The 70,784-nt window shown below is 48.6% G+C and overlaps 1 protein-coding gene across 7 annotated transcripts; it reads right to left on the bottom strand.

Annotated features, from left to right (window-relative positions):
- Window positions 1-2,445: 2,445 nt before the first annotated feature.
- Window positions 2,446-45,859, bottom strand: Plekhg3 (pleckstrin homology and RhoGEF domain containing G3). 7 transcript variants are annotated; one of them, XM_042691846.1, is made up of 19 exons: window positions 45,717-45,859; window positions 19,271-19,651; window positions 17,683-17,780; window positions 15,968-16,037; window positions 15,613-15,659; window positions 15,338-15,488; window positions 15,109-15,240; window positions 14,734-14,916; window positions 14,484-14,576; window positions 14,085-14,171; window positions 13,869-13,902; window positions 13,460-13,558; window positions 11,890-11,979; window positions 11,382-11,420; window positions 10,914-10,933; window positions 10,242-10,562; window positions 9,560-9,673; window positions 4,837-6,241; window positions 2,446-3,884 (listed from the first exon to the last, which is right to left on the bottom strand). In XM_042691846.1, the coding sequence occupies exons 2-19, from the start codon at window positions 19,610-19,612 to the stop codon at window positions 3,157-3,159; spliced, it is 4,053 nt and encodes a 1,350-aa protein (XP_042547780.1). In that variant the 5' UTR covers window positions 19,613-19,651; window positions 45,717-45,859; the 3' UTR covers window positions 2,446-3,156. The 7 variants fall into 7 exon arrangements, with proteins under 7 accessions (XP_042547780.1, XP_042547775.1, XP_042547773.1 ...); XM_042691841.1 differs by lacking the exon at window positions 11,890-11,979 and having other exon boundaries at window positions 10,914-10,938; window positions 11,384-11,420; XM_042691839.1 differs by lacking the exon at window positions 11,890-11,979 and having other exon boundaries at window positions 10,155-10,562; window positions 10,914-10,938; window positions 11,384-11,420.
- Window positions 45,860-70,784: the final 24,925 nt, after the last annotated feature.

Raw genomic sequence — 70,784 nt, forward strand, 5'->3', positions numbered from 1 at the left:
CCCCGATGGCAGGTCCCAGGATTGGGCAAGGAGAACCAGCTGCATGTGACCCACCATCACCGCCAGCTCCCCATGCCTCCTGCCCTCGTCACCCAGGTCCCGAGACACTCCACCAACTGAACCGATGGCAGGCAGCCGGCCCTGTGCCACTCCTGGTGCCCTGGTAAGGTTTATTTTCCTCCCTACATTTTCTACTTTGCAGTCTTTTCCATGACAGTATACCCAAACTGGGTTGGCAGAGCCCCAGTCCACACCAGCATAACAGGCTTCCCCCGCAGGGCAGTTAGAGGAAGCTCCTTCTGGGCATTGTCAGGCAGTTTTCCTTCCCTCTCTCTTCTCCTCTGTCCCTGGCCTCAGCTGATGGGCTGAGGGAGGAATAGAGGGTCCAACCCTCTCCCTACCTCCACTAGCACGGGCAACAGGAGTCCTGCACAGGCTCGGCTTCCCCTCTCCCTTCACTCCTCCTTCCTGCCTTTCGGAGGGCAAAGACTAGATTCCCTTCCTCTCTCAGAGGAAGGGGGCTGAGATCCAGAGGAAAAAGAGGCCAGTGGGCCGCATGGCTCAAGCAAGCTCAGGGAGGACTCAAGAGAGGAGGCGGCTGTGGAGGAATGCAAGCCTGTTGGGCACAGACCATGCCATCTGGGGCTGGCCCTGGGGCCGGCTGGGCCTTGTCCTCCACCTGCTCCAATGTGCTTCCACCAACCAGAGGAAAACCCATTTACTAGTTTTTTCTAATAAATCAATAATGCTCCACATTTGTTTCAGTATTTTTATTTGACTAACCTCCTTTTCCCTTTGAACTAAGCCTTACATAAGAGACAGGACAGGGCTGGGAAGGTGGCTCAGTGGTAGAGTGTTTGCCTTGCATGCCTGAAGCCCTGGGTTCGATTCCTTAGCACCACATAAACAAAAAGAAAAAAGCTGGAAGTGGTGCTATGGTTCAAGTGGTAGAGCGCTAGCCTTGAGTTGAAGAGCGGAAGGACAGCACCCAGGCCCAGAGTTCAGGCCCCATGACCGGACCCAAAAAAAAGAGAGAGAGAGAGAGAGAGACAGGACAATCTAAACTCTAGCTGGTATCCTGGGGAGTCTTAGGGAGACCGTCATGCATTCCGTCAGCTTGAAGGCCTGTGGCAGGGCAAAGTGGTTTCTAAGCAAGCCCCTGTGCCTGGGGTCCATCTCCGGAACAGGTTCTGTGTGGTCTAGGTAGACAGAATGTAGGCACTGCTGGGCTTCACAATGCTCCACAGGTGATTCTAATGGGCCCTTAGCAAGAACCACTGCTCTGGAGCAGGATCCTCAGGCAGTCCTAGACAAGATTTAAGGACCACCTGGAGAAGGGTCAGCTGTGATTGCCAAAGGCCCAGCTCAGAAAAGTCCATCAGGGAGTATGGGACCCAGAAACTCATCCAACTTTTCAGTCTGTAGATGAGTAACAGTGTTGGGTGATCCCGCTAGCTAGTGGCAAGGCTGGGACAAGAATCTGGGTCACCTGTCCATTACACTTACGGCTTCTCAGTGTCCTATCCCAGGACTGGTCTGGTCAGGGCCAGCTCCCTTTTTTATACTGTGAAGATGACCACAGAAGGGTCAGGCAGCTGGTAAAACACAGGCTTCTGGCCGCCTACTATGCTTCTGCACAGGAGGCTGCCACCAGCCCCCAGTGCTCCCTGGTCCTTTCCTTGGGAGACTCCGTTGACCCATGTCCAGGTTGAGTCAGACCCTCACGGGGGTCTGACCATGACTCCGTAGAAGCATGGCTGAACCACTCTCCCACTGGGGACCCACAGCCCTTTCTCCCTGGCCCCAGTCGGAACAAACCAGACAAAACAAGGGTGGACCTCCATGAAGAAGGGACAAAAAACAACAAAACAAAAAAACCCCACAAATTTGAAATAGGCACTGCTGGCCCTTGGGAATCACCTATTTGCGAACACACTGGACATGGAGCATGTATTCCAAAAAAAATGTACTTGCTCTTCCCTTCCCTCTCCTAATGCTGCAAGCCACTTTAGGACCTTTCCCGGCCCCTGCCTACTGGGATGCCTCCTGGGAACTAGAGAGAGAGGGAGGAAAAGGCACTGGAAACTTGGGCATATTGGATTGTCTGGCTCCCCACCCCTCAACCCTCCTTTGTTTTTTAGGATTTTTTTTTTTTTAAGCACAATTTTGACCCTTCCCTTGGAAAAGGTTGATATGTAGAATCCCAAGTAGGACACCAGCCGTGGGTGGACAGAGAAGTGCGTGGAAACAAACACAGCAGAGAACACTTTATCACTCTGTGGGTCCTGCCTGTTCCACAAGAACCCTTGTGTCTTCTGCTTCCTAAGCCTGAATGATTAATAAGCATGTGAAGGGGAGAGGGGATTCCCTGTTCCTGCCTCCCCCAAGGCAGCCCGGGCCCACTAACAACCCTGCCCAGGTCCCAGTAAGGAAGCCACACACAGGTCAGTTGGTCAGCAGTGGTTATTGCACCATTGACAAATAATGAAATGTGTGTACATTAGCAACAACTTTCAAAAGTACCTGAACTAAGTCCATTACATTCTTCACAGGAAGGGGAAGGGGTGGAGAGGGGGGAGGGGGAGGATAACCAATAGGAGGATACACACTTGCACACACACAAACACACACACACACACACACCACAGGATGGAAAGCAATAAATTATTGGCCTCATTCTCACCTGAGTCCTAAGAAAAGGTACAGTTTAAAAGTAAAACCTGTCCAGTCCACTTCTTGGGTCTCTTTCATAGGTCCTTAGACCGGGAGTGGCCAGCCAGTGCTGGAGGCCTGGGCAGCGCTTGCTCTCTCTGGTCAGATATGAGCTTAAATATTTGGTTCCTTACCAGAAAGGCCTATTTACAAGGGAAGCGGAGGCAAAGGTGTCCATGGAAAACAACAGTTCATCTGGGCCTGAGGAAAGTTGTCACAGGCCCCAAGGAAGTGCAGTGCCAGCACATAGCATGCATGGAAGGCTGAGTCCATGGGTACATGCTACAGCCCTCTTCCAAGAACAAGAGGGATGGATGGCCTTCCAAGAAGAGAAGGGATGGCCTTTGTGAGGCCCTGGCCTGGGCTCAAGTGAGCCCAGACCTGGGGGAGGTATGCCAGCTTCCACCCCATCCCAGCAAGGTCCTCCCTTCCCACAGGAGTTGGTCAACCCACAGAGTTCAAGGCCTGGAATTTTTCTCTCAGGTTTCTTACTCTGCCCTGCTTGCTTGGGTCCCCTGGGTCCCTGGGCCCTTCTTCCTTTGGCCAGGATTCTACAAACTCCTGGAAATCTTGGCCCTGCTCTACTATGGCTCCTGGGGAGGCTTGTTCCTGTCCACTGCCCTCCTCCTCCAGCCCCACAGAGGAGCTGAGAACAGGCCCCTTCTCCATGACAATCACCCGATGGTTGTTCTCCAGGGTAAGGTCTGCAGTGACATACAGGGTTTCACCTCCATTCAGTACACTTTGGGGTAACCTAGGAGCCAGGGACTGGGAACTCTCTCTACCTCCCCGTCCCCTCTTAGTACTCAGGCTACGACAGCGGCCCACCCTGCCTGACAGAAGAGGCTCCACCATGCTCTCGGGTAACGAGCGGCTCCTGTTGACTGGTGGGCCACGAGACCAGCTGCCCCCAGCCTGGACAGCCTCATCGTGGGAAGCGTACTTGGAGCAGAGCTCTCGAACATCTGGCCAGTTGAAGGTTTCAGTGTCGAAGGGACTGAGGGGGCTCCGTGTGGAGGGCCAGGGCCCAGGTGAGGTGGTTCTCGGGCTGACTGAAGAAGGGCTGAAGGAAAAACGGCGTGGTGATGTCTCCGTGGCAGAGGACCTGGGGGGACTGTATTCCTGGGCCACCAGCTGCTCATAGCTGAGGGACAGCCTGGGCTTCCTCTTGCCTGTGAAGAGAGATCAAGCTGTCTGAAATCACCAGCACAGGAAGGCAGAGCCAGGAAGGGAGGGCTTGGAATGGGCCTCAGCAGGTTAGGGGGTTTTGGGGGGTACCATGGAAGAAAAATCCCATTTACCCCCTGCTGCTCTTTCATCAAAGGGCAATAAAGGCAGTAAGTAGGGGTGAGGAGTCAGCAGCAGCTATGAGAGGTTTTCCTTTCATCCGGGTAAGGAAGTGTCCCTGGCTATATTCCTCTAAGCTCCCTCGGCTCCTCCAGGAAGGGCTGGGAATAGGGTACTCAAAAGGTACTGGGAGGATTTAACCAGATCTCAGTTTCCTGAGTAGCTAGGATTTCCAGGTATACGCTACCACACCCAAAACAGGATTCAATGCCAGCCTGGACAGGAAAGTCTGGAAGACTCTTATCTCCAATTAAGCACCAAAAAAGCTACAAGTAGAGCCATAGCTCAAGTGGTAGAACACTAGCTTTGAGCAAAAAAGCTAAGGGACAGTGCCCAGGCCCTGAGTTTAAGCCCCAGGACTAGCAAAACACAAAACAAAACAAAAAACAGGAGAATATGTTTGACCTCAGAGGGTTAGAGCAACTGCCTGACCTCACCACACTCATAACATTTTCTTGGGCATAATCTCTTTAGAGACTACCTTCCTCAGGGGCACTGGATCTTAACTGGCTTTTGTGTGTCTTCGTATGTACCAGTACTGGGGCCTGAGCTCAGAGCCTTGGGTACCCCCTTTGGCTTTGAGCTGATGCTATACTACTTGAACCACACCTCCACTTCCAACTTTTTGGAGATAAGGATTTTAGGACTTTCCTGCCCGGGGCTGGGCTGTAAACCCTGATCCTCAGATCTCAGCTAGGATGATAGGTGTGACCCACCAGTGTCCAGCTCCTCATTGGCTTCTATGTCCCTAGGTCCCTCCCCACCCCCACGTCACACCTTTGCCACGTGAAGGCTCCTTAGACTCCTCCTGCAGGTAGGGGATGGTGGGGCTCGTCCCATCTCTTCCAGGAACGTCCTTTGCCCACTGCAGTGGTGGCCTGGTGGTCACTGACTTGATGTTCTTAATCCGGAGGCTGTATTGGCGGGCCAGCTGGTAGACCTTATTCTTGACCCGCTCACTCACATGGCTGTCCATCACCTGGGAGAGCTGCACAATGCGGGGGTGCAATGGGGTGACCACATCTTCCTGGGCATTACTGCTCAGCTCTTTGACCAGCTCTTTGAGCTCCCGGGCCAGGTGGGCTGGGCTGTGTTTCTCGGTGGGTGAGGCATTTTCTGGGGAGGCAGCAGCCGACTCCTCCGTGATAGCTCCCAGCTCGTGTTCCTCCAGGATGAAGAGTGGCTCCTGCAGCTCAAAGCCGTTGGCCTGGCCCTGCCCTGGCCCCACCCGAGGGCTCCTCTGCGAAGACTCCATCCTCTCCCACATCTTCACAATTTCTGAAGACGGCTGAAACTCAGCATCCGTGACCGGAGCTGGGTCCCCTGGGCCAGCCTGCATAGGTCCTGGGAGATCAAACAGGACCCATGAGGCTGGCCGGGAGCCACCTTGTCTCTTGTACTCCACCGGAGCTGCTGGCTTTGGTTCTGGCTTGGGAAGGCTGTTGAACCTGGACACTGAGCTTCTCACCAGTCCTTTGGGGATGTAAGAGAGACTCTCCCTGCGCCGGATGCTGAAGCCTGCGTCATGGTGCTCTGCATTTTCATAGTAGCTCTTAATTTTGTCCAGTAATAGTCTATCTCGGGTGGAGAGCGCGGATTCCTTCTTGCAGGAAGGTCTATCAGGCTCTACTCCACAGGCTGTGTTTGGGGGCTCCGTCCCATGGACAGAAGGGCCACTCTCTGTGGCCACCCCCTCGTTCATGTCCACTTCTGGGGTAGGATGGTTGATGAGGGAGTCCGTGGTGCTGCCCCACCGAGCCAGGCCCTTTTCACTGCCCTCTAGGCTGAGCACACTGCTGCTCCGGCTAACCAGCCGCGGCGTCCCAAAGCCACTGTTCTTACCCTCGTCCAGTGCCAGGCTGCTCCGCCGAGAAAAACTGTTGACAAACCGCTCAGCAATGACACTGGCCTGGTCCAATACGGAAGGTGGCAGGAGACTTTCAGGCTCCTGGGTTGCTCCCATTTCCTCCTCTTCCTCCTCCTCACTGCTTAGAGCCTTAAGGTCCTCAGTGCTCTCAGCCACCACAAAGTCCACCATGTCAGCTGAGTGGGCATTAAGCTGTGTGTTGAGGTGTTCCAGAGAATCTGGATCTGAAGGCAACTCCTCGGTGCTGGGACCTTCCGTGGCAGCAAAGACCTCCTGGACCTCCTGCTCAGTCCCAGGATGAGGGTCTGGCTCAACCTGAGACAGAGCAAAGAGAGTTCGTGTGAGTAAAATCCCCTTCATGCTGGGCACCAGTGGCTCACGCCTGTAATCCTAACTACTCAAAAGGCTGTGATCAGAGGACATGGTTTGAAGCCCGCCTAAGCAGGAAAGTCTGAAAAACTCGTATCTCAAATTAACCACCAAAAAGCTGGAAGTAGAGTTCAAGTGGAAAGTACCAGCCTTGAGGGGGGAAAAAAAAGCTTAGGGAGAGTGCCAGAAGTGGAGCGATGGCTCAAGTGAGAGTGTGTTAAGCCTTGAGCACAAAAGCTCAGGGACAGTGTCTTAGGCCCTTAGTTCAAGCCCTAGTACTGGCACACACACAAAGCCCTATCATGATACCCGGGGAACAAGAGGATGCACTGCCTGCTCAGAGTCCAGGGAGAGGGCCTGTAGTTTAAGATGATGACAATCAGCATGAGTAAGACTCAAAAGTAGGGCAGCAAGTCCTTAGAGAGAGGAATGTGATTGTGGCCTTTGTCACACTGTAATAGGAGGCTGGGGCATGCCTTCACACCCAAGGGAAACACTAGGAACAGAGAAGGACAATGACACGGCTCAGTGACAGCCTGCCTGGGTGCTACTGGCACAAGGTGGAACACAGGGTTAGGGACTGGCCCAGGTTTCCAGGAGGCAGCTCTCACAGGTACCCCACAGTACAACCACACCGGGACTCCACAACCTGACAGCACAGTCCCTCCTCTTAGGTTTATGATGCTCAAATCCAGCCTCAGCAATGTCAGAAAACATCCCAACTCCCCGAGATCGTGTTCCCAGGAGGCCACAGGCCAGAGGACAACACGACCAGTGCTGTTATTGCCTGGTGAAGACAGGAAATCCAACTCCTGCCAGCCAGCCTCAGCACCTGTGGGACCAACAGCTGCATATACCCAATACATAGACAAGGAAGACCGCCCCTCCTGACTACCTTAAAGGTAACTTGAACCAGAAACTGGCTGGAGCAAGCAGCTTTCCAGAGCAGTCTTTTGAAATTCTGATGAATCAGACGTGATTCCACTTGTTCTGGTCCAAAATCTGCTGTGTAGGACCCAGGACCTAGACCTGCACTGCCCAACACAAGAGCCAGCAACCAGCCACCCCTAGCTTTCTGAGCAATACAAATCAAGGCCTGCAGTTCAGGTAAAATAAATGTCAGATTTTGAAGGTTTTGTATATTAAAAAAAAAAGAAAAGAAAAGAAAAAGAAGCTGGGTACCACTGGCTCACGCCTGTAATTCTAGCTACTGAGGAGGCTGAGATCTGAGGATCACGGTTCAAAGCCAACTCGGGCAAGAAAGTCTGTGAGACTCTTATCTCCAATAAACCACTAGAAAAACCGGAAGTGGCGCTGTGGCTCAAGGGGTAGAGCACTTGCCTTGAGCTGAAGAGCACAGGGTTAGCGCCCAAGCCCAGAGTTCAAGCCCCACAACCCCAAAAAAAAAAAAAAAAAAAGGATAAAGTGTATCAAGAACTTTTAATATTGATTATACGTTAAAATATTTTAGAACCTATTAGGTTTAATTATATTAAAATTATTTTCACATTGTATGCTTATGTGTGTGTTCTGGTAGTAGGTACTGAACCAGGGCCTTGGGCATGCTAGGCAAACATTCCACCACTTTAGTTATGCCCTTAACAGTTTTGTTTCTATATTTTTTTCAGGTTTTTTTTTTTTTTTGGGGGGGGGGGTCAGCAGTGGGGCCTAAACTCTGGGCCCTGTCCCTGAGCTCTTCAGCTCAAGGCTAGCGTTATACCACTTGAGCCATATCTCCACTTCTGGCTTTTTCTGCTTATGTGGTGCTGAGGAATGGAACCCAGGGCCTCATGCATGAAAGGCAAGCACTCTACCACTTAGCCACCTTCCCAGCCCTCTATATTGTTTTTTGAGATAGTGTGTCACTATCTTTGCCAAGTTAGTGTCCTTATATCGCTTTTTTTTTCTTTTTTTCTTTTTTCTTTTTGGTACTAGTACTGGGGCTGAGCTCAGGGTCTGGGCACTGTCCCTTAGCTTTAGACCTCAGCCTCCTGTGTAGCTGGGATTATTGGCAAGAGCCACTGGCTTCCAGCTTGTCCTTGAACTCTCGATCCTCCCACTTCAGCCTCCTGATCGCTGGGATTACCAGGTTTGTACCACCATGCCCAGCTTTGTCTTTAAAAACATTTTTTCTTAACATGGTTACTAGTAAATTATCCATGGGAGTTCATATTCTATTATTATTAGCATCTGGTCTGAAATGATGGGGCCCCAAATTTATGTTAAAACCTAACACCCACTGTGACAGACAGTATTAACAGGTAGTGGTAGCACACACCTACAATCTCAATCTTAGCACTGGGGAAGCCAAGGGGAGGATCGTGAGTTTGGGGCCAGCCTAAGCTAACAGGGAGACTCTACCTCAAAAAAAAGGATATGAAGAAGTGGGGCCTTTGGAAGTGACTAAGTCACAGGGGTGCCACACTCATGAAAGGGTTAATCCCCTTATTTAAAAAAAAGGCTAAAGGGAGGCTTCCATCACATTAGCACACAACAAGGTGATCCTTATGGAACAGAGAGGGAGCTGCCATCAGACACCAAACCTGCTGGTGCCTTGACCTAAAACTCCCCAGCCTCCAGACTACAAGCAATTTGTGTTGTTTAGAAGCACCCAGTTTAAAGTATTTTGTTATAGTAGCCTGACCAGACTAGGGCACCATAGTATATTTCTATCCACAGTCATCCAAGTTCTTAAGTCTTGTCCTATGACCCAACCTAGGGTCTAGCTCATGACCTTGTCCTTTGGGAAAGCAAACAAGTCAGCTGCACATAACCCACAGAAGCACGAGGTAGCCCTGGCTCTAAGCCAGAGCCTCAGGTCTGTATCATCTCTATTCCTCAGAAGTTGCCTTCTACCTACTACTTGACCTCTGAGCCTTTTCCTTCTAGAACTGGTGTGAGGAACAGAAGGAACAAGAGGTGAAGATATCCATACTTCAGGCCTCGATGTAACTTAAACATCTGGCATGCTATGGCAAGTGTGAGCTCTGTGTCCTACACAGAGGCCTAAAATTCAGTCCATATCCGCTGGCTGTGCCCCTCGGCCTGGAACTGCATTTAACTAAGGGATGATCACCTTTATCTAACTCACAGGAAGAGGCTAGCTGCTCTAGGCTGGAAAGGTATCCTAAAGGGGCAAGAGTGGTGGGGAGAGAGTCCCTGTTTCCATGGGCCCAACAAGACAGCTGGCATTTGAAAAACCCACTTGCAGATCTAGGGATCTGGATAGCCAGCACACATCTCCAATCCACTGCTGACACTCACTTCAGGAAGGGAAGAGACCGGCTCAAAACTCATGCTCTTCTCAGCACTGGTTGGGGACTGGTTGCTGGGCCTTTTGCTGCTCTTGGAGCCTTCAGACTCCCTGTGTTCTTTCCCCTGTAGCAAGAAGAGATCAGCCATCAGCTCCAAAACAATGGTCAGCTGGTCCCTCCTGCAGCCCAAATTCAGCAGCCCCTCCTGCACCCTGAGGGGGGCTAGCCTGGCACTGGGAACCAGCCTGGACATGAGCCGTTCCAGAACAACTTGAACAACCAGGCCTGGGGCTGGTGTGCAGCTTCAGAAAAGCCCAGCCAAGCAGACTTGACCTTCCGGCCCCACTGTGTGCTGGCTTTCCCATTCCCCACTCCCACCCTGTTAGGCCCACTTTGGGGCAGAGTAGACTGGTGGGTTACCCAGTGCCGGAAGAGTGCATGCCAGGGGCTCACCCAGGCGTGAGAGCAAGTGAGAGGGTTAAGAAATGCTGATGCAAGAACAAAGGGCTGGGGGAGGGGGGGGACACAAGAAGGGACTCTTTTGAAAGGACATGCACATGCTAAGGAACATGCAAGGGGGAGGGGAGATCAAAGAGACACCTCACCATAGCACCCCGGGAGAAAAGTAAAGCGTTGGCCCGATAGTGCCAGCAGTGGAGGGCGGCCAGCAGGGAGCTGGCGAAGTCGGCTACCTGCTCCTCCACTGCCAGACTCTCCTCCTCCACCTCCTCCTCCTCCTCCTCTGCCTCCAAGCCTGGGGGCTCTGGCTGGGGCACCTTCTCTCTGCCTTCATGCCCTGCCAGGTCCTCCAGAGAGGCGGGAGAAGCCTGCTCCTCTTCTTCCTCCTCCTCTTCCTCTACCACCTCCTCTTCTTCCTCCTGTCGCTCTTCGTCCTCCTGTTCCTCCTCCTCCTGCTCCTCCTCCTCTGGGGCAGCCCCCTCAGCCTCTGGTTGTAGACTCTGCATATGGGATACCTGCTCAAAGTCCAGGAGGGCGCCGGCGCTGCCTGCATGCTGTTCAGAACACAAGGACCCCTGGTTACCCACCTTGAGGGTAACCTCCCTGCCTCCTTTGGGCATCTGGGGAGCAGAGAAATCACAGAAAAGCACTCTAGATGTCCAAACGGGCCTCCAATGGGGTCCAGTGTGAAGTGGGCATTTTGTCAGGAAGGCAGACCCAGAAGAAGCTTTCCTTACTCCAGACAGGGAAATATGAGAGCAGATCCCAGGCTGGACAGGCTATCAAAGGGGCTCCAAGAACAGGACATGGAAGGAGGGCATTCCCCATGAGCTGATCGGGCAGCCCCACCCACCCTCCATTCACCAGGGCCTCTTCCCTGGCTTCCATGAGCACCTGGGCCTCACCTTCATTCCTGCTGCTTTGGCTGTTGATCCACCACCAAATCCACACAGGGAACGGAGAGAGGAGGGAAAGAGACCAGTAAGCAGGAGAGAGTCCATTTAGAGAAATGGGAGCCCTGAGGGCTCCCATTCCCAGACCCCCTCACCCAATCCTGGCTTCCAAATGAATGATTGACAGCTGAGGAGCCCAGACTAAGAGCAGCATGGGCCTGTGCATATCACCTGGCTCCCGCTGTTAGCAAGGGAAGGGCACGGGGTAAGCAAGTCAAATCCCTGTGCAGAAAGCAGGGGTGAGGCCCTCTTCATGGGGAGGAACAGAGGCTGAGTTCCATCTAACCTGCTCTTCACAACTACCCACCAGGGTAGTCACCTGCTTCACTGCCCATCCCACCTACAGCCCCCTGGGAATGGCTGCCATCCCCCCAACACCCCTCTCCCCATCCTAACCCCCCACTCTCCTCACATACTTACACTTCTCATTCAGTTGTCTCAGCAGGTGTCTGGTTGGTTCTGAGGAGGAACACAAATGGGCAGAGTGAGCCACAGGCCAAGATACGGCGATGCCTGGCTGGGTCCCAAGCTCACAGCACTGCCAGCCCATCAGCAGCTCAAAGTTCACTTGGCAATGATCCCAGCAAGGCTAGGACCTCCAGGGGGCTCCCCGCACCCCCATGTTCCTGAGCCCTTTAATACTTTCCCAACACACAAGAGGACCTGGGCCATTCCTAGTCCTTTAAAGCCCTGCACCCAGCACACTACACTGCCCAACCCTTGTATTAGCACTCAGCCACGGCCTTTAGTTCTGGCACCACTAGGAAGGGACAGGCCCCATGCTGCCCTCCCCCCACCTCCCCTGGCAGACCAACTAGCCAGGTCTCCACCTCAAGCCCTTCTGTTTCCCTTATAAAGGAGGCACAAGCACATTAGCTACGCCCCTGCCAAGCCCCTGAGCACCCTGGCTGGGAAGCAGAGGTCGCACCGGACTTCCTACGGCCCTTAAAGCCTGACAGGATGAATCCTCGCTGCCTGCTGGGGAGTGCTGCCCGGCTGGACAGGTGAGGACCAGGCTCTGGGGACGGGATACAAAATATAACCATTAGGCTTTATGGGGACAGACCTGAGGGCAGGGATAAGAGAACCATGGCTGAAGAGTCCTCTCTCCAAGTCCCTTAGCCCAACGGCCCCTTCCTCCAGCCTGCCCAGCATTAAGTCAGCTTGGGGCTGGCCATAAACTTGGTGCCACAGGAAATCTACCAAGGTTTATTAACTGATCCTCAGCAGTGGATATATCCAACATCACACACAAATACATATATATACACATACATACATACATATACACATACATACATATATACATACATACATATACCCATGCATACATTCTATCTTTATCCATAAGTAAATATCTAAATGCTTTTTTGTTCTGGGGTGGGGGGTGCCAAACCAATTTGGCCCAAGGTTCAAGATCCACCCAAGAACAATACCAAGAACTTTCCAGAGACAACCTGGATCTGCCTTCTAGAAGATCAAACCCACACATCAATCCACACAGGGGTTCAAGGGATCCGTAAGTTGTAAGCCAATCAAACCCCAGTACACTTGTGGATCCAAGCCAAGACCCAGCTCACCATTAATCAAAAATCTTTCTCTCGGCTGGGAATGTGGCTTAGTGGTAGAGTGCTTGCCTAGCATGCATGAAGCCCTGGGTTCGATTCCTCAGTACCACATCCACAGAAAAAGCCAGAAGTGGTGCTTTGGCTCAAGTGGTAGTGTTAGCCTTGAGCAAAAGAAGCTCAGGGACAGAGCCCAGGCCCAGAGTTCAAGCCCAGGACTGGCCAAAAAAAAAAAAATCTTTCTCTCTAGGTGACTCTAAAATGGTTCTTGTGCAACCCTGTCCCTGTGGTTTATCCTAGATCTGTCACTAGGCCTCAGACTGAACAGCAGAATAAAATCAGCACAGAAAACATACACTGTGTGTTAGCTAAAAATAAAAGCAAAGTTTTTTTCTTTCTAAAGAGACGATTTGTTCCAATAAATCTAAGAGACCATTAGCAAGTCCTGTAATGGAAGAAAACCCAAGAGAGGAAAATGGAACTTTTTCCAGAGACCCAAAGTAAATATTTCCTGTCTGGATTTGGTGCCACTTGGTCTAACTCATTTTTCTTGTGTCCTGCTTCTGTTCTATCACTCTGGAACTGGGCTGGGACTATCCATGGTGCCTAACGTCTTACTCCTGGCTGAGGAGCAGAGAAAGAAGGTTTCTGTGGAAAGAAAGCAAAGAAGAGACGCCAAGGCCTGAATGATCAAGCATTTTTAGAGCTCTCCAAAGGAGAACTGCCCTCCTTTTCAAAGGCAGGTAAGAAGGCCCCAGGGGAGCCTGGTGAAGTTCGAGGCGCACAGAGCAAGGATACTCTGCGCGTGTTCACTGGCCCTTCCCCAGGTTTCTGCAGAGTTGAGGGTGGCAGCCCCAGAAGCTACAGAGGGTCTCCAGATCGGTCCAGGATCCTGTGAAAAGACCTTTTTGCCATGCTGAACCCTTCCTTTACCAGATTGCCGGCGCCCCTGCCGCACATGGGTGGACACCTCATCCTGGGAGGACCAAGCCTTCTTCAGTCTCTCTGGGCTACAGCGGTACCGAGTGGGATCTGCAAGCAGGAAGGAGACAATCAAGGGCTATCACTACATCAGCCCAATTCTAGACCTGACACCCACCCACCCCAGCTCCAGATGCCTCAGGAGCCTCTTCCATCTTCTTCCCTCCAGGGGCTTCAGGCACTTAGTTCCTGCCCCTTACCAGGACCATGCCCCTAGGTGTATAGGAGGTATGATAGGAGGCTCCCACCCCTACCCTCTCTGCTCCTGGAATGAAAGCATCAGGCAAATCTCTCCTGGGACACAGCCCAACCTGGCTATTCACATCAATAGGCACCAAACAGGAAGGAAGAGATAACTTACAATAGGAGTCCATTTCCAAGATGGCTTCCTTGGCCTAGAAGGAAAAGAAAGTCACCTAGTTACCACCTTTCTCTGTGCTGCACCTCCTCTGCTCAACAAGACACCTCACTGTGCTGTGCCCGGGCCTGTGCATCTCTTATGTTGACACATACTATCCAGCACAGCCAGTGTCCAGAAGGTGGAGAGCCCCAGCCAGGAGCACCCTTCAGGACCAACCTTCTGAGGGATGGTGGCATGGTGATTCTCCAGGATGAGCCTCTTGATGTGATGAGTCCAGCTTCGTTTCTCCTCTGCTGACTTGGCCTGGGAAGACCCAAGAGAAAGGGACCCAAGGTTATTACCACAGGTTATTATTAATAACCTAGGGTTATTATAATAGGCAGAAGCTGTGCGGCATCACTAGCACTGGGACCCAGAGGAAGAAATGGAAAAGAGGGGCTATGCTGGAGCCTACAAGGTTGCCTTGGTTCTTTACAACCCTCAGAGGTGCCTGTGATGATCACTGCTTTACAGGGAGAAATCCTAAGGTTCAAGGCAGCTAGGGAATCAGGAATCACATGCAGGTGTGCTTGGAAATCTTGCCCTGACCCCAGCCCCTGTACCTCAGCCCCTCACCTGGATACTGTACTGCTGCTTGCTGTGCTTGTAGTGGGTGACGGTGAAGCACAGGGAATCCCTGGTGCTTTCGATCAGCATCAGTGAGGAGCACTGTGGGGCAGAGGACAAAGCGGTCAGGGAAGAAGGGGGCCTCCAACCCTCTCTCAGAAGGATAGCACTGGAGCCAGAGGAGCAGGCAAGAAGTGGAGGGGTCAAGGTCTTTAAGGAAGGAGAGAAGGCAGCAAAGGAGGCAGAGTGGCCTGGTTACCGGGATGTGACCCTTGTAGACAAAGTGATCGCCCCGCTTCTTGGTGATGAGCAGTATTTTGTCAAACAGGAAGAAAGTTCTCTCATTTCGCACTCGGTGCACACGGAACGTGCCCTCCAAGACAAGCTCCCCATAGGTGGTTAGGTCTGGCCCTTTCCAGTTGATGAGCAGCGATTGAATCTCCTGCAATAGAAGCCCCCAGGCCCAGGGTTAGGCCTCGTGAGATCCAGGAGGCCTATGCAGACTGACTCCAAAGGCTCCCAACAGCTCCCAAACACCTCCTTGGCTCAGCCCAGCAGGGTGTCCATGGTCCCTTTCCCAAAAGCCCCACGGGCCTACCCACCTACGTCTCCCCAGCCTCCCAGCCCAGAGTACCTGGAGCCGGACTGCATGCTCATGTCTCCTCTTCATGTCATTGATGTACCATGCCACGCAGGTCATGGTGTCAATGGCATCTTCCACCACTTCAAAGCCATCCTCTTCCTCATCAAAATGTTTAGCAATTTCCTATATAGGACACGGGTATTTGGGCAACACCAGCTCAAGGGCTCTGTCCCCCCATCCCCAATCTCCCAGTCCTGGGGAAGGACCCCCCCATGGCTACCTGGAGCAGCAGGTGATACTTGAGGATGCGCTGGACTGGCTTCAGCAGGTAGGAGCCCAAGGGCAGCGAGTGCTGCAGCAGCTCCTGCCGGTCCCGGAAGAACTTGGCCTGCTGCTTGTCCTGCATACATTCCGTCAGGGCGGCCACGGAGCTGGGAGTGGGGAGATGGGAGTGGGGTAATGAAGTTGTTGCCACCTGGGGAAGGCCTGGGGAAGGGGCAGGGGCCCAGACTCATCAAGTAGCTCAACCTCCCCCTCTCCACCCCAATTACTCACTTTGGGTAGTTGTTGCAATACTGAGTGTAGATATCAAACTCTTGGCTCTAAAGAGAGACCAAAAATAGTGACTTCAGGGAGTTTCTCATTTGAATAAAAGCCTGATAGGACCAAAGACAGGTGTCTGGTCCCTGGGCATGCTCTGTCCTCCCTTCCCCCAAAGCCATCTTTGTACCCATTTGTCTAGAGCAATTCATTCACCCGGCCCCTAGCTCCACCCCACTCAACGCACAGCACACAGCCTTTCTTCTGAAGGGGGAACCCTAGGACTCAGAATTCTTCTCAGGATGGACATGCTTATCCCTTTGAATGCCCAACAAGGCAGGACAAGAGGTAATGACCCAACCCTTCTTACCCTCTCCACAAAGCAGCTGGCCACAGCCACTGGGTCACTATTGCAGCTGTCCAGGTCTCTTAGTAGTTGGCTGAGTGAGAGGGAAAGCAGCCATCAGAGATCAACCTCGGCAGCCTCCTCAGCGGTGACATGCCCCTGCCCACCTCCTCAGACCTACACTCACATTTAGCGCTGGGGTCATGCTAAGAGCTGGGGCTCCCACCCTCTGAATAAGCCCTGTCCCAGGCATTAACCACACAAAACAGCCAGTCCACCATACAGGAAGCCCAGAATACACACATGCTCAACAAGCAAAGGAGCAAGAGGGCACAGCAATACGCACCTCAGGAGGGGACACGGCTCCTCTGCGGGCAGAAGGAGTCAAACATACAAAAGCAGAGATTAAAGAGGGAAGGAGAGAGGGGACTAGCAAAAAGCAGGCTTCTGGATGGGAAAGAAGAAGTATGGAGAGAAGGGGTGAGCCTGGAACCCTGATCTGAGATGAAACACCATAAGAAATCCCAGAAATAGGGCTGGGAAGGTGGCTCAGTGGTAGAGTGCTTGCCTTGCATGCATGAGGCCCTGGGTTTGATTCCTCAGCACCACATAAGGAAAAAGAAAAAAGCCGGAAGTGACGCTGTGGCTCAAGTGGTAGAGTGCTAGCCTTGAACTGAAGAGCTGAGGGACAGCGCCCAGGCCCAGAGTTCAGGCCCCACAACCGGACCCAAAAAAAAAAAAAAAAAGAAATCCCAGAAATAGAGTCCCCTGTCTCCTCTACCTATGCTCTTTCGCTTTTCCCAGCCCTACTCCCCCGACCCCACCCCTCTTCCTAAGTCATACTTGGATCCTGCTTGTCTAGACTTCTCCATCTACAGAATTTCTTCTACCCACTTTAAGTCATCTAGGGGGAAGGGGGGCCTCAGCCTATCAACACCATTTCCCCAGCACGTGACAGGACCCTTCCCCTGAGGGTCTGTGGTCCTACAGCAGCAGATTCAAGCCCTCAGAGCCCCCTTAGCTGGTCCTAAGATAGCCTCACCAGGCCTTATTCAGCCTCACCAGGTCCTGCATTCCACTAACAGGTCAGATCATCTCTAGGGAGCCTGATCTCCCTTGGGATCAGTGGGAAAAAGAGGATGAATTATGAGACTTGCAAGTAGAGGACGATGATGAGAAGAACAGGCCAAGCGCTGGTGGCTCACGCCTGTAATCCTAGTTACTCAGAAGCTGAGAGCTGAGGTTCACATTTCAAAGCCAGCCTGGGCAAGAAAGTTTGTGTGATTCTTATATCCAATGAAGCACCAAAAAAGCCAGAAACAGGGCTGTGGCTCCTGTGGTGTAACACTAACTAGCCTTGAGCAAAAAAGGCCAGGGACAGTACCCAGGTCCTGAGTCCAAGCCCCAGAACCAGCACACAAAACAGCGATGAAAAGGACAACATAGCCGCCCAAAAGAAAGAACAATATGTGGAAGCAGGTGTTGACCAAGCTTGCTGGATACCAGAGCACATGACTTCAGATTTTCTCTAGAAAGTGCATCAGCCCAGGGCACATTCTCCCAGTTGGCATCCTCTCTGCAGCACAGAGCTAACTATGCCCTTGTGCAGGGGTGGACCTCTATTCCCCATCCTCAGAGATCAGGTCTCAGGTCCACATGTCATAGTCCCATGAGTCCGGGGACATTCCCCTGGCCCTGAGGTGCTGCCTGAGAGCATGATGTCACCCCCACTCACATACCTGTTCAGCGCATAGATGCTCTCTATGTTCCCGAAGAGGGCACTGACTTGCTCTGGTTTCAACAGCCCAGGGGTGTCAATGATCTTCAAGAGGTAGTCCTGCATGGAGAGAGGCAATCAGAACCTGGTCACTCCTGGCTCCATCTTGCCCAACTACCTCCCTTAGGCACACCTCAATTCTGCACTGATTTTATAGCCATCAACAACTTCATAGACAGCACTCACTGGGACTGGATAATATCTACCCCCAAATTCATAGCCACTTGGCACTCAAAAAATAATCTTATTTGGAAATAGGGTCCTTACAAATGTCACTAATTAACACTCTTAAGATCATAACATTTTGGGCTGGGAAGGTGGCTCAGTGGTAGAGCACTTGCCTTGCATGCTTGAGGCCCTGGGTTCGATTCCTCAGCACCACATAAGAAAAAAGTCGGAAGTGGCACTGTGGCTCAAGTGGTAGAGTGCTAGCCTTGAGCTGAAGAGCTGAGGGACAGCGCGCAGGCCCAGAGTTCAGACCCCACGACCGGACCCCCCCCAAAAAAAAAAATTTTTTTTTAAAAAAAAGATCACAACATTTTAAAAAAGTGGGTATGCCAGGCATTGGTGACACATAGCTAATGATCCTAACTCTCAGGAGGCTGAGAGCTGAGAATTTCTGTTTAAAGCCAGCTATACAGAAACATCTGTGAGACTGTTATTTCCAATTAACCGGCAAAAAAAAGCCAGAAGGATAGCTGTGGCTCAAATGGTAGAGCACCAGACTTGAATGAAAAAGCCAAGTAAGAGTATGAGGCCCTGAGTTCAAGCCCCAGTACCAGCACTCAAAAAAAAAAAAAAAGCTGGGTATAGTGGTACAAATTAATAATCCCAGCTGTTTAGTCTGTGGAGGTAAGACACAAAGCTATCAAGACCCTGTCTCAAAAATTAAATAAAGACAAAAGGGTTGGTGATGTGGCTCAAGTGTCAGAGTGCTTGCCTAGCATATGCAAAACCCTAGTAACACCTCCCCAAAAAATTATCAGTTAACATTTTAGGAGGGCTTCAAGTCCAATGACTGATTTCCTCACAAGAGGAGAAGCCACAGAGATGAACACCAACGGTGCTTGTGCCCTGAATGGTATGAAACACTTCCCCTATGCCACACCTGCGAGTCAGGTGTGCCCTTGGCTTTGCAGAGGAAGAATGGTGGGCTCAGGTCATCACTTGATGCCCAACACAGACCCCAGAGCCAGGCAACAGCAGAGCAAGGATTACTGGGACGGCCTAGATTCCGTTTCTGCAGAGCACAGTGGTCTTCCCAGTTAGGCTGGGGTCCCTCAGATCCCCCTCACAGTGTCCACTTCCTGTGCACTTACAGGAAGTTCCCCTCACCGCAGGCTACTCCTGTAGCTCAACATCATAAAGGAAGCAGAAGTGAATGTTCTCCCCACGGCAGAAGCCTGAGGCCTCCTCTAGAGCTGATGCTCTAGAGGAGTAAATTTTCCATCCCAGTATAGGATGGGGCTCCTCCCAGGGATGGACCACTGGAGACCAGTGTCCCTCACCCTAGAAGGAGATGACACTTCCTCCCTGGCCTCAGCACGCACCTCCACGATGCTGCGCAGGTCCTGCACATACATACGCTCCGTTTCTACGATCTCCCGCACCACTCGGCCCAAGTAGCTGAGCTTGTGGACAGGTCCCGCTGCCCGGCTGTTGAATGGGGACAGGGACCCCTTCCCGTTCATCCAGCTGCTGGAGTTGTTGTTGATGTTGGGGGAATGACGGCCACATGGGGAGCCCACCCCATTCTGGGCAGAAGCCTCAGGGACGGTGGGCTCCTCCATGGTGCTGTGGCTGTCACGGGAGGAGCCAGAGGAGGTGGTGGACATCAGGCTCAATGGCCGCTCCTGGCTGCCATCTGGGTGAAGGGTGGCAGAGACGGGCATCCTGGCATTGCTGCCTGGTGGGGGCACTTCAGGGAGATTCTGGAGCAAAACAGATAGACGTGTGTCCACTTGAGTCCCCACAGAAATCAGAAAGCAGAAAGTAGGTTGCCTGGAGTGGGGGAGGGTGGCATGGAGGTTTTCTTACTGCACAGGTCAGTTTATTGTCACTGAATTACATTTCAGCGTGGTCAGGATGGCAAGCTTTTCATTAAGTATATTTTACCACAGTTAAAAAACAAAAACTACGGCTGGGAAGGTGGCTCAGTGGTAGAGCACTTGCCTTGCATGCCTGAGGCCCTGGGTTCGATTCTTCAGCACCACATAAGTAAAAAGATAAAAAGCCGGAAGTGGCGCTGTGGCTCAAGCGTTATTGCGCTAGCCTTGAGCTGAAGAGCTGAGGGACAGTGCCCAGGCTCAGAGTTCAGGCCCCACGACCGGACCAAAAAAAAAAAAAAAACTAAACCAGGAGCTAGTAGTTCATACCTGTAATCCTAGGTACTCGGGATCAAACCATGATCTGAGAATCATGGTTTGAAACTACCTGGAGTAGAAAAATCCATGAAACACCATCTCCAAAATAACCAGCAAAAAGCTGGGCTGGAGATGGAGCTCAAGTGCCACCTGAACAAGCATGAAGTCCTGAGTTGAAACCCCAGTAACAGCCCTAAAAAAAGAAAAGGAAGAAATAAGAGGAGGAGGGGGAGGGAGGAGGAGGGAGGGGGAAGAGGAGGAGGAGGAGGAGGAGGGGGAGGAGGAGGGGGAGGAGGAAGAGGGGGGCGCAGCAGCACATCCCAAGTACCTGCTTGTCAGGCCTGTTCAGGGTCACCAGATAGAGGCACTATTAAGACAACACATAATCCAGTGGATAATACTCTGCCCAGGACTGCTGTCAGGCCTGTTCCAGGGCCAACACATAAGGACAAAAGTGTTAATACACACAGGGATGGGTAATTTTCTGCCTAGGACTGCAAACTCTCAGGACATCTGTGGCTTTAGCGTACAACTGAAACGTTGTGGATACTGATGAGAATGAGGGAGGAGAGAGTGACCACCTTTCCTCTACTCCACACCCAGCACCTGGTATAGGCAAGAACCTGACTCAACCAAACCAGGAAATTCCCCAGGGCTGAGCCACCACTGAGTCTCCACAAACTCCCCTCAGCATGGCTGGGTCAGTGCAGCACAGAGGACAGGAAACTGCACCCAGGTGAGGCAAACACAGCCTCAGGTGAACTTTATTCCCTAAAGTGATAGTACAACTCCTAGGTAGGCCCATGGACAGCTTCAAAGGGGACAGTGGACAAGAGCCTATTTCTGATTGTGTTTTGAGGGAAAGACAGGACACCCGAAGCCACAACTCACCAGCACCACTTTCCATAATGCTCACTTGACTGTTCTTTCCACAGGGGAAAGAAAGCTCCAAGGTACCTCCCTCACCTCTGCTGATCCAAGTCTCCTAACCCAGCCTAAAGCTCAGAAGCTACCTGACCAGACAAGGCCAAGGGACAGGGGCCTGAGCTAGGAGGAGGCTAGCTACAAAGTGTCATCATTCCAGTGCTCTTGGTACCTGCCTCCTGAGGGTTTTTTTTTTTTGTCTCTGCTCCCACCTGGAAGACAGCCTCTCTGGACTCTGACTTTTGCAAATATTGTCCTCTCTACCACAGCATTATTTCCTCCCCACCAACTCCATGCCAAATCTCAGATTGGCCATGACCTCTAGGAACCTCCCGAACATGGTTCACTAGTTGACCCTCCCAGGTTTTCCCTTCTGGAGTGCTCACTATGAGATACTGCGCTAGTTTAAGACCATCCACCCTGGGCTGCCAGTCACTTATAGGCAGGGGCCATAAAGGCCGACTTTGACAAGAGAAAAGCAATGGTGAACAAATCGATGCTTTTGTCCAGACCTACTTGCCAACTACCCCTGACCTAGCAGGGACAGCTCTTGTCTCTGCTGGTTGGGGAAGGGGGAGGGGGGGGCACATGGGTCACCTCCAAGGTGTCTATATAATCTCTCACATGGCAGATGAGGGCTCAGAGAGGTACCCCAGGATGGTGTTGGTGGATCTCAGAGGGGATCCCAGGAAAGGCAGCACTGCTTGTGGGGGCTACCACCACCTCCCTGTTCCAAAGAGCCTCCACAGGAATCAGCTATGCCAGCAGCAGGGCACCATGGCATTCCCACACAAAGGCACAAAGGCCCAAGCATGGACCAACCTCCCGGCGCGTGACACTCTCCCTGAGGTGCCCTGCAGGCCTTTAAAGCAGTTGCACAGTCAGGCCCCAGCCCAGCCCCAACAGTCCCAGCTGGAACAATGGGGCAGGCACTTAGACCTAAGACCTTTCCCAGATTAGCCCTGAGGTCAGTCAGCTCCTGTGGGGAGGCTAAATGGAAAAGGCCCAACTCCCAAATGGATTTCCCAGCTAGCCAGGTCACCACCTTAAAGCAAAGGATTCGTCACAGCCTTAACCCTAGCCCATGCGTGCTATCAGCAAGATTATTCTCTTAAAAGTACACTTCTGAGGGCCACGATTTGGTGACCCCACTGTACGGGGGCTCCAAAGAGAAATGAAAAGCCTAAAATTAAAGTACCTCTTTGCTTGGAGAAGTTATCTCTGGTTGAACACAGATACCCACCTGCAAACACTTGCTCACAGTTTGCAAGTAGAGTTGCTGCTGAATCTTTCTGAGGCTAAAGAGACTGGCTGCCTGCTCAAAGGTTCTCAGTGCTATCTCTATACATGGCAAGTCACCCACCCTGTTAACACTACTACAATCCGATCCCCACTTTACAGATGCATAACTGGGGACCGCAGCAGTAATAAGTGGGGAGCTGGAACAGAACTGCCTTACTACCGCAACATCATGGTTTCCCGGCCACTGCCTCCCTGATGGATTTTGCATCAGGCAGGGCCACTAGCGAAGATTAGTCACAGCTCCTGGATTCAATGGCTTGGGTTCGGCATAGGTTATAGGAAGACCTAAAAGACTGGGGCCTCCAGCAAGACCGTGAAAAGGGCTGACTGAGATGGCTGTTTGTATACCTGCTGTGTGACCTGTGGCCACTCAGTCTCCTTTCAGAACAACATGGTAAAACATAGATCCCCGGTGAAGAGTCGCAGGCATGGGGAAGCAGAAAGGAGAAAGGAAAGGATTCTCAGGATCAGACTGAATTTCTCAGGTAGTAAAAGAAAAGAAACACTCATTATCATACAGCCTCTCTCCTGGTCAAGGGGACTCCCGGCCCCCAAAAAAGAGAGGCCAAGGAAAGGGCGGGGGGGGGGGGGCGGGGGGAGATAAAAGAACAAATGGAAGAGCAAGTACTGCAAAGCAGGGTTCCAAGTGTGGATTGTCAAGAAGGCCACCAGATGGTGACAGAGAAGATTCTAACATCCTTCTCCATTTGAGTGTGTTCCAGCTCCTAGAGGCTCATTTGAACCCCTACCCTGTGTAGAGCTCACATTCTCACAGACACAATACTACCCACATGTTTCCTGGGCATGGACAAGCTTTCCTTCCCACCCAGTGAGCATCACACATGTTGCAAAACTCTATCCCAAACCAGGATGACAATCTGATTGCTCAAACTCAACTTGGAAGATATTAGCTGCTGCCAGGCGCTGGTGGCTCATACCTGTAATCCTAGCAACTCAGGGAGCTGAGATCCAAAGATCACAATTCAAAGCCAGTCCAGGCAGAAAACATGAGACATTTACCTCCAAACAGCCATTATTTGCTATTAACCAGCAAAAAGCAGGAAGTGGAATTATGCCTCAAGTGGCAGAGAGGCAACCTTGAACAAAAATACCCTACAAGAGCATGAGGCTGCTAGGAAAGGAATGGATTGTGTGGACAGCTGCCCAACACTCAAGCCCACACCATCTTATCTCCAGGTCCCCTACACAGCCCCAGATGAGACCCCTTCTGTCATCTAATAACCCAATCAGTTTTGAACCCATAAATCAGAGTTCTAGAAAACTTTATACCTCTACCCAGGCAAGGGGGTGCATACCTATAATCCCAGCTACATGACAGGTGGACCAAAAGGATCACTAGTTATGATACCAGCCTTGGCAGAAGGTAGCAGTGATACCCAGTCTCACATAAAAAAATAATAATAATAAATTAATTAATTAATTAAGAGGAATGCTCAAGTGGCAGAGAAGCTTCCCTGGTGTGTGCTAGGCCCTAGACTTAATCCCCAGAATCACAAATAGCAAGAAGGCAGGCAGGCAGGCAGGCAGGGAGGGAGGGAGGGAGGGAGGGAGGAAAGGAAGGATGAGTGGAGGGAGAGGAGGGAGGTAGACCACTATCTCAAGTTCTACACTGTGAAGCTCTCTGACAATGTCCCCAAAGACCGTTCTTTCTGATATGTCTAAGAAGTGAAGATATATACCTTTTTTAAGGAGCCAAGGGCAGGAAAAGGAAGAAAAATCCGTTTCTTTCTTCTTCTTTAAACTTTCTCCACATTCAAGTGTAATCCACACCCTTGCTCTACCCACACCTCCCCAGGTTACCTGCCCCACCTCCCGCGGGCAGGGGCCGGAGGCAGGCAGGCTGCAGCAGGCCCGGGGAAGCCAGCACAGCCAAGTCCCACACCCTCCCCTCAGCCAACTCCGCCTCAGCGCAGCGCCCTCAACCTGACCCACAGAGAAGAAAGCGACACCCCCAAAACATGCATTTGCCCCCGGTTTGTCCACAAGCCTCATGTCCCTCCGGCGAAGGGACCCTGCTCCTCCCTTCAGAAAGGGTCATCCCACAGGAAAACCCACCTGGAGCCTTCCAGAACTCTTGCTTCTGGTCCTGGAGGACCCCTAAGATTCAGGCGTACTCCCTCTGGTTGTCCCTCCTAGACCAGTGAGTGGAAAAGAGGAGAGGAGAGGACCGGGCATGCTTGGGGTGAGCCCTCTAGTAGGTGGGAAGACTGGAGACTCCCTGAAAACATCTGGTTCCAAAAGACTGACGTCATCTTTCCACCTACTGCCCTTCACCCCAAAAGCCAAGAGTGGAAGCCCCACAGTGCCACGCCTGTTTGAAGTAACAGGGTTCCCCCAAAGTGAAGTAACAGGGCTCCCCTCAAGGCAACTGTGGGCTGAGGTGAGAGAAGAATCCAGCCAGCAACTGTGTACACACAGGCTTTACCTCAGGGGCAAAGCCGGAGGTACAGCCTCCATCCTCCTCCAATGGCCTCCTCTCCCCCACTGGCCTTCCAGCCTCTCTCGTCCCTACAGTTTCAAAATGGAGGGTGGGGAGGTGGGGGGGGGGGGGGGCTAAAGGCCTTTGACAGTCTCCAGAGGCCCAAAGCCCACTTTGACAATCCCCTCAGACGGAAGCCACAGAGCAGCCACTTCTCCAGACCAACAGAGAAGCAACTGTGACCACCAAGAAAGAGATCTCACTCAAGATCCTGAAACTCCTCAGCTTGGCACCCCCCCCACACACTCCATTGTCCCCTAATTGTCCCAGCAGAAGCTCAGTTCATATGTCTGGCCATATAACGCTTCCTTCACCCACCTTGAGAGTCTCAGGGGAAAGGGAGGACCACCCCCCTCCATCCCTTCACACCCCGCCCCCCACACACATACAGTCCGACTCTATGTCCCTTCCCCCAACACATTCCTCACTCTGACCCCCTCCCATTTCTCCTGGAGACTGGGAGCCCCAGGACCTGGGAAGGTTCCCTGGGAAGTAACTTTGTGTTTAATATGAGCAACATGTTCTGTCTCAGAGGCTGGGTGAACAGTGTGACCAAGATTTCTGGGCCACCCAAACCCAGCCCAGCTGGCGCAAACTCATTTTCCCTTGGGAATTGGTTTTCCCACCACCTGAGCGCAGCAGGGCCCCAGGGACAGTTGGCTGGGTCCCTGGGGCAGGTCTGTGGCTGCCAAGAAGGAACAGGATTGTGGTTGCCATGACGACGGAGACCTCCCACCTGAATTCCAGAGGAAGTCTGGGCCTACTGACTGAAGTCCAGAAAACTCCTTCAGTCTGGCCTTGAAAAGGGAAGGAAAGCCCCTGGCACCTTGTTCAGAAGGACCACCTCCCACAACCGCAACGTGTGCTCCTGTGTCTCAGGAATGGCCTTGGATGTTCCTAAAGTTGGCTCAAAGTTAGATCAATTTCGAACTCCTCCCAACATAGGAACCATTGTAAGCTTAATAATGCTCCCTACAAGGAGATCTGTGTCCTGAGTCTCAGAACCTGTCACCTGGACACCAAAAGGGACTTTAAGAAGGTGAATAAATTAAGGATCTCCCAACATAATCCTAAGAGGGACCTAGCAGGAGTCAGAGTCAGAAGTTGATGTGATGACTGACATAGAGGGACAGAAAGAAACAAAGAAAAAGGGAAGCTCATCAGCCTTTGAAGAGAGAGGAAGGGCGCCACAAGCCTCAGGAATCTGGAAAGGGCAAGGGAACAAAGTTTACCCTGGAACTCCCAGAAGAAATGTAGGCCTGCTGATCCAGGCAAATTTCTGACCTCCAGAACTTAGTGAATGTCTGTTAAGTTTCTAAATGTATGGAATTTGTTACAGCAGCAGAAGGAAACGAATACACTTCTTTGAACCCCAGTGCCTCTGGGCATCACTGGTCCATGGCACTCACACATGCAAGCCTTTCTTCTAGACATCAGTAAAACCTCACAGGCTGGGCCTTCATCCCCAGAGAGCAAGTCACCACTAGGCGCTCAATAAATGCCTGATGAGGAGACTGCAGAATTATACCTTGAACTACTCTCCCCACTCTCACAGTTAGAAGGGTAAATAGTAATTCAAGTACAGACCAAAGCCACTTCCTCCATATTAGTCACTGCCAGCAAGTTTCCAGTGAGCCAAGGAGCACTCAAGATCGATGACTGATCATTTATCCCAGCACTTCCGACCTACTTGGCCCCCAAAAAGGAGCTACAGCAGGGGTACAACTGTCTTGCCAGGCCACATACTAAGTGATCAATCACAAAAGATGGACAAAAAAGGGAGAGTAGCCAGGTCTGGACAAGGGAGTACCATGATGAGGTCTCCTTACAAATATCCTAAGAAAAGCAGTCTACTGAGAAGTTTCACATAGCCCAGTGCTGGCAGCTCAGGTCTGTAATCCTGGCTACTTGGCTGAGATCTGAGGATCATGGTTCAAAGCTATCTTTGTCAGGAAAGTCCATAAGTCTTTCATCTAGAAAACCAGAAGTGGAACACTGTGCAGAAGTGGCTCAAAGTGGTCAAGCAACAAGCCCAATGCAAAACAACTCAGGAATAGCACCCAGGCCCTGAGTTCAAGCCCTGCAATTCACACACACACACACACACACACACACACACACACACACACACACACACACACACACAGAGTGTGCGGTTTCATATATATACTTATACTAAAGCCAAATGAGAGTAATCAGTACTGATTAGGAATTGTCATTGCTCAGAGCCAGAGTAGGTCAGCAAAGCTTCCAGCAAAACTTATCACTGTGGTGGGAAATGACACAAGGTCCCCAGAAAATGAAGCAGCCAAAGAAAGCTATAAAAGATGGTGCTTGAAATTACACCCTCCCCCTGCAAAAAAAAAAAAAAAAAAAAAATCAACAGATCTAAAGTTCCCATCTTTAGATCAAAAAGTTCACAGAAGGCTAGGATGTGGCTCAGTGGTACAGTGCTTGCCTAACATGTGCAATACCCACAGTCCTATCCCCAGTACTAGGAAGAAAACAAAACAAATAAGCTGGGGGGGGGGGCGGGGGGAGCAAAGCTTACAGGATTAGTACAAAACTTAGGACTAAGTCCTGCAAATTACTCATCTTATTGGCTCCATCCCCACTTTGAGAGTACATTCCCACTTTGGGCCTATAAGCTAGAAGCCATCTGCAAAAGAAAGGCAGAGCTGCACTCTCATAGCTATAGTATTATTTATTATAAATATACAACAAAGGCATTGGAGAATCTTAGTAGGAGCCACCTGGGAACAGAGGAGCTTCTCCTGAGTTCTCAGCAGAGAAGAGAATATGCCAGCAAGCAGCACACCAGGCAAATCCATGGAGGCTAAATGAATGAAATGCATATACTGGCATTGAGTCATGCAGGCCTGGTCTGAATTCCAACTCCTATACTTTCCTGGCTATATGTTGCCTTGAATATGTCACCTGAAATTCTAAGCTTCAAGTTCCTCATCAGCAAAATGGGCACAACAACAGTACCAACCTTGAAAGAATACCAGTGTATAATTTGTGCATCTAATACACATAGTAGGTAAGGTCACCAAAAATGGTGGTGATGATGTTAATGATGACAGATAAATCTTATTTGTTCCTAAGCACCAAGACAAAAGATTTTTCTGACTTGTACCCAATTCTTTTTTTAATCCATATCAAATTAATACTAAAAAATACTAATTTCACAAAAAAAGTTAAGCTTGGCACCAGTGGCTCACACCTGTAATCCTAGCTACTCAGGAGGCTGAGATCTGAGAATCATGGTTCAAAGCCAGCCCAGGCAGGAAAGTCCACGAAACTCTTATCTCCCATAAACCACCAGAAAACCGGAAGTGGCGCTGTTGCTCAAGTGGTATAGCACTAGCCTTGAGCTGAAGAGCTGAGGGACAGCGCTCAGGCCCAGAGTTCAAGCCCCACGATGGACAAAAAAAAAAGTTAAACTTGGTGGACCAGCACAGCCTAACCCTTCCCCCCAACCCAATCTATCCTCTAGGACTCTAAGTCAGACCATGGTCTTATACAGGCAAATACAGAGCTATTTGTCTGGTGGGGAAAAACAGTCTGATACCCATACCCAACAGAAGGTCAAATAAGAAAGCTAAGTATAAATGAGTCAGTCTGACTGCTATGGCAAGCAGGCACATTCCTGAGCACTCTATGGGGTGAGATGGCCTGTACTAGGAGCCAGAAAGAACAAAACTATAGGGGTCCGCAAGCCCGAGCAGAAACACGTATGGCACCACACATTATTGTAAGGCACAAAATAATACCTTAAATGCTAGTATAGAAATGTGCTAAATAGTGCAAACAGCAGTGCAAGTGCACCCAAGAGGAGGCGACATTCTAGCCATCAGGTGAGGAAGACAGTTGAGGGCATTGGATGCCAAGGGAAATGCACCTGGGAAAGCTGGATCCCCAAAACATCTGATCATCCAGCACTGTGCACCAGGCAGCAAGAGGCCAGGCTGGAGCGAACTGCAGGGCTTGTTGGGTTAAGACACATCCAAGGCAGGTCCGAAAGAACAACTACTCAAATATGTTCATGAGACCAGGTGAGAATGTGCCTTTAAAAAAAAAAAAAAAAGAAGGACATGGCTGGGAAGGTGGCTCAGTGGTAGAGTGCCTGCCTTGCATGCATGAGGCCCTGGGTTCGATTCCTCAGCACCACATAAGCAAGAAAAAAGCCGGAAGTGGCGCTGTGGCTCAAGTGGTAGAGTGCTAGCCTTGAGCTGAAGAGCTGAGGGACAGTGCTCAGGCTCAGAGTTCAAGCTCCACAACTGACCCAAAAAAAGTACAAAAAAGTGAGGTGTGGGGCTGGGGCTTCAAGTGTTCATAAAGCCAATGTTGAAGAATACAGAGGCCCAGAAGGAGCCTTTTCTAGGGAAGGGAAAGCTCAAGGAAACATCAGCCAGAAAGAATGAGACCCATTCCAACCCACACAGAGAGGGAAGGGAGAAATATGTGACCAAAAAAAATCCAGGTGACAGCATGAAGCTATGCATACAGGAGATGCCTCTAAAAAAAAAAGAAAAAAAAAAAAGGCAGGAAGAGACCACCTCTCTAGAAAACTGATTCTAGGTTTCATCCAGAGGAGAACTAGCTCTCTCCAGGGATCCCAGGCCAGTAGCTTTTACCTGGGCTGGGGGTGGGGTTCCTAAGTGAATTTTGCCTTCTCCCAACTCTCACTTTGTTTTTCCATGCATGTCAGAACTGGGGCAAAACTACCAGCTACCCCAAAACACAGCTGCGGTCCCAATTTAAGCAAGAACCTTTACTCCCAGAAACGAAGGTACATGTGATTGAGAACTGTGGCAGAGGGACAAACTACCCCTACTTTCTTCATCTAGCAGGACTCTTCAACAAAGCCCCTTCTTGTCCCCTAGATTTTTACCCAGTGCCTGAGGACCGACACAGAGAAGCTAGGGATAAATTATCCAAGGCAGATTTCACAGACTCATATACAAGTGTGAGTTCTCAATGGGGGGCCAGCCTTTGACATGGGGCTTCTCCCGTGGAATCCCATCCATCAGAAGCCAAGAAGCCCCCTCCATCCCCAACCTGGCCCATCCCCCACCGCCTCAGCTAAGGGGCCTCAACCTGGGAAGCCTAAGAAACTCATCCAACCAGTTCCAGTGGAACAGAGCTTTCTCCCCCAGCTGAAGGGAACACAGACCAGAATTTAGACAGCTGAGCAGCTGTCACCAAATGCCAGATTCTGGGGTGCAAATAAGATAAAGAGACACAGCCTGGACAGTAAAGACTAACCCTGGGAAAGTCTAACATGGATTCAGGAGAAGAAGAAAGCCAAACGGGAGCAACAATCTGCCCACAGCTTCTTGCACCGGCTGCCCAGAGCTATGGAAATGGTGACCCGGTATCCATCACCTGCTCTACCAGCCACCACTTGATTGGATCCAAAACAACCACCCCCTGTGGATTCTGGGAAAAGGAAGCTTCAGGAAGAACGGAGAGATTAACTCTGCTTTTTCCAGTGGTGTGTGTGTGGTGTGGTGTGGAGTGTGTGTGTGTGTGTGTGTGCATTCACACACCCTGAGCATACAAGCACGCTGCGCTCCGCGTCCCTCCAGAATCTTCTCTAACCACCCGACTATGAATGTTTGCCATGAGAAGACCCTCTACAGCTGCCTAGCAAAGCATTTGTAGTCATCTCAAAATACAGCCACAGGGACAAATCCACTGCAAAGAGTCAGCAAGGTAAAACGGAGCTACCCTCCCACACCTGTACCAGGTATGGCCCTCAGTTTCTGAATCCCTGAGGGAGAAATCTGCTTTGTACCCCAAACCTGGCAGGCCTAGTTTTCTGGAGATTGTCAGACAAGACTACGGAGGCCTAAAATTGATAGACTCCCAGGGACACCCCACTGGCCCCAGGAGTACCTACCGCTTTCCTCAAAAGGGCTCCCATGGGAACAGGAGCACCGAGAGGAGCACCGAGAGGGTGGTGAGGAGCCAGCAGCCAGGGAGCTGCATTCTCCCCTGGATGTATCCGGCAGCCCAGTAGTTAACAGGCTTGGGGCGAGCAGCAAACTGCCACCAACAGCCTCGGGAATTAAAGTGCCCGCCTCCTGGGAAACCTCTTCAATAAAGTCCTATTCAGAACCAGTTCCGCGTGTGGGTCATACTTTCTGCATTTCTCTCATTCCTGATGGCTGGGGGGGTCCAGCACGGAAATACAGCTTCCCACCACAGCTCGGCAGGTCCCTGCTAGGGGAGATCCCAGGCCACAGTCCCAGGAGGTGAGCACCATGCGGATGAGCTATGGCTGATTTGCAAATATCTCCAGCAAAGAAGCACTTGGGACACTAAGTGCAGGAAGTCAAATACTGAAGACTCAAACAAAGCCAGATCATTCACCAGCACAACAATACTCCATTTATGGGGCGCCTCCCCCACCCAGGCCCTCAAAGCCGGGTGATATTAACCCTTCAGTCTTTACAGAAGCAAGGCGGAAGGGAGGTATAGGTCGATGGGCAGCTGGAATTAGACCTAATTTACAGATCAGAAAAACTGAGGCAAATAAAGGTCCTGGGATGCTGGATTTAAAAACAAAAACAAACAACAACAACAAAAAGTTCAGCTAAAGTATGTCAGGGTTTACCAGACACAGTCTAGGTAATCTCACAACACTGACTTAGCCAGGTCCATCCAGCTAGGGAGGTGGGAAGCCAGGAAGTATTCTTTACTACTAGCAACAACAGGCACCTCCCTATGGAACCCAAGACATGGAGCCAACGAGGAAAGAATGAAAAGGAACTATCTATCCCACAATCCCCCTCACTGGGAGGCACATTCTGCTGTGTGCATGCATACGCATGTGAGTGTGTGTGTGTGTGTGTGCGTGCACACATACACACGCACATACATGCACACATACACACTAGAGTTTAAACTCAGGGTCTCATACGCTTGCTTATCTGCTCAAGGCCTGGTGTTCTACCACTTGAGCCATGCCTCTATTTCTCTCTTTTTGCTGGCCAATCTCATAGATTTAACTGCCAGGGCTAGCTTTGAACCTTGATCTTCTCATCTCAGCCTCTTGAATAGGTAGGAATACAAGCATGAAGCACCAACACCAGGCACATTCTGCCCTTCTACAAATTAAGGCTTTGCTTAGAACAAAGGCACACTCAGCATCCAGGAACTTTTCTTGAGCTCTGTCACTGGAACCCATCTACAGCCCAGATCATCCAGGATTTCAAACCCTTTTCTCCCCAAGTCATCTTGCATTCAAATCCCTACTAGCAATTTTGACAGCTGTATAAATAGATGCCAAAAGCCAGGCTCCATCCAGTGGCTCACACCTGTAACCTAGCTCTATTCAGGAGGCTGAGATCTGAGGATGGTGTTTTGAAGCCAGCCCAAGGAGAAAAGTCCCCATGAGACTCTTATCTCCAATTAATCACTCAAAAACCAGAAGTGGCACTGGGGCTCAAAGTGGTAGATTGCTAGCCTTAAGCAAAAGAAATCAGGAACAGTGCCCAGGCTCTGAGTTCAAGCTCCCACATGGACAATAAATAAGTAAAGAAATAGGGCTGGGAATCTGGCTTAGTGGTAGAGTGCTTGCCTAGCATGCATGAAGCCCTGGGTTTGATTCCTCAGTACCACATACACAGAAAAAGCCAGAAGTGGCACTTTGGCTCAAGTGGTAAAGTGCTAGCCTTGAGCAAAAAGAAGCTCAAGGACAGTACCCAGACCCTGAATTCAAGCCCCAGGACTAGTAATCATCATCATCATCATCATCATCATCATCATCATCATCATCATCATCATCATCATCGTAAATAAATAGGTGCCAAAGAAGGCTGAAGCACACAGGTTGGATAGCAGAGGTTTGGAGATATGAAGTCAAGCTATCTACCTCCTCTTGGTGCCCAACCGTACTCAGCCCATATAAAGCTGCAGACTCAGGATGGAGGCTTCCTGTCTGAAAAGTGTACTATGTGAACCCATTAGTGTTTATTGACAGAGTAAACCATATGCCAGGTGCTGTAGACATGGCAGGGAATAACAAGAGTTCTGACTCTCTCAGAACTTGTATGACAGAGAGAAAGAAGACCACAAATGGTGGACATGTTGGTATATTTCTTCACAGTGCTAAGAGTTATGGAAAAACTAAAATAAGGAAATAGTGTGATTTGGTTGGAAAGAAAAGCGAGGGAAGTCTCTGGAGAGGTGACTTTTGATCCTAGACCTGTATGATAAAAAGCAGCCAGACAAGCAAAAACTCAGGTGGAAACTCAATTTTTCCCTGAACCCCACTTACCCATTCACCCACTCACACTAAGCCCAGGCACCTCACCAGTAAGTGCGGAAGACATCCAAAACATCTTGCTTTTTAAGTATCTTACTCTTTGCAACCAACAGTCAGGAGCTCAATATAAAGTTTAAAAGTCACATGAGGGAGTAAACCACCGCAATAGACCAGAAGATATAACAAACTGGCATGAATAAAAAGATAAAAATAAAAATCTGAAAAAGACTTTTAAAAAGTGAATACTGGGGGCTGGGAAGGTGGCTCAGTGGTAGAGTGCTTGCCTTGCATGCATGAGGCCCTGGGTTCCATTCCTCAGCACCACATAAGCAGAAAAAGCCAGAAGTGGCGCTGTGGCTCAAGTGATAGAGCACTAGCCTTGAGCTGAAGAGCTGAGGGCCGGCACTAGGCCCAGAGTTCAGGCCCCACAACTGACAAAAAAAAATAAGTGAATACTGGTCAGGCTCCAGTGATTCATGCCTATAATCCTCGCTACTCAGGAGACTGAGATCTAAGGATTACAGTTAGCCCAGGCAGGAAAATCTGTGAGACATATCTCTGATTAACCACCAGAAAACCAGAAGTAGCACTATGGCTCAAAGTGGTAGCACTCGCTTTGAGCAAAAAAGCTCAGGGATAGTACCCACGCCTGAGCCTAAGCCCCACGGCCACCACCAGCACCAACAACAACAAAAGCTAACTGCCTGTGGCTCATGCATAAAATCTTAGGTACTTAAGAGGCTGAGATCTTTGGATGGAGGTTTGAAGCCAATCTAGGCAGACCAAACCAAGAGACTCTTATAATTACTAACCAAGAGCAGGGACTAGAGGTATGGCTGAAGTGGTAGAGCACTAACCTTAAGCACAAAAGGTTAGGGACAATGCCCAGGCCCTGAGTTCAAGCTCCATGACCAAAAAAAAAAAAAAAAGATTATGGCAATATTTGACACATATTTCTATAGATTTAGTATCATCTCTCTGTATCAAAATCCCAGATGGCTTTTTGCAGAGACTGACAAGTTAATTCCAAATTGGAATGGAAGAGACACAGAATAGCCAAAAAATAGTGAAAAACAAAGTTGGAAGACTTGCACTCCCCAATTTCAAAACCTTTAACAAAGTTGCAGTTATCAGGACTGTGTTGTACTAAGCATAAGAACTTACATATAGATCAACAGAAGTGAAAGCACAAAAATACAAGTTTGCATTTAGAGTCAACTGATATTTTCAACAGGGGGCCCAAGACAATTCATTAGGGAAAAAAATATAACCTTTTCAACAAATGTTATTGTGACAACTGGACATTCACATGCAAAAGAAAAAGAAAGAATTCAGATATCTAGCTCATCTTACACAAAAAGTCAAAATAGATAATAGACCTAAATGAAAAGGCTTTCGGTAAAAAAACTTGGAGAAGGGGCTGGGAAGGTGGCTCAGTGGTAGAGTGCATGAGGCCCTGGTTTCCATTCCTCACTACCACATAAGCAGAAAAAGCCGGAAGTGGCACTGTGGCTCAAGTGGTAGAGCGCTAGCCTTGAGCTGAAGAGCTGAGGGACAGTGCCCAGGCCTAGAGTTCAGGCCCCATGACTGACAAAAAAAAAAAAAAATGTGGAGAAATACTTGGTGGCAATGGCTCACGCCTGTAATCCTAGCTACTCAGGAGGCTGAGATCTGACGATTGAGGTTCAAAGCCAGCCTGGGCAAGAAAGTCCATGAGACTCTTATTTCCAATAAACCACCGGAAAACCGGAAGTGGAGCTGTGCTCAAGTAGTAAAGCGCTTGCCTTGAGCTGAAGATCTGACGGACAGAGCCGAGGCCCAGAGTTCAAGGCCCACAACTGACAAAAATAAAAACAAAACAAAACAGTAAATCATCCTATGAACCATGGTTTCTTGCAAATAATTCCAAAAGCACAAAGAACAAAAGAAAAAAATATAGCCGGGCACTGGTGGCTCACACCTGTAATCTTAGCTAGTCAGGAAGCTGAGATCTGAAGATCAGGATTCAAAGCCCAGGAGGCAGGAAAGCCCTAGAGACTCTTAGCTCCAGTAAACTAGCCAAAAGCTAGAAATGGGGCTGTGGCTCAAGTAGTAGCCTTGAGAACAAAAGCTCAGGGATAGAGTCCAGGCCTAGAGTTCAAGCTCCAGGACTGGCACACACACAAAAAAACTTTCCAGGTGAATTTAGGCTTAAGTGTGAGAGGCAAACACTGATATCTAGAAAAATATATATTATATATCCATATACTTAAAGAGTACATGTATACAATAACATTTTAAGGAAACTATAACAATATGTATATTATGTCAGAGTAGAAAAGGATTTCTTTCTCTCTCTTTTTTAAAAAATTGTTCTGGGGGGATCAAACCCAAGGCCTCATGAATAATAGGCAAGTGCTCTACCACTAAGCTACTTCTCTAGCCCAGAAAGGATTCCTTGAACAAGACACAAAGTACAAACAAAAAATTTGTAATTCTACAACATTAAAATTAAAACTTTCCAGTGGGGCACTAGTAGCACACACCTGTAATCCTAGCACTTGGAAGGCAGGAATATCAAAGTCAGAAGCCAATCTGGACTATACAGCAAGATCCTATCAAACAAAGCAATTAAAACTTCCCTATGAAAATCACATTAATTTTTATAAATTAACACAACTCACGGATATATAATGTATGGAATGTAAATGTTAATTACTTAGCAAATATATATGTATGTGCATATATGTACATATATGTGCATATATGTGTATGTGTGTGCATGTATTAACTCCTAGAAATGAATAAGAAAAAAATGACCCAGAGTTAAGAATGCATAAAGGACAAAATTGCCTCTGGAAAGTGGATGCCAGTGATTTATACCTATAATCCTAGCCACTCAGGAGACTGAGAGCTGAGTGCAATTTGACTAACTCCAATTAACCAGCAAAATGCTGGACTGGAAAGTGTAGCTCAGGTAGTAGAGTACCAACTGTGAGCAAAGAAAGTTGAGAGTATGAGGACTTGAGTTCAAGCCCAGGACTGGTGCATGCACATGTCTGTGCAGGTATACACACACACACACACACACAGAATGGCCTCTGGAAAAGTACACAGGCTTATAACATGTGTCAAAGTAGGGACTGGTAGCTTGGGGACAGAGGTGGGAGGCTGCTGTATTACCTTTTATAGTTTGAACTATACGGATATGGTCTTGTTACCTGGCTCTTTTTTTTTCCTAACAGAGGGCAAAAACACAAGAGTAAATTATTAGCCAAGAGGCACGCAAAAGACTCATCCTGATCTGTAAATTAAGGGTTAATTTTTACAAACAACTTTAATGTATCATTTCATATCCTCCAGATTAAAAAAAATTCAAATATGTTCATGTTCATGTTTCTAGTAAGAATGAGTTACAAATAGTTTGAGAGCACTGTTTAGCAGTATTTTGATAAACCTCACCTTATAACACAATAATCCCCCTGTGGGCTGACACACTAAGACTGACATGTGACCATTCAGCACAGCATTATCTTCAGTGGTGAGAACATGGAAACAACCTACACGCCCATCAATAAGGGAACCATGTCATAATTATACAATGGATTCCACAGAGCAGTTAAAATGACTAAACTTAAATATATCAACATGGATAATTCTGAAAATAACACTGAATGGTGTTTAAAAAAAAAAAAAAGCCAGGCGTCAGTAGCTCACACCTGTAGTCCTTCCCAGCTACCCAAGGAGCCTGAGATCATGAGATCAGGTTTGAAGCCAGCTGGAGCAGTAAAGTCCATGAAACTCTTATCTTCAATTAACCATAAAAAAGCTGGAAGTGCAACTGTATAGGTTCAAGTGGTAGAACTCTATCCTTGAACACAAAAGCTCAGAGCCAGCACCCAGACCCTGCATTCAAGCCCCTGGACTAGGACTGGGACTGGGACTGGGACTGGCACACACAGATACAACACACAGATACACACACACAATCCAAGACTATCTTCAACCACAATTCTATCTATGACAAAAGTAAAATAACAGTTTTATAAATTACTTTAAAGTAATAAAATAAAATGGGGGATGCAGGTGCCAGTAGCTCAAGCCTGTAATCCTAGCTACTCAGGAGGCTGAGATCTGAGGAGGGCAGCAAACCCAGCCCAGACAAGGAAGTCTATGAGACCATTATCTCCATTAACCAAGAAACAGAGAAGTGGAGCTGTGGCTCAAGTGGTAGAGCACTAGTCTTGGATGAAAAAGCTCAGAGACAGTACCTAGGCCCTGAGTTCAAGACCTAGGACCAGGACGAAAATAAATAAACAAATAAACAAAACAAAATGGGGAAAATGAAGGAATAGGTAACACTTACCAAGAATCATTGTACTCATAACCTTACTTACGGAATTGTAACCCTTTGTACAACTAAATAATAATAATAATAACAAGAAGAAGAAGAAGAAGTTGTTAAAATAAAAACATTCATAGAAATGAGCAATACCATATTCAGGAAGTGTTAATTCTGAGAAGAGAAGGAAGAAGGAAGAATTGAGGAATAAAAACAAGGCTTCTATCACATCTGTAATATGTTATTTCTATAATAAATGAGAAATAAGTATGAAAACAGCATTTACTGGATCTGGATGGTGGAGAGATGGGATAGGAGACCATAAGCAGGGACCAACCAATACCAAGACTTCACAGCGCAGCGTCCTGTCTAGGACAGACACAAAGGTCCTGATGGAAAGAGGCTTGGGTTAGTTTAGAATGCAGCTTTCCCTGTCATTTTCTGGCTTCAGGTAGGTACTTATGATGGAAATGCATGGAAAGCATTCTTGCTTCACTGAGGCAAGCATCCTTTGGGCTAACTGGCAATCTGCTTGAGTAGAACTGAATTAAGGTGAGCCCCAACTTCACTGTAACCCACCCACGCCCTGTGGACAGAGAACTGTCCAAAATGCCACAGTTTTTAAGAGACTGCAGTCTGGCCTAGAGCTAACAGCACAGGCTTTGGAGTCATTCAAGTTCAAATCCTGGGCTGTGGGTATAGCTCGGAGCTAGAGAGTTTACCCCACAGGCATAATTCCCTGGGTTCTATCCTCAGCACCATGAAAGAAAAGTTAAAAAGCCTTATCTCTGCCAAGTATTACAGCTAAGTGATCCTGGGCAAGTTCCCCAAACTTGTGGGGACTCAGTTCCTTCTCTGTGGAGGGGGCTAGCATCATCTCTTTTGCCTTATTGAGAAGATCTGAATTATGATTACCTAATAGCAATACCTTTTACATTTTTTTGCTAGTCTGACTGAGAATCTTTTCAAAATGGACACTTTCTTCACTTTATGAACAACCAAGGGGAAACAACTTACCTTTTCTTGACAACTCAAGAGTTACAATTACCCACTAACCATCCATTACTCCAAAGATGATCACCAGAGGGCAAAGGTGTGCCAAGCCATTCCCCCTAAACAAACAGCCCTGATTCTTCTGCTAAGAGCAGGCTTTTCCTAGTGCTCCAATCTCAGCAAGCTCTTATTGCCAGCTCTTACTGTGCTGTGGTCATTTTCCCTCTCTGTAGTTTGGTTTGCTCTCTTTCATTTGCTGTTTCTTATCTGTACTGCGCTCACAAACAGGATGGCATAGCTCATGGGTAAAAGTTTACTGAATCTGAAGACACTGGTATGAATTTCGTAGGAACCCAAGTCCCTGGCTGGTGTGATACCTTCTTGGCTTTAGGCAGGTCAGGAAAGCTGTTGGGTAGCTGCTCAGCTGTTAGGGCTACATTGGTGTTATGGGCTATCACGGTTTATATTATGGGATATATATATAACCAAAGCTACAAGCACACCTTCATGTCCACTCATTCTGGGCCTAACTTGCAGGGTAGAAAACTCTGCATCAAACCTGAGAAGACTGCTCCCAGTGATTCCAGGTTCCTTTACACTTTAAAGCCTACAGAAATACAGAATACAGGATGACCCAATGAACTTTACAATTTTGCCGGTGGGAGGAGGGGGAGGAGAGGGAGTTGGGGAGGCAGGGCGGAAAGGGGTGGTAAGGGAAAAATAAAGGAGGGGTAACAATGCTCAATAGGAAATGGATTCCTTACCTTGCTCGTGTAACTGTAAGCCTTCTGTACAGTATCTTTACAATAAAAAATATATATCAAGAACAAAAAAAAAAGGATAGCATCGCCTGTGGTGATTTAAGGATTGAGACTTCATGATTCCATAGTTGAATGAATGAAAATAAATGTAAACTCTACCATATTAAAAAAAGAAAGAAAGAAAGAAATACAAGGCTGCCTGCCCCACTGTGTGTACAGCTGGCCACCGGTTAACCTCTAAGAATCCTCCCACTCCCGTACTGGGGCTTGAACTCAGAGCCTTATGCTCTCACTTGGCTTCTTTCGCTCAAGACTAGAGCTATACCACTTGAGCGACATCACTTCCAGCATTTCTCTGGCTAAATGAAAATAAGAGTCTCATGAACTTTTCTGCCCAGGCTGACTTCGAAGTGCAACCCTCAGATCTCAGCTTCCTGAGTAGTTAGGATTACAGGCATGAGTCACCAACTCCCCTGGCAACCTATGAGAATCTTATATTCTGACCACTTCCAGACAGGAACAGAACATTTGTGAGAAGTATGAAAATTTCTTTAATTCTTAAGGTTTATTCACACATTTGCATTTTCACTTATTTGACAAGTAGTACTGGAACACTCTCTCCCTGCCCCTCTCTCTCCCCCTCTCTCTATCATAGATAGATACACAGACACTCGGGACACAGCAGTGGGTTGGATGGAGACTGTATCAATACTGGTCCCTTCTCCTTTCAGTAAATATTTCTCCTAGTGCTCAAGAATCTCTTGTACACACACACACACACACACACAGAGGAATAAAGGACATAAGTTCTTCAGAGCACCCAGTGCCTGCAGAAGCCATCTCTTTTCTTGGGATTGTAATACCACAGTAAAGACTTTAATCTTCTGACATCCCTCCCAACTCAACTCAGACTCTAGCAATCATTACAGCAACTTCTAGGACCCTCACTGCATGTACAGATACCATGTTAGAACCTTATTCAGGTTCTGAGTTTAGCTGCTCAGCATGAAATAGAGAAGTGGTCTGTGGGTCCCTAAGCTTAAATCTGAGCTTCCTCCTGAAGTCCAGCCAAGAGAATGCACCAAGGCCTTCTCTCCCTCTTCACACTCCCACATGGGAACAGCCCACCCAGATGGCCTTGAATCCACCACTGCAGCTGAGACCACCTAGCCCTGATTACTCTCAGAGGAGGGTCCCCACAGAGGCTCACCATGCCCTGCAGATCACACTTTGTATCGTTCTCAATGCTGTATGGGAACAAACAGCACCATTTCTGCTCACATCTTTTATATGTTTGTGCTGCTACTGGGGCTTGAACTCAGGACCTGGACACTGTCCCTGGAGCCCTTTCACTCCACTTGAGCTACAGCTCTACTTGTGGAATTTTGCTGGCTTAATTGGAGATAAGAGTCTCACAGACTTTCTTGCCCAGGGTTCAAACTGTGATCCTCAGATTCTGAGTAGCTGGATTACAGATGTGAGCCACTGGTGCCCAGCAAAACTTTGTTGAGTATAGTGGAAGTTATGTGAAGTTTTCCAACATATGTGAAGTTTTCCAACTGTACATGACAATTTCACAAATGTTCTTGCCCAGGCTGGCTTCAAACCATGATCCTCAGATCTCAGCCTTCCAAGTAGCTAGGATTGTATGTGAGTCACTGGCTGCCGGCCCTCAGAGACTTCTATAAATCAAAATGAAGCCAACAGAGCCAACACAGCTAGGCCAGCCTGTATCTCCAGACAGCCGACATCCTGAGGAGCTGCCAGCATCTCCAGACTGGCCTCTTGCTGATCACAGGTTGGACACTGCCCAGTTTTCTTTCTCCTGACTTCAGGTCACATCACAAACATGCTTGGGCTGTTCAGAGCTCTCTCCTCCAACTTCCTGTGAGGTCAGATTCTATCTAGCTTTGCCCCAACTGGCAGGCTCAGAAAGTTCCTTCATCAACTAGGAGGGCCTGGCTGTTCAGCACGCCACCAAGGGGAGTGGCCTATCTGATGACCACTTCTCTGAGCCTCACCCCTTCAGCCCATCCCTCACTTCCTGAACCAGGGCAGGGCCCCCAGGAAACCACTTACCACAAATTTTGACAGCAGCATTTTAGATTACACCCTTTGGAGGCCCTTTGGAGGCCCAGCAGAGAGGGGAAGAGACTCATCTGGTGAGCTGATGGGAAGCAGTTTGAAGCCTACAGGCCTGGCCCCGAGCTTTCACTGTGTTGTTCTGTTACTGAAATCCTCAGCCAGGCACTGTAGTGGGTACCTGCACTTGGAAAGCTGAGGTAGAGCTATCTCTCTCTTCAGGCCAAGAATAGGAGACCAGTCTGGGCAGGCTAGCAAGACTCCATCTCAAAAATTAATTCTGCCAGGCACCAGTGAGTGGCTCATGCCTATAATCCTAGCTGCTACTCAGGCAGCTGAGATCTGAGGATTGAAGTTTAAAGCTGGCTGGGGCAGAAAAGTCCTTGAGACTATGTCCAATTAACCAGCAAAAAAAAAAAAAGCCAAAAGGGAAACTGGTTCAAATGGTAGAGCACTAGCCTTGAGCAAAAAAGCTCAGGGGCAACATCCAGTTCCTGAGTTCAAGACTCAGTAGCAACACAAAATAATAATAAAAATATTAACAATAATAATAAATTAGGATCCCTGATGAATCCTTATCAAGGATCTTTGCAGAGCTTCCCCAGGGCCTCCCTCAACCTCTTGCCAACTCTGCAGGCTCTCTTCATGTTCCCCTCACCTTTCCAGTATAACTGATCTAGAGGGTGAGGAGAAGTGGACAGCCTTCACAGTTGTGAGGCCAAGAGGAGAGGCTAGGGAGAAGGTGTGATTCATCAGCAGATTGTAAGCAGGGGGAATTCCAGAGCAAGGGAGGGTCATGGCTGCTCCAGGTTATGCTATCTATCCTAGCGGCAAGAGCCAGCCTCCATCTGGGGCTATGCATCCTCAAACTTCTATAAACCAGGGTAGGACAGAAAAGGGTCACCACTAGAAAGGCTTCAGTCCGGCTCTTTATTTTCATTGCCCTTGAATTGCCCTATTTCTGCTCCTGCTCAAAATTTAAAAGTTTGAAATAACCCACACAACCCCTGCAAAATTTGGTTGGAGAACTCATTTATTGCACAGCTCTACACGCATGATCTCATTGTTCATGTTCACAATGCTACATGTTGTAGTTATGTGACTAACTCCATTACACAGGTATGAAACACAGGCTCAAAACAACATGTCAAGGCTGAAGGGCTAGTAAGATGGCAAGTAAAGATTTGAACCTGACTGTGTCCAATTCTAAACCATGTTCCTTAGTGTGATCACGGTGGGATGCTGAAGAAAAGCAAATCAGAGCTGAAGGAAAATAGCCCCCTGCAGACAATCAGTTCTAAAGTCCTGCCTGAAGGACACCTTTACTGGATACCCCAGGCTAAACTATCAGCCCCCCACTTCCAAGACAAGTTGCTTCTACTTTCCCTACCGTAGTCTTCCGCTATCATTAATATGTCCACCGTTTCAATTAGCTAACTTATTTATTATCAGCTTCCCCCATCAGAGGTCTGCTCTATGAGACACATGATAATTGGAATGCTGTATTTTGTCCACTGCTGGGTCTCCAGAACCCAGCAGTCATATATAAAATGCTAATAACTGCTGGATGAATGAATATATAAATGAGTCCTGAAATAGAAAAGTGAAAGAGGAACAAAGGAGAGGAAAAAAGACAGAATCTAGCCGGGCGCTGGTGGCTCACATCTGTAATCCTAGCTACTCAGGAGGCTGAGATCTGAGGATCACAGTTCAAAGCCAGCCTGGGCAGGAAAGTCCTTGAGACTCTTATCTCCAATAAACCACTAGAAAACCAGAAGTGGCACTGTGGCTCAAGCGGTAGAGCACTCACCGTGAGCTGAAGAGCGCAGGAACAGTGCCCAAGCCCAGAGTTCAAGCCCCACAACCGGGAAAAAAAAAAAAAAGACAGAATCTGGACCCTGAGACGAGTCTGACAAAAGGAAATGAGGGCCTGGCACCCCCCAGGACGCTCCAGAGAACCTTGTTGATGGCAGTAGTAATTTCCAGTTGCCACAGCCCCAGCTTGAAGGCCTCTAGAAACTGGGGAAGAAGAACAGCAAGCAGGGCAAAGAGGTTTGTAGCCTTGGAACAAAGGCCTATGGACATACAGCTGGCCAGAGGGGTGGGGCAGGGCAGTGGCATGGGCAGAGGGACAGCCTGGGCAGACAGGGAAGAGGGAGGAGTCACTGAGGAGGGGCTGAAGGCAGCTCTGCAGCTGCAAAGGTCTCTCTCACACACACACACACACACACACACACACACACACACACACACACACACATTCACCAGAGTCCCCTCCACCACCAACACAGCACAGAACAGCTTCACAATTAACTCTCTATCACCAGGGCTGAGGCAGTGTTTGTGGCTACCTCCCAGCTCTGGGCCAAGAGCTTCTTTTCCAAGTTCTGAGAATGGGATGGAGGAGGTAAGATGTATGGTATTGCTACAAACCCTTTCCCCCTCCAGTCCAGGCCATCTCTCAGGCTGTGGCCTTTGGCCTGCTTTGGTGTAAACACACTGACTCTGGGATAGCAGTGGATTTGGTAAGGCCAGTGTTTACTCTGGAGCTGAGATATCTCATGCCAGAGGAGTAAACTCCCTCCCTTGCTCCTGGTGTCTACCATCTCCTAGTGGCACACATGGGACATATCCAGTTGTAAAGCTCTTGAAAAGAGCCCCTCCACCCACTGGGCTGCTTTTTTTTCTTCTTCTTCTTTACTTTTTTGGTTTTCTTGGTATAGAAGTTTACAGAGCACTTTACCAAAAACCTTATAAAGAAAAGCAAGCAATCCTGCTTTATCATTTGGAATTCATGTAGAGTCAGAAAAGGTAAGTAGATTGGTTAGGCAGATCAGAGTGGAAAAAGCAGGGACTAGATGGTGAGGAAATCTGAGCTCTGGTCCTTATTTGGCCAATAGGGACCCAGTCTGGAATCATCTCACCTCAGGCTCTTCTGCCTTCCAGTGTAAATGGAGCAGGCTAATCTGAGCAGCCTTCCAATCTGGTGACTATCCATCTTTGATGGTATGTAGCACGTCCAGGCTAAAAGTCAGAAAGCAATCCAGGCTGGACTCCCAGTCCACTGCCCTTTCTATTCACCCTGCTGCCACTTCTAATAACAAGAAATAGAAATGCCACAAAGCAGTTCTTAAACAAACCAATCCCCTAGCAGCTGGGATTTGGCCTGGGGCTAACCAGCTCCAAGCCCCATCCCCAGGGACCCAAGGGATTTGTTGTCCAACCTTTCAGGAAGGGAGGGGGCAGAAGAGGCAGCTACCACGCTAATAGCAGGTGTACAAAGGGAAGACACACCAGCTAACTAGAGTGAGCCCAGAGGTGAAGAATGACCGTGAAAGAGTCACTTGCTTTAGGGTCTCATTCCCTAGGCTTTCTGGGTAGCTGGGGTTCAGTGGCGCACGATCCCGAATGCCGCAATGTTAAGGCTGGAAAGGTAGCCTCTTCCTCGGGAAGGCCAGGCCTCTCCGGGCTGTCATTACTCTCCCTGCTTATTATTTCTTGAGCAAGCGCCATGTGACTGGGCTGTGTGCAAAAGCATGATTGGGGAGACTAGGAACCCCCAGGCCTGAGTTCCCTGTTAGTTGATGCAGTCCTGGTCGCCTCCTGGGGGCCTCAGAGCAACGGACTGGCCAGTATACGGACCACAGCTTAGGGAGTGACCTCCAGAACGAAACTCTTACCACGCCTTTGCCGCCCCCCCCAAAAAAAAAAAACCCTCACACACACACACACCCGCCTCCAGCCATTACAGGTCTCCCTTTTTCCTTTTGTTTATGAAAAGTTGCTCCCCCACAAAAAGTAAAAGCTACCTAAACAACGTGGTGCAAAGCTCAAACCTGAACTGCTTACCGCGGCTTCGCAAACCACAGGGCTGAGAACCGAGTGCAAATAACCAATCCCGCGGATGGCAGGAGCGGGCAAGGTCGAGGCAGTCCGTGGCAAACAAGCGGCTCGGTGCCTAAAGCTCCGGGTCACCCCGTTTCAAGCGCCCGCTCGAACCACGCCGAGAGAGGCGGGGAGCCAGATTCCCAGAAGCCAGCGCCTTGCGGCACTGACCGGGAACCGGCCGCGAGCGGCGGGGCCGCGGGACGGAAGCCGAGTGCTCCCCCAGGCCGGTGCGCGGCCAGAAGGCAAGAAGCAGACCACCGGTGCGCCCGCCGGAGCGCGGCCTAGCGGGCTCCCCGGACTTCAAACGAAGCCTCCGCGGAACCAACCCCAGGCACTCGCCCCTTCTGTTCCCGGGGTGGGGGCAACAAGGACGGTGTAGATCTCCACCGAGAGCGACGCGCACTCTCACCCAGCCCGCAGCCGACGCCGCACGGGCCTTCCCCAGGGGCTCCCGGTCCTCGGTCCCCGCCTGGGGGCTTGTCCCGGAGGGCCCGGGAGGGCGGGGACCCTGCGTCCCTCCAGGCACAGCCACTTGGCCGACCGCACGTGGGTCCCGGGAGAGGGGAGAAGCGGGGGTCACTCACCGATCGGCGGCCACCCCGCTGACTCCGGACCGGCGCGGCGCGCGGAGCTGCCGGGTGACGCGGCGACGCGGGCGCGAGTTTGAAAGTCGCTCTCGGAAGGGGCCGAGGCTGCCGGCTGTGCCCGCCCACTGCCGGCCGGGAGGCGGCGGGGGACGCGGCCCGCTGCGAGCGCGGTCCTCGGGGACCCCGTGTGCGCGCCGCTTCCCGGCGCCCCGCGGGAAGTCAGGGCCGAGCGGTGCCAGAACCGAGGCGGGCCGGAGGGAGCGGGCGAGGGAGAGAGGGAGGGCCGGCGCGCGGGAGGGGCGGACCAGGAATTTTTCCAGTGGGTGGAGACTGGCGCTGGCGGCTGGAATCCAGCAATCTGCAGCTCCGCGGGGCTGGGGGTGGGGTGGGGGGCCGAACCTTCGGGGCGCTGCGAAGGCAAAGCGGGGCGCAGCGAGGCTCGGCCTTGGCTAATGATTAACGCCCCCTGCGGGGGAGAGCGCTGCCACCCGCGCGGGAGGCTGGAGGACCGCCGGCCCCGCCCGGATTACCTAGATACACGTGGTGGGGGTCACCCTAGTGTCACAGCCCTGAGACAGTGGACATCCCAAACATCCCCAGGGTACGGGCTGGAGGGGGAGGGGGGTTAGGCCCAGCCATGGCGGGAGGGCTGTGTCTAGCGAGTCCGGAGTCGGGATTGGAGGCGGAGGTCCCGATCCACCCCCACGGCAGCCGGTCACCTCTGCCCGCGTGAGTCAGAAAAGCACGTCTCGAATTCCTCCCTGAAACCAGGTCTCGGGGCGGCCCCTTGACGGAGGTAAACCCAAACAGGAGAAGGTGACCACCTGGCAGGGGTGAGGTGGCCTCCGGGAGGAACTGTAGGTGGGAACACAAGACGCGGAAATGTGGTGATCGAGGCCCCCAGTTCTGCAGAGAACACGCGCGCGCACACACATGTACACCCACTGCCCGTGATCTTGGACGCGCGGAAAGGCACACACCTGAGAATCGGAGGGCGGGGGGGTGGGGAGGGAGGCGGGGAATGAGGACATTCAATGACTCGGCCGTCGGATTGTGAGCAAAAGCACCAATCTAAGAAAGAAAAGCATAATCATTCAGCGGTAAAGATGGGGGGGAGGATGCCAGTCCCACTGACACTAAAGTGAGGAAAGCCCAGCGTGGGACCCCGCAAGAGGAACGACTCCCACTGGTCACAGTGCCCCGGGGGGAGGGGGTCCCTCAGATTTACGCAAGGGGGCGGGGCGGGGCGGGGCCGGGCGAGAGGAAATGGCTTTCAGGTGACTTTGAAACCCGACCCTGGGGAAAGGTACGGTGCTGTCCCCGCGCTTCTGACTTGGGGGAGGCTCGAGGCCTGGCCAGCCCCAATGTTCCAGCCCGCATTCCTTAAGGAGGAAGGATCTGTTCTGGCCTTGCGGAGCTCCAGCCCCCGGGACACACCCGAGAGAGCCGAGATTGCAGAAGGGCTCCTCGCATATAAACTTCCGCCGAGGCTCCCTGGACCGTACGTCCCCGCTGGAGGGGAAAAAGAAGCCTCAGCCCTGGGCTGCCATCCTGGGGATATGCTATCCTCTCGCTTCCCCTCCACCTCCTTTGTTTTGCCCTTTTCTCTGATCGTCTGAATCTTACAGACCCTTGCCTGACCGGCAGAAATCCCCTGACCTAACTTGTGAATGCAGCCCTCCGTCCCCGGCCAGAGCAGGTAACAGTGTTAATGACGGTAACAATGACTGTCCTTTAGTTTATGCATGCAGTGCCTGGCTGATAGGCTTTAAGCCCCTCCCCATTTTCCAGAGAGAATTCTGAAGCTCAGAAGATGACAATCTTCCAAAGTACAGACCAACAAGAGTCTAGGTGGGTCTAACATTGATCGAGGTGCTTACTGTGTTGGGGCTTTGCAAGAATGCTTTGCAAGAACAGTAGAAACTGAGGCTGGGTCATAAAAGCTAGTGAGTGGTAAACCTGGCAGTCATAATAGAGGAAGAACTGGACTTTGAACTACTACCTTCTTTGCTTTCTTTCTGACACTTAGATTCAATCCAGTACTTGATTATGAGGTCTGGAATTGTTTCTAATGGTTGTAATTTCTATCTCATATCAATAAGACTGTAATCTTTCTACAGCAGAAGACTGAAGGAAGTGTTTAGTAAAGCTACACTGAAGACAAGCTACAAATTCTTATTTTTAAAGGTTGGGCATTGGTGGCTCAGGCCTGTAATCCTAGCTACTTGGGAGGCTGAGAACTGGAGGACTGCAGCTTGAGGCCAGTTCAGGAAGAGGAGTTCACTAGACTCCATCTCCAAAATACCCAGCCAAAAGCAGGCTTGAGGAGCATCAGCTGAAAAAGGTGGAGTCCTGAATCCAAACTCCAGCTGGAGAGAGAGAGAGAGAGAGGATGAAATAAAAGAAAACCAAAGAGACAAAGAAAGAGAGAGAGCGAGACAGAGAGAGAAAAGAATAAGAATTGATGTCTGGGATGGAGGTACCAAGCTTCAGCCACTCCACAGCTCTGCGTCTCCTTCCTCTCAATGCTTGCTGAGGGAGCCTCACCCTGCTATTAAACCATTTATTATGATAATAATACCTTGAATCTCAGTGATGCCTTTAATCTAAGATCTCCAAGTGTCTTAACAAATACAGATTAATTCATCTTCACAGCACCCCCACTGAGAGGGGAGAAATGAAGGTGTTCTCCCCATTTTATGGGTGAGAAAAACAAAACAACCCCAAGTTCTGATGACTCACTGTGGAACTCAGCGGCCGTTTCTCATCTCTTCCCCTCCTCCTCCTTGGCTCCTGACTGCCAACACTTGCATGAAAATTTCAAATCCCAGAGACAAAGGCCATTGAGTTTTCACAATAAAGGACATTTCCAAACTGTCATTTCAGCTGCTCTATTGTGGCAGACCTCAAGAGGGAGGGGATGTAAACACAGCAAGATCCCTCCCTGCCCTTGCTCCTGGGGCTCTGTTCTCTGGCTCTAAGAGCTTGGCTAACAGAGATGGAGGAATGAAATCCCAAACATAGATGAAATCCTCCTCAGTAGTGACTCTAAAACCCTCCTAATCTCTCAAGCCTCAAGGCCTCCAGAGTTCCCAGTTGAATTTTAGCAATGTTTCCTAGTGTGGCTGGAAATGTAGTTCAGTGGTAGAAAACTTGCATAGCATGCCCAATTCCCTGGATTACAGCTGGGGGAGGGAGAGAGGAGGAAGAAGAGGAGGAGAATGAGCCACAGCCAACAAGAAAGAAAGAAAAAAAAATCTAGACACCATCAAACATTGAAACTTTATGTGTCAAAACACATCAAGAACCAGGTTCACACCTGTAATCCTAGCTATTCTGTTGGCTGAGATCTGAGGATCTCTATTCAAAGCCAGCCCAGACAAGAAAGTCCATAAGACTCTCATCTCCAATTAACCAGCAAAAAGCTGGAAGTGACTCTGTGGCTCAAATGGTAGAGCAGCAGCCTTGAGCAAAAACCTAAAAGACAGAACCTAGGCCCTTAGTTCAAGCCTCAGTAATGGGGGGCGAGGGGGGAGGGAGTGAAAAGCCAATCCAAAAAATGGAGGTAGGCAGGGAGAACAAATATCCAACTTCATTAGCCATCAGGGAAATGCAAATAAGAAGCATAATGAAATATCGTTTCCGGTAAAGTGACTATGATCAAATACATATAACATGCCAGGCCGATGGTGCACACCTATAATAATACTACTGGGAAAGTGGGGCTAAGGATTCAAGTTTAAGGCCAGCATGGGCTATGTAGTGAGACTCTCTGTTTCAAAAAAAAAAAAAAGAGCATATAATGATGTTGGAAAGGATGTGAAGAAATTAGAACCTTGTGCTGCTAGAAATGTAAAATGTTATAGCTGCTTTGGAACAGTTTTTTCAAAAAGTTAAACAGATTTGTTTTAGGACCCTACAATTCATATCACCAGGAAAAATGAAACCACTTATCCAACAAAGTTGTCTACTCTGATATTCACAGCAGCATTATTCATTTAAATAACCCAAAGAAACAACCCAAATGTCTATCAACAGATAAATGAATAAACAAGAGGTGGTAGGGTTATGGTTTGAAGCCAGTCTAAGCAAGAAAGTTCATAAGACTCATCTCCAATTAATCACCAAAACAAAACAAAACCAGAAATGGCTCAAGTGGTAGAGCGCTAGCCTTGAGCACAAACGCTCAGGGATAGCCCCAGACCCTAAGTTCAAAGCCCCAGGACTTGCACCAACATTCCCTGCCCCCCAAAACAGTGATCAATTCTTGGCTGGACCTTGAAAACATGTACTAAATAAAAGAAGCCAGTCATAAGAGACAGAATAATATTATGAGGACTTGAGTATAGAGTTATTCTATACAGAAGGAAAGTAGACTGGCATTGTCTTACAGCTGAGAAGGGTTCAGGGAGGTTGGAGAAAATGAGGAATAACAGAGAACAAGTCCAGGGCTGTAGTAAAGCACTGACACAAAGGTTCTAAAGTGTTATGATGCTGCACTACTCTGAATGGGCTAAAAACTATTGAATTGGTTTTTCTGGTACTGAGGATTACACAAGGCAATGCTAAGTCTATACTAAGCATGGACTCTTATCACGCTACATGCCAGCCCAAATTATAAATGTTACTCTCGGTTTTAACTTATGTATTTACATTTTTTTGAGACAAGATCTCACTACATTGCCTAGGCTGTTCCTAAATTCCTGAGTTTAAGCAATCCTCCTGCTTCTACTTCCTTACTTAGGGATTAGAACCACAGGAGTTTCCCACCATGCCTGGCTGTTTTGTCCCTTTTATTCTTTCTTTCTTCCTTTCTACCTAGCAGATACCAGAACCTGAGTTGAAACCCCAAAAACCCCAAGAAGAAAAGAAAAGAAACTACATATGAGCCTTTCACCTAAGCAAGAGTTACCTATAAGCAGAATGTGACAGAATCTTATGACTCTCTGTGGGCTAGACCCCATTCTTCACATTTCAGCAGAGCATACTAGGAAGTTGAGAGTCACTGTAAATCAGCCTTAGAATGAATGCTCAGTGATACAAAGCCTTGCAGCTAGCCCCAGGCTTCCAGACGACCCAAGTAAAAAGGATTATTTGTAACTAACTCTGAGAGAGTCACGACCTCTAAGGGAAGAAGGTCGTCTTCTTGACAAAGTTTATTAATAGCTTCTTCCGGATTTAAGTGTCAGAGATCTGACATCAGAATAGAGGAATACACTGTGGAGAAGAAGCGGTCTTCTCCCCTCTTTACATTCAGCTGGAGCTGCTTTCATGGAAAGCACCCCTGGAGGAAATGAGCTATTTGTTTGAGTTTGTGTCTACAACACAGCATTTGCCAATCACTTGAGGTTTTTCAAGAACCCAGGAGCCCCGTGTGAACCATTTCTGGAGATCACTTATGTACACCTTCCTTATCAGTAGATAAAGGGGCCTCACCAACACTTACAACACCTCAGACGGGAGTTGGCACTAAAACCTCAGCCTTTTGTGCTCTGGGATTGCTTTACATATGTGCTGGCTGCTCCTTCCTTCCCTGACTGCTAGCCCTGGGCTGTTTTTCTACCTGCATCTCCATATATATAAGCAATCTTTAATCTGCTTTGTGTTAAAGTAAAAGATTTCACTGGGTAGGCATAGATAGTACTGGGTGAAATGATGGCTTGGTTTCTTTGGGAACTTCATTGATCAATGTTGATATGGTCAGACTTTCTCTGATTGAGGTTTTCAGACCTGACCTGGGTGTTCATAAGAATCACTGGGAAGTTTCTGACTCAGGGCTGATTTTATTCCCCCTGAAGGTGAAGAGTATCCTAGGGTTTGAACTCGGGGCCTCATGCCTGCTGAGCAAGCTTTTGCTGAGCTAGCCTCAGACCTGGATCTTCCCATCTTTACCTCCTGAGGATTACAGGAGCGAGATACCTGGCATGCTTGGCCCAGAGTTTACATTCTTTTTTGATGGTCCTGGGGCTTGAACTCAGGGCCGAGGCACTGTCCCTGGGCTCCTTTTGCTCAAGGCTAGCTCTCCACCACTTGAACTACAGCACCACTTCCAGCTTCTTCTGTGATTAATTGGAGATAAAAGTTTCACAGAGAGCTGGGAATGTGGCTTAGTGGTAGAGTGCTTGCCTAGCATGCATGAAGCCCTGGGTTCCATTCCTCAGTACCACATAAACAGAAAAAGCCAGAAGTGGCACTGTGGCTCAAGTGCCAGAAGTTCAAGGACAGTGCCCCAGGCTCTGAGTTAAAGCCCCAGGATTGGAAAAAAAAAAAAAAAAGGTCTCATAGACTTTACTGCCTGGGCTGGCTTCAAACTGCAATCCTTAGATCTCAGCCTCCTTAATAGTTAGGATTGGTCTGGGAAGGTGGCTCAGTGGTAGAGCGCTTGCCTTGCATGCATGAGGCCCTTGGTTCGATTCCTCAGCACCACATAAGAAAAAAGCCGGAAGTGGCGCTGTGGCTCAGTGGTAGAGCACTAGCCTTGAGCTGAAGAGCTGAGGGACAGCGCCCAGGCCCAGAGTTCAGGCCCCACAACTGTACCCAAAAAAAAAAAGTTAGGATTAAAAGTGTGAACCACAAGTGCCAGGCTAGAAATTGCCTTCTTTTTTTTTGGGGGGGGGGGGGGAGTCTGGTTGTGGGGCCTGAACTCCGGGCCTGGGCGCTGTCCCTCAGCTCTTCAGCTCAAGGCTAGCGCTCTACCACTTGAGCCACAGTGCCACTTCTGGCTTTTTTCTTTTTTTCTTATGTGGTGCTGAGGAATCGAACCCAGAGCCTCATGCATGCAAGGCAAGCGCTCTACCACTGAGCCAGCTTCCCAGCCCCAAAATTGCCTTCTTAATAAGCATGTGATCCAGATACAAAGAGATGGATCTGCCAGACATTGGTGGCTCATGTCTATAGTCCTAGCTACTCAAGAGACTCAAATTTGAGGATCACTATTTGAAGCCAGCCCAGGCAGGAAAGTTTATGGGACTCTTATCTCTAAAACCAGAAGTGGAACTGTGGCTCAAAGTGGTAGAGCACTAGCCTTGAGTGAAAGAGTTCAGAGAGAACACCCAGTCAAACCCAATGACCAGCAACGACAACAAAAAGATGGATCCATTTCCCATAGTGTCTTTTCCCTCTTCTTCTCCTGAAATACAGAAGACTCAAAAAAACAAAAACAAAACAAAAAAAACCTCCTAATACCCCTCAGGTTCCAAAGATAAAAGGGCTCTGTCTGTGAGGTCTGTGGATGTTGGAATAAGTTAGGTTATTATGTTTAATTAGATGGAAGCTTCCACCTTAATTCATATGAAATGCTTCATCTTCAACACCTTGGTGACAAGCAGGGCAGGGCACATCTTCCAAATACAACACTGTAACCCTTAGAAAACAAATTTAATGAGAGCTTAATGAGCAGGTAATTGCCCAGTTGCTTGCAGATGGAGCTGGTCTCCCTCACTGTAATTGTGGTGGTTGTTTTCCTCTCAGGCAAAGGCCTGTGGGTTCCCAGCCCTGGGTTCTGTCTTCCCAAAGAGGACAGGGCAGCTGAACCCAGGAACCAAGAGCCGCTGCTCCACGTACCCTTTCCTTGGGTTCAGTGCCAGACAGGATGGGAAATATGGATTGATGTTAGCTGGTCAAGGGGATCTGGGACCCAGTCCATAGTTTCCTGTCACCAACAACTTCTCCAGACGAAATGAGGAACTGGCACATGGAAGTGCTTAATTCTTCCACTTGAGCAGTGACAGGCTCCCATCCTGTTCTTGCCTGCCAGGCACTCTCATCAAAATCTCCAGTTCTGAGCAGGGTATGATAGTGCTCTCCTGGAATCCCAGCAAACTCTGAAGGCTGAGGTAGGAAGATCTCAAGCTCAAGAAAAGACTGTGCTGCATAGTAAAGCCCTGTCTCAAAAATATCAAAACAAACAAACAATAGCAACAACAAAACTCCAATTCCTTCACTCAGTTCTTTGTGAAAGTCACCTTGGACCACTCCCTTTGCCACTCCTCAGTAACAGCTGTTTTCTTCTTCGATCGTCAATCTTCTTTCCTCTCATTCTTGAATTCTACCATCTTTAAAAAAAAAATGTGGCCAGGCGCTGGTGGCTCACGCCTGTAATCCTAGCTACTCAGGAGGCTGAGATCTGAGGATTGTGGCTCAAAGCCAGCCCGGGCAGGAAAGTCCGTAAGACCTTATCTCCAATAAACCACTAGGAAACCAAAAGTGGCGCTGTGGCTCAAGCGGTAGAGTGCTCGCCTTGAGCTGAAGAGTGCAGGGACAGCGCCCAGCCCAGAGTTCAAGCCCCATGACCTACCAAGGATTCAAGGATAATACTGCATCAGGAACTAATAGACTCATGTCTATTCCTAGCTACTCAGGATGCTGAGATCTGAGGATCTCCATTCAAAGCCAGTCTTGGCAGAAAAGTCCGTAAGATTCTTATCTTCAATTAACCAGCAAAAAGCCCTAAGTAGAGCTTGTGGCTCAAATACTAGAATGCCAACATTGAATAGGGGGAGGAAAAAAAAAACTAAAGGAGAGTGTGATTCCCTGAGTTCAAGCCCCAGTATTAGCACCAAAAACAAAAACAAAAACAAACAACAACAACAACAAAAACCTGTATCTCTCTTCTGGCTTGCAGCAATGACCTTTTGCCTACTAACTTTTGTAGGGAGAAAATCCTGACTTTATAACCCTTCATTCTATGATCCAAATACCCTAATCTTGGGCCTGTGGCTGTCAGAGGCCTGCTAGAGAGATTCAAGGATAATACTGCATCAGGAACTAAGCACCTCAGAAGCATTCTCATTCCAGCATCACCACAGTCCTCTGAGGCAAGTAATAATTCTTTCCTATTTTACAGAAGAAACCATCAAGGCCCAGGATATCAAGTCACATGGCCTAAGCCATGTGATCCTTAAGGATAGAGACAAGACCTAAACCCAGACCCTTCTGCAGGCTAAACCCCTACCCTTAACCAATACCATTCTACCACAAAAATATCCCATCTCAACTCCTAAAGAGCCCACTGCCAGTCCAGAGCAGAGGAAGCTAGAACAATGACAGCAAGTTAAATCTAAGGGAAGAGATGCCTCCTTCTGTTCTGCCCAACCAATGGGGTTTAAATTACATTAAAACTCACCAGAAAGAGCCAGGCACCTGTGGCTCACACCCTTAATCCTAAGCTACTCTAGAAGCTAAGATCTGAGGATGAATGTTTGAAGTCAGCCAGGACAGGAAAGTCCATGAGCTCTGATCTCCAATTAACCACCAAGAAGCTAAGGCACAGCTCCCAGGCCCTGAGTTCCAGCCCTAGAACTGGCACAAAAATTTAAAAAATTTGAAAAAAAAAATCACCTAAAAGTCTATCATACTTGCCAGTGAGTAATAAGCTTGTTCCAAGGACTGGTAAATGAGTGACAGAAAGAAAAGTAAGAATGTGTTCTGGGTCATAAAGCTGATTAGAGGGAGGGGGGAAAGCAAGAAAGTCTCTAAATATTTGTGCTAGATGGCTATAAAAGGTGCAGAAGGGCCTGTGCCTGGCAGCCAGGCTTTTAAACCCTAATCACAGCTCTGCTGCCTTGTAGTCCTGTTGCTAAAACCTAGAGAACATTCTGTGCTACCCTTCTGGGGAGTAAAGCTAAGGGTTACAAAGAAATGCTGAATGGACTTGGCCCTCTGCCAGGTGCTGAGACTCCTACAAACTTGGAGGGGCCTGGGGTCCCCGAATTGTCTCCAGACCCTTCCTCAGCCCCAGCCACCTTGGCTAAGCCGTTTCTCTAGTTTCTCTACACAGAGGACCTTGATGTTCCTATGACAACAAGAGCTTCCCATTTTTTTCTCCCCACCCTTTCTGTGGCGCAGTGGAAATGCATGCAGGGCTTAGCCAGCTCTTTGGAAGTATGTTGGTTAAGAACACAGACTTTGGCCAGGTGCCTATGACTCCTGCCTGTAATCCTAGCTACTGAGGAGGCTGAGATCTGAGGATTATGGTTCAAAGCCAGCCCAGGCAGGAAAATCCCTGAGAGTCTTTTTTTTTTGGGGGGGGTCCGCCGTGGGGCCTGAACTCTGGGCGCTGTCTCTCAGCTCTTCAGCTCAAGGTTAGCGCTCTACCACTTGAGCCACAGCGCCATTTCCAGCTTTTTTCTGCTTATGTGGTGCTGAGGAATGGAACCCAGGGCCTCATGCATGCAAGGCAAGTGTTCTACCACTGAGCCACCTTCCCAGCCCCATCCCTGAGAGTCTTATCTCCAATTAACCATCAGAAAACTGGAGGTTTCACTGTGGCTCCAAGTGGTAGAATACTAGAATTGAACAAAAAAGCTAGCCAGGCGCTGGTGGCTCACGCCTGTAATCCTAGCTACTCAAGAGGCTGAGATCTGAGGAACTCAATTCAAAGCCAACCCAGCCAGGAAAGCCTGTAAGACTCTTATCTCCAATAAACCACCAGAAAACCGGAAGTAGTGCTATGGCTCAAGTTGATAGAGTACTAGCATTGAGCTGAAGAGCTGAGGACCAGCACCCAGGCCCCAGAGTTCAAGCCCCATGACTGACAAAAAACAAAACAAACAAAACCTCAGGGACAGTGTGCAGACCCTGAGTTCAACCCTATGACAGACCCAAAAAAAAAAAAAAAAAAAGCACAGACTTTGGCGTCAGCAAACATGAATACATATATATGTGTGTTGCTCAAGTTGAATTCAATATCTGCTAGATACAACCTCCTATCATTTTATTTTATTTTATTTTTTGCTGGTCCTGGGGCTTGAATGCTGGGCCTGGGTGCTATCCCTGAGTTGTTTGTTTGTTTGTTGTCAGTCCTGGGGCTTGAACTATGGGCCTGGACACTGTCCCTGAGCTTCTTTTGCTCAAGGCTAGAGCTCTACCATTGAGCCACAGCTCTACTTCTGGCTTTTTCTGTGTATGTGGTACTGAGGAATCAAACCTAGGGCTTCATGCATGCTTAGTGGTAGAGTTACCACTAAGCCACATTCCCAGCCTCCCTGATCTTTTGGACTCAAGGCTAGTACCCTACACTTGAGCCTCAGCTTTACTTGCAGCTCTTTTAGTTGTTTAATGGAGTAAGAGTCTAATGGGCTCTCCTGCCAAAGGCTGGCTTCAAACTGTGAACCTCAGATCTCAGTCTCTTGAGTATCTAGCATTACAGGCATAAACCACCAGCACCCAGGTCATTTTATTTTTGAGCAAGTATCTCACCAAGTTCTTGGGCTGGCCTTGAATCTGGAATCTTCCTGATTCTGACTCAACTTCAGAGTAAAAGGGATTACAGGCACAAGCTACCACACCCAACCTAGCTCTGTTTCTTAGGCAATCCTCTTAACATCTGGGCTCCTCAGTTTGAAATGAGAAAATATTTGTAAGGTATGTAGCACAGTTCTTAGCTCCCAAAGTTAGCAAATAATGTTATTTTCATTTCAACTCCTAAGTGAAGGTTCCAAGCCCCACCTCAGTATCCTAGCTCCTTTAATTCATATCAAGAAGCACTAGATGTCAGCTAATAGAATTCTTCTTTCTTTGGGTAATTTTCAGACCTATATACCTCTAAGAATGAGCTCACATATGAATAGAGTGCTTCATGTGAACCTGGGTTGTAGTAAAAGCATAATAATTTTCTGTTGCTGTTTGTTCATCTAGGTAGGTATTTATTGAGCAATTATACATTTGTCCACCCAGACAGCCATCTACTCATGCATGCAGAAGTCACTTACTGAGTTTCCTGGTTGCTGAGAATTGTACATTTAGGATAAGTCATGGCATTGTCCTGGAAGAGAAATGAAATACCAAAGAGAGAGAGAGAACCATTTGAGGACCTGGATTTTCAAATAGTATTGTCTGAATTATTATTTATTATAATGCCTGAAGAGAAGAAATAGATTTATTGCCATCTGAATGACTCAGAAAGCATCTATTCAAATAGCGCTTTGCCTTTCCAAGCATCAAGGATGTGTTCATCTCAAAGGTCTTCTCATCATTCTCACCACTCAAAGGCTTTAGAATTATAGATTTTTTTTTTTTTTTTTGGTCATGGGGGCCCGAATTCTGGGCCTGGGTATTGTCCCTGAGCTCTTCAGCTCAAGGCTAGTGCTCTACCACTTGAGCCACAGTGCCACTTCCAGTTTTTTCTGCTTATGTGGTAATGAGGAATGTAACCCATGGCCTCATGCATGCAAGTCAAGCACTCTATCACTGAGCCACTTTCCCAGCCCCTAGAATTATAGCTTTAATACCTATAAATGTTGGGCTGTGTGTCTGTGTGTGTATGTATATGTATGTGTTGGTCCTGGAGCTTGAACTTACACCCTAGGCATTGTCATTTAGCTTTTTCACTCAGGCTAACATTCTACCACTTGAGTCACAGCTCTATGTCTGGCTTTTTTTGTATTCAACTGGAGATAAGAGTCTCACAGATGTTTCCTCCCAGGCTGGTTTGAACCACAATTTCAGATCTCAGATCTCAGCCTCCTGAGTAGCTAGGATTACCTGTGTGAGCCACCAACGCCTGGCTACATGTGGGTTTTTTTTTTTTAAGATAAGGTAGGATGTTTGGGGAATAGCTGTATGCCATGCAGACTCAGGTCTGATGAAAAATGATGCCTTCAGTAGTATTAAAATGGATCTAGAAGCTGGACACTGGTGGCTCATGCCTGTAATCCTAGCTACTCAGAGGCTGAGATCTGAGAATTGCAGCTCAAAGCCAGCCCAGGACAATTGAAAAGGCCATGAGACTCTTTTTTTTTTTTTTTAATTGTGAAAATACTGTTCAGAGGGGTTACAATTACATGGGCAAGGGCCATGAGACTCTTATCTCCAATTAACCACCAGGAAAAGCAGAAATGACGCTGTGGCTAAAAGTGGTAGAGCACTAGCCTTGAGCAAAAGAGCTCAAGGAGAGTGCCCAGACCCCAAGTCCAAGCCCTTCAATTGACAAAATAAAAAAAAAAAAAGATTCAGAAAGAAGGTGAGTGGAACTGTGGACACCCGTTCCTCCAACATGGGAGAGCCAGCCTGTGCCCCCACCCCCAAAGAGCTGAGTCAGACACATACCCTCCACCCTCCCCCTCCCTGTCTTCCTGTTCTTATCCCTTCCTCCATCTCACTTTCTGATATAAAAGAGTCCTTTGGTGAAAGGCCAGACATCTTTACTATAAGAGTGCCAGCCCTTGCCATCAGACACTTGAATGGAGTGCTTGTCTCTCATCTAAAGAGAGCTGCATACAAACTTTTGTACACTGTGACACCCAGCTACTTTCTACCTTAAAGTCATGATTCTAATCCCCAAACAGTCAGTAAGGTGTGCTATATGCCAGGCATTGCACTGATTCCTGTCTGAGACACAAAAGCATCACACTCTGTCTTTGACATTGACCCTGTGGATTTTACCGTGAGCAGCAAAATCTTTAAAGGGCCACTCTAGACAGCTGTCTAGACATGCTAGACACTCTAGACAGATGTCTTTTTATAACTGATACTAGAAGGCAGAGGTTGGAGAGTTCACTGCTGGGGTGGTCAGGGAAGGCTTAGGAGACAGAGAGCTCTAAACAGTCTTAAGAGATGGGCAAGGTCTAAGAAGCTAAAGAGGATAGGAAATGCCAAGAGCAGAAGACAGTGTCAGGAAGGCAAACCTGTGATCAAGATTGGTCTCTGGAACTGGAAGTCATCCAGCACTGGAATCCTAGCACTCACAAGTCTAAGGCAAGAAGATTGTGAGCTCAAGGCCAGACTCAGCTATGTACTGAAAGCCTGTCTCAATAAAAAATTGTTTTAGGTGCCAGTGACTCACATCTATAATCTAAGAATGGGAGGATCAAAGATTGAGGGCAGCCCAGGCAGAAAAGCTCATAAGGTCCCTTTTCAACTCATTGCTAAGTTGGGAGGATATAGGTACCAGAATAGTTTGGGGAAGAAAAGCCAGCGCGACCCCATTTCCATCCTGGGAATCTTGATACAGTGGCACAGGGCTGTGATCCCAGCAACGCTGGGAAGCCTGAAAATAGGCAGACTGTGGCTGAGGCTCTCCAGGTTGAGAAGCAAGAGTCTATCCTAAAAAGTAGCCAGTGAAAAGGGCTAGAGGCATGGCTCAGAGGTACCATGCCAGTTTATCAAGTATCAAGAAATAGTTCACAAAACCTTATTTTTAAAATAGCCAGCAAAGCTGGGCACCGGTTGCTCACGCCTGTAATCCTAGCTATTCAGGAGGCTAAGATCTGAGGATCGCCATTCAAAGCCAGCCTGAGGAGGAAAGTCTATGAGGCTTTTATCTCCAATTAACCACCAGAAAACCTGAAGTGGCACTGTGGCTCAAGTGCTAGAGCACTTGCCTTGAGCTGAAGAACTCAGGGACAGCACCCAGACCCAGTGTTCAAGCCCCACAACCGGCCAAGAAATAAAATAAAATAGCTAGCAAAACCAAAGCTGAGTGCCAGTGGTTTACACCTAAAATGCTAACTGCCCAGGAGGCTGAAATATGAGGATTATGGTTCAAAACCAACCATGGCAGGAAAATCTGTGAGACTCTTATATCCAATAAACTACCAAAGAGCTGGAAGTGGAGCTGTGGCTCAAGTGTCGAATGCTAGCCTTGAGTACAAAAGCTCAGGAACAATATCTAGCCCTGAGTTCAAGCCCTAGGACTGGCATACATGTACATGCACACACACACACACACACACATACTGAAGATATAACTATCATGCTAGTACACCAGCCTATCAGCAAGCATGAGACTTTGAGTTCAAACCCCAGTATCTCCAGAAAGAAAAAAGAAAAGATCGGTGTCTGGTTCACTTGTTATCTCGGTCCAACCATTCTTTGCAGGTGTTTTGGCAAGAAGCTGACTGGTCTTCAAGCAGAGGCTTCCTTTCTGACCCCAAGTTTCTTGGCCTGATGACTTGTACTAAAATACTTTTGGTTGCAAGTAACAGAGAGTAAGCTCAAACTAACAGAAGCAGAAAGAACCTCAATTGTATGTTATGACTAGAGACACCTTAGTTTGCAAAGAACTAGCACAGAGCTAATACGAAGGGCTCCAAGAATATTGCAGGGCTCTCTCTTCTCTTCCTACTCTACTGAGATTGCTTTACAGACTGGCTTTTATAAGAGACAAGGAAGACAGCTGCTGGCAAGCTTACTCTCGTGTCCTGGGGCTTGAACTCAGGTCTTGGGCCCTGTCCCTTGGCTTTTTTGCTCAAGATTGGTATCCCACCACTTGAGCCACAAAGGATTCAAAAAGGATCCACTGTATCCAACAGGTGAAAAACATAACCTCAAGGATGAAGATGAGGATAAAGGCTAGGCTTTGCTTCATTATCCTGGAACCTAATCCTATTATAGACTTCCTAGATAGACACTGGTCTCTGCTTCCTCCCAACCCCAATGGCCAGACTTTCATCAGGGAAACACTGAATTACAAGAAGAGCCCATGTCCAGACCCCACTACCTGCCCAGAGCACTTTAGAAGAGGCGGCCCCTGGGTCAGCATCTGAAGAGATGTGGTGCTTGGGAAAGGCTAAGATGCAGGTTTGGCTGGCACACACACCCCCTACCTGCCCCCCCCCCCCCCCCCCCCCCCCCCCGCAAGATTCACAGAATGGGTTTGCTAATGAGCACGTGGGCAGAGCAGGATTGCTGCTGGTGGCTAGCACTTGCTTACGGGAATTGGGTGACCTCTAAAATCAGGAAGAACAAGATTTCAGAGCCTAAGGCTAGTCTGGACTCAATATTTGAATGGGAACTGAAAACATCCTCCAACCTGTTTATTCTCTGCTTTTGAATTCCCAATTGGCAGTGAGCTCTGGAGCCCCATGACTGAGGGAGTAGCAGCTTGCAGTCACTCTAGACAAGAATCATAGAGGAAAAAGGGAGAGGCACTGGACAGCAATGTCCAAAGGCATTTCTGTGGTAGTAGCCACACACACGTAGCTACTGAGCACCTAAAATATAACCAGTGCAACTAACGATTGAATTGTTCATTTTAATTCCTTGAAGTTAATAGCTGCATCCAATTAGACACTAGATATTAGACAGTGAGCCTCCAGGAACGTTCTTCCAGGGCTTGGAAGAAAAAAAAAACACAAGAGGATAAACTGGAACAGTATATCCTATTCAGTGGTCCACTTCAGGAAAGGCAGATGGCGCAGAATGGAAACGAGGAGGCCTCTTGTGTCAACTTTCTTCCTACCCATAGACACCAGCTGCCTGAATTCTGCTGTCACCCAACTCTGAGGGTCACTGCCTGTAAAAAAAAGGACTTTTCCAAAAGTCATCTGAGGCTACCAGGTGGCCACAAAGCCACAGTCCAGTAAGGAAGGAAATAACTTCCACGCCTTCCAACAGCCCCATGGGGAATACTCTCCCTTCCAGATCCCATAGATTTCCCATACTATGGAAAGTATCTCATGCTGTGCTTACAGACCCCAGCTCACCTGTCCATTCATGGCCAGGTCCCGACAGGATGTCAGTTGTACATGTGTTGACTTCATACCTACCAGATCATCAGAGGAAAAGTGGAACTTAGAATCATTTCCTGTCCAAGAACAAGCTGTCACCTTACACAGTGGGAAATCATCCAAGTCAGACAGCAGGAGTCAAGCTGGGCTCCACCCATAGCCTCCAGCCTCCAAAGTGATATGCTCTAGCAGGAGAATCCAAAGAACCAAGTAGATGGATTTTAATCACCCAGAAGAGACCACAGCAGGAGCCCTACAAATCAGCGTCACAGCCGAGTCCCAAGGCGGGGAAGAAAAATGAGCTTGTGGGAAAGAAAGTACGATAATGATTTATATGAAACTCGGATCCCAGATGTGCACAGTCTTCAGAAGCCACACTGGGAAGTGTGGGTTGCTATGCGCAGGGCTGAGAGAATCTGACAGTAGGAAATACTGCGGAGCCCATTGATCACAAAGTGGGTGATGCCAACCTAGGTCCTTTCTGTGTACCTTCTCTCTATTCCATGGCTTAGGTCTCAAGTTTTCTTCAGCTTACAGGGCCAACCATCCCAAGATGCTTTCAGGAGAATGAAGGGAGTAGTTAGGGCCCAGCATTCATGTCCCAGCCCCAGAAGGACTTGCATAAGCACTGAACATTCTCTGAGTATTATTTCTACATCTTTGAGGGAGGAGAAAGATATCCTTTTCATCTCTTATTATTTAAAAAAAAATAAGATCTCACTATGTTGTCCAGGCTGCTTCAAACTCTCAGTTTTCCTGCCCTATCCTCTTGAATGCTGAGATTACAAGTGTGCATCACCATGCCCAGCTTGAGTGTCCATTTTAAAAAGTAAATTAAACCTGGTGCAGTGGTTCATGCCTCTAATCCTAGCCATTTGAGAGGCACAGATCAAGAGGATTGCAGCTCGAGGATAATCTGCATTTCAACCAACTAAAAGCCAGATGTAGTGGCATGCACCCGTCATATACCTCAGCTAAGCATAAATAGGAGGATCGCATTTAGGTCAGCCTAGGCCAAAAGCAAGACCCTATCTCAAAAACAACCAAAGCAAATAGGGCCTCACAAGCACTAAGTTCAAATCCTAGTATCACCACCAAAAAAAAAAAAAAAAAGCTTGCACGCTCATAAGCCTTGCAACATAATTCACAATAGCCCAGAAGTAGAAACAGCTCAAACATCCATTGTTTTCTCTATTTCAAAGAGAGATAATATGATTTCAAATAGGGATATTATGTATATATGCATACATATATACATAACATATATACATATATATCCAATGGAATATTATTTCTTTTAAAGGAAGAAAAGCCTGTCACTACTACAATATGGATGGGCCCTGGGAAGTTTATGTTATGTGAAATAAACCAGACACAAAAGAAAAATTTCACCTATAGAAGGTATCGTACTTCGTCATTTAGGTACAGAAAATAGAGTTGTGGTTTCCCACAGCTGAGGGGAGCAGAAGGGGTGAGGGAACTGGGATTTGTCATTTAGTGGGTACAGAGTTTCAGTTTTTAAATTTCTAGATAGTTATACAATTTGACACTATTGAGCTGTACATTTCAGTATGGTTAAAATAGTCAAGTTGCAGAGCACCGGTGGCTCACACTTGTAATCCTAGCTACTCAGGAGGCTGAGATCTGAGGATCACAGTTCAAAGCCAGCCCAGGTAGGAATGTCCCTGAGACTCTCATCTCCAATAAACCAACAGAAAACTGGAAGTGGTGCTGTGGCTCAAGTGGTAGAGCGCTAGCCTTGAGCTGAAGAGCTCAGGAACAGGGTCCAGGCCCAGAGTTCAAGCCCCACGACCAACAAAGAGAGAGAGAGAGAGAGAGAGAGGGAGAGGGAGAGGGATAGAGAGAGAGAGAGAGAGAGAGAGAGAGAGAGAGAAACATGAAAAATTGGGAAAGTATTTCTTGAAAGTTTCCTGAAAATAAAAACTGCCTTTAATTTAAACATGATGCCACAGGAATTATAGAAAGGAGCAGCAATTCTTTGCCCCACTTGGGTCTTCTCTTTGCAGACAGTTTTTGTATTGCTCTGCTTTTACGTGATCATTAAAATAGTTTTGTGTTAGCTTTATTTGCCAATGTTAGGCATCTGTGAGCCTCTATATCTATTCTGCCTAAGAAAAATGAAGATTTAGATCCCGTTTCTACTTTTGTTCCCAATCCCCTTATGTCTACTAATTATAATGTTTGGTTATGCTGGTAACTGTAACTAGTGTGCTTACAGTTCACTTTGATCTTGGATTGGGCCCATTTTCAATAGACTCCTTGAGAGGCAAAAGAAACTCAGTTGAGCCCTTATCTGCCTGTCCACCTCAAACTTTTTTCAGTTGCATCTCAACATTTATGTTGTTATAGCTGATAACACTTGACTCAATCTACTTTATTTTACAACTGATTGATTTTGGAAGTTGAAAACCAGTACACATGTTCATATACCTGCAACTTTGTCACCATTATTCTTCATGTGATCATACTACATTTCCCTCTGTATAGAGCCACTGCTGCAGTACGCATGGCCTTTAAGGGTATTGATGAATATAGAAGCTCAAAGTCTCCCACAATTCAGAAAATCCTTAACTTTCATAGGTCCTTCACCAGTTAAGATAATAAATTCAGGGTCAAGATTAAGGACAATTCTGGGTGCTGGTGGCTCACATCTGTAATTCTAGTTATATTCAGGAGGCTGAGATCTGAAGATTATGGTTCAAAGTTAGCGTGCCAGACAAAGCTGAGAGACTCATCTCTAAATTAACCACCAAAAAGCCAAAAGTGGAGATATAGCTCAAATGGTAGACCACCAACCTTGAGTGAAAGTGAGAGAACAAGGCCTTGAGATTAAACTCCAGTACAGGCAACACACACACACACACACACACACACACACACACAAAGGCAATACCATCCCAAATAACACAAACTGTTGCCAACACAGGAAGGTCTCCTATGATCTACCCAAAGAAACCTTCTCTCTTGTATGGCCTCTATAATTAGCAATTATCTCCTTTGCTGTTAAGCAAAGCCCTCAAACATACACTCCAGGGAGGGCCACTACATTAAGTAGCAGACAGCTTGGTACAACCCATTTTATCAGATCTCTGCCTTCCGGTGTACCAGGAAGGGTGAACCTGCTCAGGTAAGTGCTTTGCTCTAGGCTGGTGGGGCCACTGGCTGCCTGAGGCCCAGAGGGAAGGCCTGACTTCCTGACACTGCAGGCCAGCCCCAGCCCATGCCGGGAATAACAATGGTGGCCACTGAGCTTTCAGTTCTGTATCTTTCACTCTCACTGGTGACAAGGTGGCTTCTCCAAGCCCTGGAACATCAGAGGAAAAGCCTGAAGTGCCACTGTGGCTCCAAGTATTCCAGGAGTGAAGGTAACGGAGATTGAAAGACAATCAGAGAAGATCCAGGTACCAGTGACTCACGTCTGGAATCTTAGCTACTTAGGAGACTGTGATCTGAAGATCAAGGTTCAAAGCCAGCAGAGCAGTGAAGTCTGTGAGACTCTCTGCTTCAATAAACCAGCAAAAAAGCCAAAAGTGGAAGTGTGGCTCAAGTGGTAGAGCACTAGTGTGTGAGAGAAAAAGCTAAGGGACAGCATCCAGACCCTGAGTTCAAACCCCAGTATACACACACACACACACACACACACCACCTCCAACCTGCAAGGGGAAGAAAAAGGAAAAAGTTGCCACACTGGGGAGGTCCTATCATATCAGGTACGGTGTATGCTTAGGCAGGAGTTTTTAAACACCAGCCTCCAAAAGACTTGAGAGAAGAGACATAGGACCAGGGGAAGGACCGTCTACTGGGGATGGGGCTGATAGACTTCAGGAGGAAAGGATACCAGTCCTGAAGCATCACCGTGCCCCCTCCTACTCAGGCTCCCATTGTGGCCTAGCTACAGCCCCGGCTTGTGGGGGATGTGCAGACCATAAACATCACAGCCAGAGGGGCCAGTCACCCGACCCGCAATAATGAGCCTTTCTGCACTGGTGGAGAGAGAGGGCATTCATTGTGTGTGCTGGCTGCATCTTGTACCGTGGTGCACTTCATCCCTCAGAAAAGCCTGATTGTCTTGGCTACCTCTGTGCCCTGGGGCTGCCGCCTGGTACGTCACAACAAACCTATAACAGGCCAAGGCACATCCACGTGGAGCTGGGGGAAGGTGGAAGGACCAGATACAGCCTCTTGGAGACCAGAGCCCTAGATACCCTGAGGGGCTGAGGAGAAAATAGAAACAGGCTAGTCTGGGAGCTTTGAGACAATGTGGATAAGTTAGGGATGTGGAGCCATTTCCAAGGCCATGGGATAGAAAGCCACAAAACCTACACCCAGAACATCTGCTGTAGGAGATTCAGGTGGTAAAGAACAAGAATGTGGAGTAGGAGTGCATGGGTTCAAATCCCCACAGGGATTGTTATTGGCAGAATGATTGAGGGCAAAATAAGAGAACAAGTACGGTTCACTCCATGTGACCCACCATAGGGATACTGGTGGGAACTAAATGATATCTGGTGGCTGGTGTCTCTGCCGTTTCACGCGAAGCCAGAAAGCAAAATGCTTAGTAAAGTTTGATACATCTGCTTAACAAAGTAAGCAATTCACCAAAGCCCCAGACTTCTATCCAAGAAGCTTGTTTTAAGAGGCCATGCAGGGGGGCTTCTTTTCTTTAGGGCCCGAGTGAACTGCCTACAATTGCTCCAGGCAAATGACCCTGGTTGATTCTTTCTAGGGAAACAAGGTCTGTGGGTTGCAGTTGGAAGCGGGTCACCAAGGGTACACACCCCAGGCCCTCATTTGCCTGTCTCTGCTTTGCCTCCCAGTGAATTCACATCTCAGCCCTGCCAGAGCCTCAGCCCAGCCCAGTTCCCGAGAATGATCTTTCCTCTACCTCATGTCTGGAAGTGCCAATACCCTCAACACCCCCCCAGCAACCAAATGAGTTTCTAAAAGCTCTGGGCAGCCAGGCCCAGCCTCCCCAGCCCATGGCTCAAGACCCTGAAGGAATTGGGAGGGAACGTGCCTGCTGGGCCTGTGCCAGTTCTGAGTGTGGCTGGGCTTAGGGCCTCTCCTTATCCCTCCCCCGCAGACACACAGGGCTTCACAGTCAGATTATGCCATGGAAACTTTGTGCATGGCCTGCCCTGTTCACATGGCCTCAGAAGAAAAAAATAACAGTGCCTCCAATATCTCTCTCTCTCTCTCTGCCAAGACCCACAGTCCTAGTGGTCCTCAGATGTGAAACAAGACCCTGTAAAAATCTCAGGAGGACTTGTTTGGGTGCCTCCAATCGGCTCCCCTTCCCCAGCCCCAGCTATCTGCCTCCCTCTTCTCAGAGCCTGGAGGGCTGACTGCCAGCAGCAGGCTGCCTTATATGGTAGTTTCCTTCTGAGAAACATTCTTACTTCCCTTTCTGCTGTCTTCCCTGAGGCTGGGAGCCCCACTTTGAGCCTTGTCCAGCCTTGCCCCTCCCTAGGATGAGATCAGTGGAACCTAGAGTATATGCGCAACAGACCGGACAGGTCTGCTACTACCTCTAGACTAGATTGTATTCGATATAACTACTAGCCACAGTTGGCTATTTAAAAAGTGTTACTGAATTATTATTTTTTTTGTGTGCTGGTCTTGGGGTTTGAACTCTGGGCCTGGGCACTGATTTTTTTTTTTTTAAATAGAAATTGAACTGGGTGCTGGTGCTCATCCCTACAATCTTAGCTACTCAAGGGGCTGGGACCTGAGGATCATAGTTCAAAGCCAGCCTGGCCAGGAAAGTCCATAAGATGCTTATCTCCAATTAGTCACCCAAAATTGGAAGTGGAGCTGTGGCTCAAGTGGTAGAGTGCCATCCTGGAGCAAAAGAAAGAAAGAAAGAAAGAAAGAAAGAAAGAAAGAAAGAAAGAAAGAAAGAAAGAAAGAAAGAAAGAAAGAAAGAAAGAAAGAAAGAAAGAAAGAAAGAAAGAAAGAAAGAAAGAAAGAAAGAAAGAGAAACTAAAGAAGATCACCAAGGCCCTGAGTTCACCTCAATACTGGCACACACACACACACACACACACCACACACACACACACACACACACACACACACACACCACTTTCATTGCCAGGAGAAGACAGTAGGCAGCCTCCACTGACCTGCAAGTGTGCACATGTGCTTCCGGAGGCCAGAGAACAGGTGTGATACCTGTGGCCCTGCCCTGCCCTGCCCACAACTTGTGAGGTACCTGCAACACAGCTGGTGCTCCCCTGAACATTACTGGTTTTGATGTTGTTCCAGGCTCTGTCTGGTTGACATGAGAGGAGTCCAGATCCTGGGCAGAGTGAGGAGGGATCTGGAAACCCTGTGAGGTTCATGAAGACATAGAACCTTGAGAAGCCTGGGCAACGTAGGATAACAACTCAAACTGACAATTACATAGTGAAGAACCTGGAACACAAACTTCTAGGCCTTGGAAGTATGGCCGTGGTGTGGCAGGTGGGGAAGGCATCGAGCTCTCTATTCGAGCAGGGCCTGGAGAACTCCAGGCTGCCCCTGGTTTCATTCAGTAAGGCAAGACGGAGCCTGGATGAGTTCTGAGTCTCTTCTGCATCTGGGGTCCTGAAATTGCTGAGAGCAGAAGTCTTCTAAGACACGAACAGAACCTGCAGACCTTTGCTGTCCTTATGTCCAGCTTAGCAGCATAACTCTGGCTTCTTTTCTTCTCCATTGAGGATCCGGCGGCCACCCCCCAGCTGCACTAAGCCTGGGACTTCTCAGACCCTGGGTGTGTGTCAGACTGGGAAGGTGACTGGGATTGGTATGCAGAACTGAGAGTCTAGCAGGTGAGCTGAGACTAATAAACTCAGAGACTTAGCAGGTCCAAACAGGCCTCAGGGAGGTTTCAAGAGCCAGGGTCCAGGCCAACAAAGTTCTTGGAATTGGGCCAGGCAGGCAGGAGACTATGTTGCTGTGCACCTGGGCTGGGCCAGGGCCCGTCATACCTGAGATATTGAGCATGAGGGTGGAGGAACAGGCTCCATTGATGGGATCAAGGGGAGTAGATGGCTGCTGGTTCCAGTGGCCAAGGGATGGCTAAAAAGACCAGTTCTTGGAGAAAAAGGAAGTCCTGAGCTTCTCTAGATTGATCAGAAGTTGCTAGGGGGTTAGGCTGGAAAAGTCACAGAACTGTCTCCTCTGGACGTGAAGGGAGAAAAGAACTCACACCTGTGAGTGCTGGCCTCAGGCTCAGCATAATCACTGCTTTGCATTTAAGAGATGCTTAAACTATTGATACTAAGTGTGCTGACTGAGACACAGAGAAAGTCAGTCATCTGAGGTCACATGCCGTACTCACAGGAATGAACAATAACTCTAACTTAGGCTGTCTGACTCCTGGACCAGGTTTACGCCTCTGCTAGCTGCTGCCTTTCTGCCTGCTTTTATCTCCATGACAACCAGTGTGAAAACCTCTCCTCCTCCTTCTCCTTCTCCTTCTCCTTCTCCTCCTCCTTCTCCTTCTCCTTCTCCTCCTCCTCCTCCTTCTCCTTCTTCTCCTTTTCCCCCTCTTCCTCCTCCACACCTTCTTCTTCTTTACAGTGTGAGGCTTGAACTCAGGACCTGGGCACTGTCCCTGAGCTTTTTGCTCAAGGCTAGTGCGCTACCATTTTGAGCCACAGCTCCTCTTTTGGTTTTCTGGTGGGTAATTGGAGACAAGAATCTCATGGATTTTCCTGCCAGGCTGGCTTTGATCTGCTATCCTCAGATCTCAGCCTCAAGAAGAACTAAGATTAGAGGCTTGAGCCACCAGCACCCAGTATAACCTCTCTTCTTAGAAAGGTAGAAGCTGAGATTCAGGTTAGCTACATAACTTGCACTAAGCTGTGACCCTAAGAAGCCACTGTGCCAAAGTTTGCCCTGGTTCTGGTCCTGGATGAAACCAATGACTGTATGAATCTCCAGGTGAACTTAGTTGGACAGTGTAGTATCTATCATCTATCCATTCATTGTGTCGATATTGGTGCTTGGACCTGGGACTGCATTCTTGCTTCACCATTTCTCTCAAGGCTGATGTTCTACTGCTTGAACCATATCTCCAATTCTTGGCTTTTGCTAATTAATCAGAGATAAGAGTTTCATGGAATTTTCTGCTTGGGCTGGCTTTGAATCATGATCCCTTTTTTTAGAACTATGAACCATTATAGGTATGACCCACCAGTGCCTGGCTATGGCTGCTTTTTATTTCTGGGTATTTTATTGTGTTTTATTGATCCTTATTTATTTATTTATTTTTTTTGTCAGTCATGGGGCCTGAATTCTGGGTCTGGGTGCTGTTCCTCAGCTCTTTAGCTCAAGGGAGTACTCTACCACTTGAGTCACAGCACCACTTCCAGCTTTTTCTGCTTATGTGGTGCTGAGGAATTGAACCCAGGGCCTCATGCATGCAAGGCAAGCACTCTACCACTGAGCCACCTTCCCAGCCTCTATAGCTGCTTTTTAAATCACAAAAATATAGATCTTATTTTTTTTTAAGAAACAAGATAAGCTGGGTGCCAGTGGCTCATACCTGTATTCCTAGCTACTCAGGAGACAGATCTGAGGATTGTAGTTCAAAGCCAACCTGGGCAGA

Source organism: Dipodomys spectabilis, unplaced genomic scaffold (genome assembly GCF_019054845.1).
Source record: "Dipodomys spectabilis isolate Male_0828 unplaced genomic scaffold, ASM1905484v1 ptg000146l, whole genome shotgun sequence".
NCBI classification, from domain to species: Eukaryota; Metazoa; Chordata; class Mammalia; order Rodentia; family Heteromyidae; genus Dipodomys; species Dipodomys spectabilis.

Bases quoted from the DNA above. Each gene is read 5' to 3' on its own strand.
- Plekhg3 (XM_042691839.1), bottom strand. From the start codon at position 19,612: ATGCCCGTCTCTGCCACCCTTCACCCAGATGGCAGCCAGGAGCGGCCA. The intron at 15,241-15,337 runs GTAGCCATGGGG...TGTCCTATATAG, and splicing joins AGTATCACCTGCTGCTCCAG to GAAATTGCTAAACATTTTGA. The intron at 14,577-14,733 runs GTAACCAGGCCA...TCTGCCCCACAG, and splicing joins TCTACAAGGGTCACATCCCG to TGCTCCTCACTGATGCTGAT.